The sequence below is a fragment of the Elgaria multicarinata genome, chromosome 6 (assembly GCF_023053635.1).
Source record: "Elgaria multicarinata webbii isolate HBS135686 ecotype San Diego chromosome 6, rElgMul1.1.pri, whole genome shotgun sequence".
NCBI lineage: Eukaryota > Metazoa > Chordata > Lepidosauria > Squamata > Anguidae > Elgaria > Elgaria multicarinata.
Genome location: NC_086176.1, coordinates 84,894,103 through 84,966,191, shown reverse-complemented (window position 1 = coordinate 84,966,191; position 72,089 = coordinate 84,894,103). Strand labels below are relative to the sequence as shown.

The window sequence follows — 72,089 nt, the reverse complement described above, 5'->3', positions numbered from 1 at the left end:
GGAGCCCTGTCCTCCATTTCATATGGTCACCTTATCTTAGGGCATGCACAGAGGGCAGTTTCCTCAGCTCTTAGTACTTTGTAGTTGAACTAAGCATGGGAGGGGGGCAGGAAATGCAATAGCTTTGGGGCGTCAAAGAGTTTTTGCACCATCACCTTGGAAAAACGAGGCAGGGTGGCTGCAAGTACTCCAACAGGAGCTACGTAGAGGGGTTTGATAAGCATTCCAGGAGCCTGGTACATGCAAGTTGGGCCTACTGGGGTTGCATTCAGGGCACAGATCCAGTCCTTACATCAGCCTTCCTCAACCTGGGGCGCTCCAGATGTGTTGGACTGCATCTCCCAGAATGCCCCAGCCAGCTGGGGCATTCTAGGAGTTGTAGTCCAACACATCTGGAGCGCCCCAGGTTGAGGAAGGCTGCCTTACATCGATACCTTGGCACAGTATCGATGGGAACCCAGGGTTAAGTGGAAGCAGTTGTGAGATCAACCATGTCTTATCACAGAGGAGTGACCTCTAATCGCAAATGTGACCAGCCATTATTTTCTCCATCTATTTAGCTATACGCATGACACCAGTTTAGGAGCTGAGAGATGCTTGTGCAGCTTTAAACAATGCAGATGAGGAAGATTTTGGAACAAGGGGGTCTTCAGGGCTTAGGGATATTATCTGTTGAATATGAAAGACGTAGAAATAAAACTAGGACAGATGTTTTTCTGAACAAAAGGAATGCAAAAAATGAACATTTATGAGAAGAAATATTACAATTCTACACTTATGGGCTAGTTCACAGATGGTAACATTTTTGATGATTCAATATAATGAAGTGTTGTGCTGAACAGTTGAAAGCCTGTTTCCATTGTATTAGCTACGTTCCATTTGTTGCAACTGGAGGGAAAGGATCTATATAGAACAACCTGCAACAAAGCCTGTTTTTCTCTTCCTTTCTTTGCCTCCATTCCCAGTTTGGCTCTTCATTATTCTTTCCATTTGGGGTTGATTAGTTTTAACAATTGTTCATGGCTAAAAGCACTAAAGCAAACTGAATTTAATTGATTGACAGTGTAATCCTATTCAGCTTTATGCAGAAGGAAGTCCCAGTGATTTCAATGGGACTTACTCTCCAATAAGTATGTGCTGAATTGCAGCCTGAGTGGATTTCTTTGCCACTTCCTCCAGTACAGTTTGTGCCTTACAGCAAGTAGAAAACAAAGGCTTAAAACATTGGCATAAAACCAACAGATTCAAAGTTTTAAAATTCACGAAGGAAAGAAAAGAAAATACCAGAAAAACATTGCAAAAATGCCTTTACAAAAATGTCAAGTTTAACACCCCAGAAATAAAGTAATAAATAGCATAAAAGTCACACACCTTGCTATAATGTCCCTCATCAAAGACTTCTGAGCAAATTTAGCAGTTATGGAATAAGAGGAGAGGTCCTCTTATGGATCAGTAACTGGTTAAAGAACAGAAAGCAGAAAGTAGGAATAAATGGTAAATTATCCCAAAGGAGGAATGCAAATAGTGGGTCCCACAGGGATCTTTACTGGGACCAATGCTTTTCAACTTGTTCATAAATAATTTGTAATTAGGAGTGAGCAGTGAAGTGGCCAAATTTGTCAATGACACAAAACTTTTTTGGAGCCCTTCGGCAACACCTACACTGATTAAGAAGCACATTCAATTTAAAAAGGACGAATCTCTACCGTTTTCTATCCCACTTGCTATCACACAAGTGGCACATTCCAGGCTAAAAGGCAGGTTAATTGGCATTTGTAAACATTCCCTAAGGAATTACCAGCCTTTTCCTTTCTTTTGATGTCAAAAGCATGATGGCCCTCTGCACGTAACATGCAATCCAGACCATTAACGCTTTAAAATATGGACAGCCCGCAGAACAGAAAACTCACAAAATTCTGCAGTGCAGCTCTTGAGAGACAAAAGATTTCTGCCAGCCATTCTGTTTCTCCTGTTGGGCTGTGGTTGCTCTGAGTAGGCAGTTCACAACATTATTTGGTGCTTCGGAGTACACAAAATCAAGATCCAGTGATGAAAAATGTCATGGATTGTCAATACTTTTCAAAGTTGCTGCTTTCCCAGTTGCTTTAAACAGAAACATGCACGCAGAAACTAAGTAGGCGACCTTTTCCTTGCATTGAGATAGAATGTGATGCACTACAGAATTTAATACATTTTCTGTTACATGTGTAATATTGGATTATTAATTTTTTGCATACCCTTTCCTAAGCAGTAATTAGTTAATGGAAGCCTCTACAATATATAAGCAGTTTCTTTTGTAGGAAAATAAATTGGAATCTTATGGCAGCTCTACCAGGCCAGTCAAAAACTGGCCCTAGCCTGATAGGTGGCTGTAAACTCCAAGCATTCTTTGATCTGTCTTGAAGCATGAGCATTCAAATTCCACATTAACATCCATCAAAACCACCCTAAGACTAGGGAGAAAACTAACCAGCAAACCAGCAAATGTCCTCATTAGTAAAATCTGTGAGCCAAGAATTTTCTCCAGTAAAGGCAGGTATCTTTCCCCTTGAGAAACTCCTGCACTGAAATGGGGAAAACCAGCTATGCAGACTCTGTAACCTCCTGCACACAGTGGTCCATGTCAGCCACGTGGATGGGTAGGAGAAAAGCCAAAGCCATTCCACAGAGCCACGTCAATTCCATTGGGTCTAACAGTGCTTGAAATTGGGTCAACATTTCCCCTGTTTTATTTTGCAAGCCATGTTTTTTACAAAAACAACCTCATCATGCTAGCCATATCCTTAGGCAAAATGGATAAGGTGTCACTTATCATTCGATAAGATATTCTCATTAGCACTTTTGGGGCATCTCATTGTTAATATTACATTAAATAGTCTAATAAAACACATTAAGAGTGACATTGCTGTGGGCAGCTAAATAATCTTGTTTCTCTCTGACAACACACACACGGACACTTTATTAAGATCCATCTACACTAGGAAATCGCACATCAATGACTCACTACTGTATTAGCTAGTGGTGCAGCTTCTCCTGAGGTATGAAAACATTGGTTTTTGTACACTTCATGCTCTAGCTTCCCATATGTGACAGGCCACCCCTTACAGTAGCATTCCCCAACCTGGCATTCTCCGAATGTGTTGGGTCTCTGATTTTATTAAATCTGTTCTATTTGTACAGCAGCAGGTTGCTGCCATGATGATCCAACACCCCCCTTCGCTGCTGCTGTGGGGTGGGGGTGGGTAATCATGACAACCCAGGGAAAGCGCAGGGTTTCCAGCACCGGTCATGTCCCCTGTCCTCTGCCTGGGCAGACAGCGACCAATCAGGGGTAACCATCTGCCCGGCCACACCTTGGCTGTGACTCTAGAGCAAGACTCAGAGGTTGTCTTGACGTTTTCCACGTCCTTGCCTTACTCTGGACAAAAAAGTCATGGTAAGTTCCCAACTTTTTTTCTCCGCAGCTTCAGTAGAAAGACCCAGGGTGGGTGCGTGATTGCTGCTGTGTCGTACAATTGTCATCACCCCCACACCCCAGGGCTTTCTGAGCATTTAGACAGACCCCAGATTTTTTCAACCAGAATTTTATTCTATTTGTGCTAATGTGCATTAGTGCTAATGTGGACTAGTGCAAATGTCCTAATCTACATTTGCTAATCCAGATTACTTAATGCAAATTAGTGCAAATCCTCCACAAAAGTGGAAAAAAAATGGTCCACAAGTCCACAGAATCCACATGAGTCAGAAAACTGCCCAGCAGTATAGAAATGCAATAAATAAATAAATAAATAAAGCCAGTCCACTGTGGAACCCACAGGTCATATTCATAGAAATTCAAACACTTTTGAATCCATTGCAGATTTCTCCAACATTTCTAGCTGGGAAGACCACAACTCCCATAATTCCCAATAGCCATGCTGGCTGGGAATTAGGGGAGTTGTAGTCCCAAGCCGTTTGGAGAGCACCAGGTTTGGGAAAGCTGTCTTTCAGGATTAATTAGTTCCCTTTAGAAGGGAGAAACTACTTGATTTTGTCAGTCAGTCGATTTTATTACATGTTACTACCAGTTCTTTCAATTTTACCAGAAAAGAGACAGTCACACACACCACAAGAAAGACAGAACAAGCCAGTCAAATCAATCAATCATGTGCACAGCTCACAGCAACACTTGCTAGGACCTTTGCTCTAATCATTTAAGGAGCCACAGTAAATAAAGCAACCTGCATTGTTTATGTGATGCTGCCGCCAACTTGCAGCCTCATCGGGCTTTCCCCCCTGAAACTGTGCTTTTTTGCAGTGTTGATTCATTGCGATTTTTTTAGTTGCTCTGAGGTCACCATGTTCTTTTCTCCATCTGTCAGTAGTGTCCATTTCAGGATATATATATATATATATATATATATATATATATATATATATATATATATAATATTTATTTGTTACCCGCCTCTCCCTCTGGATCAAGGTGGGGTACAGCACAAATTAAAACATCATAAAGTACATAAAACTAATTCAAATGTTTAAAACCAGTGAATCATTAAAAGCAGCACACCATTAAAAAGGTATCTTAAAATTTAACTGGGTAGGCCTGCCGGAAGAGATCAGTCTTTATGGCTTTCTTAAATTCTGGAAGACTGTTAAGTTGACGAATCTCCCCTGGCACAGGTTGAGCCACTGGGCTTTCCTGTGGACGGATTGAAGCCCAGGGTAGGTCTGGGTAAGTTAAGGAAGGCAGGTCATTGGGCAGAGGGCAGGGGGCAGGCTTGATGAGCCAAATGGCTGCTGGGGCAGTGGCTTTTCCACCCAGATAGCCCGTGCTCTGTCCTGCCATTGGAATTTATCGTTCCCACCCCACAGCTGCGGTGCTGCAGGGATTTGTGAGAACCAAGCAGCAAAGTGACATCATTAAGACACTCCCCTGGTAAGGGGGGGGAACGGGTGGGGGGCGAAGAAGAGAAAAGTCCAAAAATCAGGCTTTATGTTGTGGCCATGAGGTCTAGACCCAGACTCAAAATGGAGATTGTAGACAATGAATTAGTAACTGATAGGTGAGGCTGGTATCGGATTAAACCTAACCATCTGAGACAAAGAACTAATGGCTCCTCTCATTTCTGAAAAGGCAAAAGCTGGCTGTAATCCAGATCTTCCACTTGTTCTGGCTGAAACACACATGTTCCTGGGTAAACAGATAGCTGAAGTAAAGAGGAACCTCTCTCGTGCAAGCACTGAGTCATTACTGACTCTTGCAGGGATGCCAGCTTTCGCTGACGTTTTCTTGGCAGGCCTTATAGCGGGGTGGTTTGCCGTTGCCTTCCCCAGCCGATATTACCTTTCCCCCAGCTAACTGGGTACTCATTTTACCGACCTCGGGAGGATGGAAGGCTGAGTCGATCCAAGCCTGCTGCCTGAAACCAGCTTCGCTGGGATCAAACTCAGGCCGTGGGGAGAGTTTCAGCTGCAGAAACTGCTGCTTTGAAGCCAGATTGAAGCCAAATTGTGTAATATTACCTAGTGGTTGTAGGGCAGGGAACAGTCAGATGCAAAGGTGATAGGAAAACATCTTCTTCTGGTGGTAGATTTCACCTTGACCAGCTAAATATGAAATTTTTTCAAGGCAAATAAAAAAACAAAGATAGCATGGTTCATGAAATGGGAAAATCCAAAACCCACAGTTGGGCAATCCCTTTATTAGAACCATCCTAGAACCAATGAATGCAGTGAACAATGTAGATAGGCTTCAAGAAATCTCCTGGCCACAGTCACCACGGAAAGTGTACTGCCACTCGTCCTCCCAACTTTGGTTTTGGAGAGGTGGGTGGGGAATCATCTGGCAGTTGCACACAAAACCAAAGTTGTGAGGAACCCTGGGGATTGTCCGGCATCTGTGTGGCCATGATGAAGAACTTTGACCATCCAAGGCCAAAGTGCTTGGCTGCTTTTGCTTAAAGTCCGCCTTCTCAAACACATCTACAAAGAAACACCATACAACACCCATCCAACCTGTCTGCATATAAATAAAGAGATTAACTATGTTTTATAAAACTAAATAAATGAGGCTTCTAAAGTGCCAAAAAGATGGGTTGAAAAACTCAAATATTTGGGAGGTATGCAAATATTCCCATATTTCAATGTCTTTTTATACACAGGGGCTCACAAATAGATGATTTTATTCACTACAGATTGTGTGAATTGTGTGCTGGTCCCAGGAAAAAGTTTTCTTGCACCTCGGTTGGGAGTAATGTCTAATAGAACTGTGGCTGAACAAATGCATAAACTACCACCCCCTGGAGGAACCTAAGAAGTGCCGTGCTGGATCAGATGGAGGGTCCATCTATTCCAGCACTCTGTTCACACAGTGGCCAACCAGCTGTCAGCCAGGGACCAATAAAGCAGGACATGGTGCAACAGCACTCTCTCACCCATGCTCCCCAGCAACTGGTCATATAGGCTTACGGCCTTGGATACTTAGCCATCCGGACTATTAGCCATTGATAGCCTTCTCCTCCAGGAATTTATCCAACCCCCTTTTAAAGCCATCCAATTTGGTGGCCATTACTACATCTTGTGGTAGTGAATTCCATAGTTTAACTATGCACAATGTGAAGAAGTACTTCCTTTTATTTGTTCAGAATCTCCCACCAATCAGCTTCATGAGATTAAGCGCTAGAGATTGTGAACTAAAGGCACACTTGTTTATTTTAAAAAAACTATTTCAGTACTGGTATATTATTGTAACAAGGAATGAGAAAGGAAATATTACAGATGCCTTTTTGTTTTAGCACTGAGAGGTAGCCTTTGTTTATTAACTATAAGTTATCTTCTCTCTGTTATGAAACTGATGCATTTTAAAGATTTGGTGATGTGCAAATTTATTTAAATGTAACCTATTTATGAATCAGTTAATAGGTTAAGAGGCAAGTGGCTAATCACCTAAAATTTTTTAACCTAAAAATAGGTTGACAGCCCTACTAAAAAGGAATACACCAATAGCACACTCTCAGTGCCTCTTTCTCCCAATTACATTTGAGTTATTTGGTCATCTATATGGCCTTAGTAGCATCAAGCTGACCTTTTCACCACTTATGTTCTACAGAGGGGGAGTTACAGATAAATGACCCCTTGTCAAATACAACCTCAGGGGCCATTAAAGCCATGTTGATTTGCTTTGGTGGAGATTAAGCTGAAGGTTTGGGGAAATTTTCTTGGCACTTACTATAAATTCTCAGAAGCTTGCTAGTAGGCGGCATTATAAGCTTTTACCTCAAACAGGAGATGGGGAAACATAAATTTGAATTATACAAATCTTGATACAAAATTCATTTATCACACTTGAACATATACGAAGTAAAACTTCATTAGAGCAACTGCATTCTAAATATATATTGATTGCCAAGAAAGGTGTATTTGTAGCAGGAAAACAACAATAATAGCAACACTTCAGATGTTTCTACTGTAGATGCTACAGTGTACATCCCAGCCCCCCACAGAGATTGATTTTTGTAGGAAATTGTAGTGTATGAATTGGCCCATGGGCCAAAAAAGGAAAGAAAAGGAAAATTAATATCTCTTCCCAAGATGAGTCTTGTTGTGTATTGAATACAGATAGCACTGTCGTATCTTAAGATACTTCCATACATCTGGGGCCTCCAACATGATGTCCATGGGCATCAATGTGCCCACGCAGACACCTCTCTTGGTGCCTGCCAGGCTCCCTGCCCCTCTTGATTTTTATTTTATTTCTTAAGGGTTTTTAAATTAATTTGTGTTGTTTTTTTTAAAAAAAAGTGAGTCTGCCATGCTGCAAAGCAAAGTGCTTTGCTGATGTCTCAGGGAGGTTAGGAAGCTGGGGAGGCCTGGGGATAAGGCATAAGCCGTCCCCTCCCCTCCCACCCCTCCGACAAACACCCTTTCCCTGCCCTTTGAGGTTGTCTTTGCAACCTCAGAGAGGCAGCTGGTGCGCTTCTCTCTGCACCAGCAGTGAGGGAGAGGCGGAGAGCTCGGACTCCTGGGTCCAAGGTCGGAGTGGTGTCTCTGATCTTGGATCCAGGAATCTGAACCATCATATCCCCCTCAACCCGACTCTGTGATGGGATCACTCTCTAAAATAATAATAATTGCCAAACCAGATTTTAAAATTAAAAAAAAAAATACTCCGTGCCATGCACCTTCACATTTTAAACCCATTTAAAGCACAGTCAATCATAATTACAGGAACAACATTCAGCTGGCTTCTGCTGCCTTTATGCCCTCATTACCAGCTGCTCTCAGGGTGGTCATTTGGGTTCCCCCGCTGTGTGGTGGGCGCCTGGATTTCAGCCCCAAGTTCCAATCCTAGTTGCTCCAATGGCTGTGTTTGGCTCAATTTGTTAGTACACAAAGTTTCTATGACCCTTTTTACTTTTTGTACTAAAGCACAAGATCATAAGAGCTGTCATGTTCATTGTCACACCCATGATCAGTCTCACTCCACTCCCAAGCAGCAGCCAAACAGACGCCCCAAGAAAATTCATGAGCATTTTTCTTTGCTGTGCCCTGAGCTACATTTTTCATCAACCTGCATTAGTTGTTATTTCTCACTTCTCAATATACTCTATAGCTTTCACAGTTGAGTCAGAGAACACGTTATTAAAACACAGTTGATCATGGTGATAGCCTCCCAAAGGGTTATGTTTGGGTAATTTGTGCTAAACTGGAAACCTCACTAATTTTTCATACCCAAATTAGGCTGCCACAATATTTTTAATTTCATTGTGATTATGCAGATATTCAGAATGCAATTGCATACACAAGATTTTATACTGTTGTTTTTATGTTTTTGATCATTTTAAATTTTGTATACTTTTTTAATGTTTATTGTTTTTAACTTCTGTAAACCGCCCAGAGAGTTTCAGCTATGGGGCGGTATATAAATGTAATGAATAAATAAATAAACAACTCAGTTGATGGCAAGAATCACACCCCTTACATTACACTATCAAGTATGTTTTTGTTCTGTTTATAAAAATTGATCAAACTAAACCGTGAAGGGAATTCGGAGACAAAATAAAGCTTAGAGCTGTTTTTTGTAAAAAAAACCAGCAACAAACCATCACCTCTGAATTTCCTTTTTAGTTTCAACCAGTATAGGGGTAACATCTTACGAAATACTTTGCATTTGAATTATACTTCTAGAATTCAGAAGTATATGCATATAACATCCTGCATAAATCGTACAATTTTCGTTACATGAATGGTGACTGAGAACTAGTTCAGGCCTCAACTTGCATGGATTTTGAAAGGGTATGCTGCAAATGCTATACACACATACTCTTTGGGAAAGGATTGTAGCTTAGTGGTAGAGCACATGCCTTGCATGTAGAAAGTCTGAGGTTCAGTTTCTGGCATCTCCCGATAGAGCTGCCCAAAATCCTGGAGAGCTGTTGCCTGTCCATGGACAATAGTGAGGTAAATGTTCCAGCAGCCTGACTCAATATATAGAGTTTCCTGTGTTCATAATTTTATACATATGTACTTTGTAATTGGATATTGAGTACAAAATGCTACAAACCCAAAAAGGTGGTTCTTTTAAAGTCCCATTTGGCTTAAGATAGTCATGACTAATAGTCATGGGCAAATTTCAATAGGACCAATGTATGACTAACTTTCTCCAGTTTGAGGCCAATAGATCGTGATGTGTCCTATTCCTCTACCCCTGGGTGTTGAGACTGGGCTGGGATCTGGTGAGTCAGTAGCTGAAGATACAATAGAGAGGCAAGCTGAGCCAGAATCCATGAATAGTCTTAATCAGATCCAAAGTAGCAAATAGCAAAGTTAGGCAGTATAGGCAAAAGAGGTTGTGCAGGGAGAATGAATAAATCCAGCCCAAGGACACTCACAGAGCAGAGTTCAGCAGAGGCCAGGTAACAAGCTTGAGCCAGAGTCAAACAAAGACATTGTTTCCAGCACATTCTGTAAGCTCCTACTGGACTTTTTATCTTGGAGCTGCCAGAGCCCCACCCAAGCACCAGCTGCAGGCATTCACTTACATTGCAGAGAGTCCTCCTTGTGAGGAAGGCCCTCTACCCATGAGGATCCCTTTTCCTTCCAAGTAGGCCTCTGCTGCAGCTTCAATGTTCTCTGAGTTGGGCCTCCGAGTAGGGCGACCATATTAAAAGGAGGACAGGACTCCTGTATCTTTAACAGTTGCATAGAAAAGGCAATTTCAGCAGGTGTCATTTGTATATATGGAAAACCTGGTGAAATTCCCTCTTTATCACCACAGTTAAAGGTGCAGGAGCTCTACTAGAGTGACCAAATTTAAAAGAGGGCAGGGCACCTGCAACTTTAACTGGTGCAATGAAGAGGAAATTTCCCCAGGTTCTCCATACATACAAATGACACCTGCAGAAATTCCCTTTTCAATACAACTGTTAAAGATACAGGAGCCCTGTCCTCCTTTTCATATGGGCACCCTAGGGCCTCCTCCTCTGGCACTGGCACTCCCTGGGATTTGGGGGGACTCAGCCTCCTCCTCTGAGGCACACATTGCCTCTTCCTGAGTGACTGGACCTCAATAGGTCCTCCACAAGCTCAGGCTCCTCTCACAGCTTGGGCCCTGGCATGGTATGGCCAACATCCTCTGTTGGGGCCTCTAATTCTGCCTCAGTGGAGGAGACTTCAGATGGGGCATGACAAGTAGCTCCAGGATCTGCCTTCTGCAAGAGGGAGGGACCTTCCATGAGAGGAAGTGCTCCACCCACCTTCCCCTTGCAGGCAGAGGAAGATCCCTCTGTCCAGTTTTGGGGGATCCACCCTACACCACAACTCACCCCATTCAGCAGGGTCTCTGTGTAGCCTTTCAAAGCGGCTGAAGGGGTTACCATAGGGAGGAGGGTAAAGCAAAGGCCACTCCTGCCAGCAGAGTTAATCCAGCTTGAATTTGGATTCAACCTTATGTCTTGTAAGAAGCAAATTTGAATGTAAACAACAACAAAAAAGGAAAATTCAGAGATCAAATTTTTATTTTACTCATACCCTTCTAATAAGTAGAGTAAATTTAGAAACACAGAATAGATTTATAAAGACTCATTTAAAACATATTGTCATTGTGGATGTAGAATAGCATTGGATCATATCTATTGGGCCTGATCTTAATGGTAAAATGAAAGTTGCTTTCTTCACAAAATCTTTGTTCTTTTATGTTACATACATACTTAAAGCATCATCACACAGGGGGAAATGGCGTTTCCTTACTGTCGCTTCTCTGTTCCCACTTTTGACCCTCATTACTTCCTCTTTCTGCCCAGAGGAGAAAGAGGAAGCAAACAAAGACCACGGCAGGAGCCACACCAAGCAGGATCTAACACTATGGAAGCGGTATGAAAGTGGTATATGGTATGTGATATGTGTCAATGGGTCCCAACAGTTGTCACTGCACTTCAATGCCTCTATAAAGCAGGAGTGTGGCTCCTGCCTCTTATATACTGCTTTCATACTGCTTTCATGGTGCAATATCCTGCTTGGTGTAGATTTGGCCTACGTGGCCCATGATTCAGGGGCCGTTTGTATCGTGCCACTTTTCCTGCACACAGCAGGAGATCGCAGCACATTTCGTTTTTTAAAAAATGTCAGATTAAAAGGAGTCTATTTTGCAACAGAAAAGTGAGTGGAAGGAGCAGGTGGCACACGGGAGGTGGATGACAACATCTAAAGTATGTGCGCACATCTGTAAGTGGGCAGTAGTGAGCGTGCGATAAAACACTTGTCTGATGAACCTCTTACACTCAGAAGTCAGTCAATTGTATAGCTTTTTCCTTTCCTCCCAATGAAAGGGCTCCTCCTACTGTAGGATTTTCACTTACTCAGTATTATTACTTTAGTTCAAAGTGTGATTTTAGGCAGTAGTTTTCCATACCCCAGAGGACAAAACACACACTGTTGTGATATATTGGAACTGCTCCTGTCCATGGACATTTTTTTTTTAAAGCTAGAGCTTCCTTATCAAATGGAGTGTACATAAGCTCTTATATTCTGGGAGTTAGCGATCAACCAGTTTTGGATGAAGTTGCACTCTCCTTGAAGGAACAAGTTCATAGCTTGGAGGTGTTCCTGGCCTAGGTGGCTTTGGAGCATGGAGCACCCTTTACCAGCTTTGGTTCATTAACCAGCGGTGGTGTTTGCCAGACAGGGCTAGACTGGCCACTGTGATCCATGATAGTTCAAATATGGCAGCCAGGCTGGTCACCTGTACACCTAGGAGTGACCACATTACACCAGTTTTAAAATCTCTTCACTGGCTGCCAATTAGTTTCCGGGTGAAGTATAAATTGTTGGTTATCACCTTTAAAGCCCTAAATGGTTTGAGTCCAGGCTACTTGCGGGATTGCCTTCTCCCATACAATCTGCCCCGCACACTCAGGTCCTCTGGGAAGAATTTACTCCAGCCAACAAAAACAAGGCTGACAACTATTACCCAGAGGATCTTTTCTTCTGCCGCTCCCAGTTTGTGGATTGGCTTGCCGGCAGAGATTCGTCAACTTAACAGTCTTCCGGAATTTAAGAACGCCATAAAGACTGATCTCTTCCGGCAGGCCAACCCAGTTGAATTTTAAGATGCCTTTTAATAATATGCTGCTTTTAATAATGTATTAGTTTAAAATGTTTTAATTAGTTATATGTATTTTATGGTGTTTGCATTTGTGTTGTACCCCGCCTCGATCCAGAGGGAGAGGCGGGTAACAAATAAATATATGATGATGATGATGATGATGATGATGATGATGATGTGTCAACCTCCTGGTTGGATTACTGTAATGTGTTATATGTAACTTTAATAAGTGCAGATTCAGGCTGCCAGAACTTTAGCTATACATCCAGGTTTGTTCATATCACTCCAGTCTTACACTGGTTGCCTATTTGCTTCGGGGACCAATTCAAGGTGCTGGTACTTACATTTAAAGTTCTGAATGGCTTGGGACTCAAACATAGGGTGGCCACTTAAACATCACCAAAAAAGAGGAAATGTATTACCAAAAAAAGAAAAGAGGGCAGAATTTAGCATTTTTATGAATTCCATGATTCAAGAGTGTAGCATGTTACATTGTTTCCCCGTACTCAACATTTGTTTACTTGGTTCCCTTAGGATGCAATTCCATCAATGCAAACTAAGGCACTATCACTCTGAGCAGAAGCTCCAGACTTCAATGGGCCTAGAATATAAACTAAAGAACATCAGACAAAACAGACATCTTTTATCTAGTAACATGTGGTTAAAAGAAGATAACATTGACAGTACTGCTTATTTTTATCGGAACAATGAAACCACAATGCAATGGTGTGCAACCGACCTAATTATCTCTGAATAATGGAGAACTCATTAATAGTTACACTGTCAGTCAAAAACCCCTTATCGTATCACCATACAAAAAGAGTCCTCTTATCAATCAACAGCATAAACCACTTTGAGAACATTTTACTGAAATGAGATACATATAAATATTCCAAGTAAATAAATAAAACAATATGCAATGGGTCTTGAATGACCCTTTTCTGACATTCCAATGCTCTTTCCAAGAATAAGTAAATAATGTTTTTCTTCCTGTTGAACCTCAGATATGATAATGACTGATTTTGGCTACAGGAGATGCATGCAGAAAAAATGGCTGAAAACAAACAGAATCTTTGTTCTGTGGGTTGTTTTCTAGTTCCTACCTCTACTACAAGCTTGGAAGACAAATATTTAAGACAAATATTTCTTACTTGAAATGGTAGCTTGAAGGAGCTACATACCTAGTGATAGCTGACAGTCTTCCAATCTGTTCACATGCAGATGGTTGACATGGTGTATTTGACAGACACCATTTATTTCTCTCTTGATATATACTTAGAGGAAGACAACCCTAAGGCTTCCTTGGAATAGCTTCTACACCTATCATAGGACAGGTTAATACTAATATTATCATCAATGTATATGTAGTACCAGTGCGTTTGGAATGGAAGAAGTCACAGAACATGTTCCTGAAGAAACATTCAGGCCTTTCTACACAAGGCGTTTATTGTGTGTTCATCATTCCCTACTTTTGATGAAGTCATGACCCTCCAATTTCGCTTGTAAGCAGCACTTTTGACAAGTTTTTTTAGAGTGAAAATGTGGCAGAGAAAATGCGGCATTTAATTGACAAAGTGAAAGGGAGCACAATTTCCTCTCATGTATCTGAGCCACAATGCCACCTAGAGGTTATGTAGTGGGAAAGCAGGAAAGTTTATTTTATTTATTTTTATTTATTATTGCATTTATATCCCACATTTTTCCTCCTTAAGGAACCTAAGGCAGCATACATAATCCTCCTCCTTTCCATTTTATCCTGATAACAACCACCCTGTGAGGTAGGCTGGGCTGAGAGTCTGTGACTGGCCCGAAGTCACCCAGTGGGTTTCTGTGGCCAAGTAAGGACTAGAACCTGGATCTCCTGACTCCGAGTCCAACACTTTAGCCACTACACCACACTGGCTCTTCATGTCGTGCTCGGATCTCAATTCTGCGATGAAACCGAAAGTAGATACGGTCGATTAACAGCCTCAGTTAGAAAAGCTCAATATCCATTCTTAGTGGCAACTGATGAGGTGGAGTGGAGTTAGTATAAGAGGCTGCTGCTGGATGACAAGTGGCGGCAGAGTGGGGATCACTGCCTTGCCAGATGGCATTGCATGTTGACAATAGAGGCAGTGGAACAGAGTCACAATGGCCAGCAACAGCAGAGCCAGCCCCAAAATGTTTTGCTGCCTGAGGCAGAGCAGCAAACAGCAGCCACCCACCTCAAGGTGCATAGTGCCCAAAGCCAGCCGAGTTTATTTATTATTTTTTTATTGACAGAATTGTTTACCTCCCTCTTCAGCTGAAAAAGCCTCCTGAAGTGGCTTACAGAGACGAGTATTAAGACAGTCCCTCAGGCTTACAATCTAAAAGGCACAACACAAAACAAAAAGGGATTGGGAGGGGGAGGGAAATAAGAAGGAAAATTCAGGCAGTAGTTCAACTTCCGGGGGCCCTTGGTTATCTGGCTGATGGAGGAGGCCAGAATACGCAGTTCCAGTGAACTGACAGTTGGAACTGTATGTTCTTTCTAGCAGAGAGGAGTGAAGCTCCTAGTCCCTACAGTTCCTCTCAGTCGGGCTGATGTATGGGCCAGGTTGGCCTCTCCCTTGCCAGGATGCTCTTCCAGCCTCCCAGAGACCTTGGTTAATTTAGTTCATGAGTCAAAAAACAACACACACAAAACCTACAAGCACTTCCTGGCAGTAAAAGCACAATAAAAATGAAACAAATAAGTTACAGTTAGCTGCCCTTTCATGATACCCCAATTCTGCCACTTGAGGGGCCAGCCTACCTAATGGTAGGGATGGCTCTAGGGAAGAGCAGAAACTGGTACAGGCCTATAATGTAATCAGCCTCTGCAAAGTTCTGCTGGTCATATACCAACCTCTACAAAGATGCTCTAGCCACTAGGCATGTGCTCCACTCCGATTAGAAGCGCAGAAGCAGGAGCGAATTGGCCTGCTCCGCCTTGCCCAGAGGCGGAGTAGAAGCGGACCGCAGACCCCTAGAAGCAAGGCGAAGAGAAGCGCCCATTTTCGGAGCGCTCCGGTTTCCGCGGTCCGATCCGATCGCCATCTTGAAACATTTCGCCCATAGGATTGCATTGTGGAAAAGAAAGGGGGAAAACTGTGTTGTTTTTGAAGCTATCTTTCTGAAAATTCTTGTGCTTGGAGAGTCGTAGATGGGGGTCATTTTGAGACTACTCTCAGCTCTCTGCGTGCTGCAGTTCGTGTGCTAGAATTTTTTAAAAAACCGGCAGGAAAAATTCCTTTTCTGAAGGGCTGAGGGGCAGAGTCAACTCCCGGTCATGATCACATGATCCCAAAGTTGGAGGAGGGGATAGGCAAAACGGGTAACTTGGGATTCTGGGAACTTCTCTTTCTTAGTCTGAACGGACTTTTCCCAGTGTTTTTTAAAACAGTAGCCCCACCAAATGCACAAACACAACCTGAAATCATATACTAAGCCAATAATAAGAGATAGAAACACAGCACTGCTACCCACCCTAACTTTGGGGAACAACTGAAAAGATGTGGTGCAAGGGGATGAGCTCCCCTAGGGCATCCCATGTGGACGTGCCCCCACTCTCTCCTGTACTTGGAGGGCCATTAGAGCCCTCCAAAAAGAGTAACCCGGTGGAGCAATGCCTATCATGAGTTGAAGTGAGAGTTCTACTCCTCGGCTCTCGTGGTGAAGCAATGGCTTTCATGAGTTGAACTGGCAGCTGCTTCCCCCTCCCCTGGGCACGTCCCCCTATTGCTGGTAAAAGACAGATATAGCCTTTTTTAAAAAGTTCTTCTTGTTGTTTATTCAGCAACACTGCTGCTTTTAATTCCACCCCTCCTTCATTTATTTATTTATTTATTTATTCCATTTTATATGCATTACTGGCTTATCCTTGGCTCACTTCCTTATGCCCCCAGAAATGTCTGCTGCCTGCCTGCCTTCCCTCTCTCCTCCCCTGCCCGCCTTGCAGGGATGTTGTGTGTGTCTGGCTTTGACTCAGGGGAGAAGTCCTTCTTGTGCTCACTTGGAGTTTTGGAAGTTCCAAATCCATTTTTCAAGTATGGAAGAAGATTCATACTCCCCAATTCATGGCATGTTGGGATTTCCTTTGAAATGGCCCCATTGAGATGTCTGCAGGTTTAAGCCCCGCCAAAAATCAGGGGATGATGGGACTGCCTTGAGTCTTGGCGTGCGTGTGCATCCCTGGATAAGCTATCATGGTGGCGAGTTTGAGGTTTTTAACGTGCAAATTGACGGAGCTATCGAAAGGGGTGTGAATGGGGTGTTGGATTTTCATAAATTCCCCAAAAATCAGGGGATGATGGGACTGCCTTGAGTCTGGGCATGCGTGTGTGTCCCTGGATAAGCTATCATGGTGGCAAGTTTGAGGTTTTTAACATGCAAATTGACGGAGCTATCGAAAGGGGTGTGAATGGGGTGCCCGATTTTCATAAATTCCCCAAAATTCAGGGGATGATGGGATTGCCTTGAGTCTTGGCGTGCATGTGTATACCTCCATGAGGTGTCATGGTGCCAAACGTGAGGTTTCTAACTTTCACAGAAAAAAAGTTGTATACTTTTTTAGCTTAATGCAAGCCTATGGGGGGGGGGAAACGGAGCTCCGATCCGGATCCGGAGCTCCGCAGCGGAGCGGAGCGGGCATGGGCGGAGCGGGGGCGGAGCAAAGCGGCCCGATCCGCAAATTGCGGATCTGGAAGTGAAGCAGAGCGGGGGGTCCGTGCACACCCCTACTAGCCACATTTTCCCCCTGCAGTTTCAACATGATAGTCTGAAAGTGGGGCAAGAATAGGAAACTGTTTACCCCTGGACTCCTATCAGACAAGGATATTTGTGTGCAATTAAAATATATAGAGTGATGAGAATAGTATTTATATCCTAACTTCCTTCCATTCATAACCTAAAGATGTCAGGTGTCAGTATAGATGCAAAGACTTGTTTTGACATAGATTTAAATTTCAGATTTGGCTAACTTGGTCTGATCCAGCATGGTTCTTCTTATGTTATGTACTCACCATGAATGGGAAGGTGGTATTGCGCTCATGCCCTGCTTGTGGGCTTCCAAGAGGCATCTGATTGGTCACTGTTGTGAAACAGGAAGCTGGACTAAATAGGCCTTTCATCTGATCCAGCAGGGCTCTTATTATGTTCTTATGAGATTCTTTACAAATGACAATTTCTGGGATTTTTGCTGATACACAGCTTTACTCAGTGATCTCTTTCAAAGCATCTTTATTTAGCATTTTCAGACGGAAATGGGGAGGGAATCGTGTTTCCCTTACAGTTGCTTTGCTTCCTGCTTCTCTTCTAGAATAGGGACAGGCAGAATCACACAGAGAAGAGGAAGCAAGTAGCAACCACATGGCCCATTCACTGGGCATTTTTATAGCGCAACCTCTCCTGCACCCAGGAGGAAATAGTGGCAATGATCATTATAGCTGAGAAGAATTGGATTTTCCAAATCTTATTTTGTAGCGGGAAAAATAACAGGAGGCATCTGGGAGGCATCTGGGAGGATTGGTGCGTCGTCAAAATGACCTGCGAAGATCTGTGAGTAGCCAGTAACAAGCATGCTATAAAATGCTCATATAAAGATGCTTCTTTTCAATGAATTTTAATAAGTGTCAATAAGAACCCATCTACATGTTGTTGTTTTTAGAAAAGTAGGTGGTGCCAGCCTTTTTTGGACATTACCATTTCAGAATGAGAAGAGGGGGAAATCACATGATTAAATACTTTCTCCTGTAAAAATCTCCCCATACGTAGAAAACTAGCATGATATGGACATGGATCCTTGACTAGTGTTCATGCTAGTTTTCTGTTGGATTTTTAACATTAGGAATATTCACTCATGTAGTCCTTTATCTGAAGTGGTTCAGAATAGCTGTGCTGCTATAGCACTTTAAGGGGGGGGGGGAGTGTCTGTCATCTTTAAAAGTTATCAGACTATAAATATATGTAAAGTAGAACATTATTCCTGCATGGGCACATCATGAATGCCCAATTATAACATTTACAAGGAGACTAACTAGGAGGCTTTTAAGGATCTGTGAAATAAATGGGCAAAATGAATCATAAACACATTCCGTAATCAACACGAACCCAACTGCAACATTATTTTCATGTGCGTAACAAAACTAATTTCACAGCACAGTGGCTGAGAACATTGCATGTATGGTGCGCTCCTTTAAATGCAAGGCAGATTTATTCCTGAACTACTGTGGCAGCTTCATGACTGCCATGACAAAATATGTCTCATACATTCATTTTTCAATTATTTTAATGAGACTGAATTGCTGTACTAATGTACCATCAGTTATCCAATTGGAGGGTGGGAAAATAAAACCTGCCCATATCCTTTCAAAGGCATTGTCACTTTCCTCCTCAGCTACCATCATATTTTTTGTGTCTGGGGTGTCAAAACACCCATTTGTTACAGTTTTTAATACTGGGATTGAATGATGTGTGTCTCAGCTCACCTTGGACAGTTTGATGTCCCTTGGCCATTTGACACGTCGACAATGCTGCTCATGCAGGAGGACGAGGAGGTGTTGCCTTGAAAAGGATGTACTTGGACAGTCAATGCATGAAAGGAGGATTGTAGGATTCAGAAGTTAGGGACAGACGTCATCAGCCAAATTATCACAACCTTTGATTGGGTCTAGCACTTGATGGTGATAAAGGCCTTTTTAACACTGGCTTGCATTAATCCGGTAATTCCCCAAGTGCTACTTAAAGTTTCATTTAAACAGACATACAAGCAAATGTCAATGCCTGTAGGCTTAGAGGCAATATGATTTGTTTTCCAAGCAACTTATGGACATCTAATGCAACCAAAATCTTGCAGGAGCTTAAGAAGCACTTGGCTGGCATTGCTGTATTTTTACTGGTCTCGCATGTAAAGAGAAGGATATTAGACCATAAATAGCTCTTGCTTTTCTATTGATTTTTCAAGTCAACTCTCTGATATAGACTACTTTCTTAACTTAAGTGTTGAATGGTAGAGCTGAGGATGATTGGATAAGCCCCCGCAGCGAGCACGCTTTTCATTGTTCAAAGAAGGAGGCTAGTCTAAATTCATGATTATGGAGCAATTTAATTAAAGACAGCAGATAAATCTCTAGTCTCGGTCTGACTTTGCCTCCCTCGTTCCTTCTCTTCAATTGATCCCACTAATAGAAAAGATAGTGTTGTCATGACTAGAACAAAGAATTATGGATTACACCTTTTGTTTGGAAGACAGCTTACACAAATATACCTGCCCCTTTCTCTCCACGTATAGCTCTTCTACTATCGATAGTCTAGCTCTATCCCGGATACTAGGGGTGGGATTCAGGGCAGGCCCAACTTACCTGGTTATTTTTGAAGGCCTACCTGGTTATTATTATATTGTGATTTTGTATTATATTGTACTTATGTTAACAGAAAATTATACAAACTATCTAGAACAGTGGTTCTCAACCTTCCTAATTCCGCGACCCTTTAATACAGTTCCTCATGTTGTGGAGACCCCCAACCATAAAATTATTTTCGTTGCTACTTCATAACTGTAATTTTGCTACTGTTATGAATCGTAATGTAAATATCTGATATGCAGGATGTATTTTCATTGTTACAAATTGAACATAATTAAAGCATAGTGATTAATCACAAAAACAATATGTAATTATATATTGTGAAATATTTATTTCTAATTACAAATAAATGACCATCGGAAATATGTGTTTTCCAATGGTCTTAGGCGACCCCTGTGAAAGGGTCTTTCGACTCCCAAAGGGGTCGCGACCCACAGGTTGAGAACTGCTGATCTAGAAGATTAAAATACAGTTTATTTTCTAGTTCTGTTTTTCTTGGGTTGAATCCAGGATCTGCCTTCTTAAGTGAAGGGGCTCTGCTCACAGAATGCTCCTCTGCCCAATTTTTGGAGATCCCTCTTCTTCACACACACCACAGCTCACCCCATTCTCTGGGGCTCCTGACTCTCTGTGTAGCATTTTCAGAAGGCTGGAGCTGCTTCAGTGAAAAGAGGGAGTGAGAAGGCCATTTCCACTAGCACAGTTGATCTAGTTTAAATCTGGAACCCGTAATATTTTATGATGTTATTTTTATTTGTTTTTAGTTTGATTGTAAGCTGCCTTCTGGTTGCTTAGGGATAAGATGGGATAGAAATCTGGTAGCCAAAATAAGGTAAGAGAGAGAGAGAGAAAGTCTTCTGGTTGCATAACGCTACGCCACTAGAATGAGCGGATATAGCCACTGGCAGTCTTAATTTAACATATCCAGCCAAAAGTATGCAGGACCATATTCCACTGTTGATATTGCAATATGTCTACAGCCAAAGTTTTGTTTATGAGGGTAATAAGCTCCATTTCATCTAATAAAGAGACCTTGACTTGTTTTCAGGTTATTTCTGTAATTTTATGATGCTGGTGTTGCAAACACCTTTGCTACTCCCATAATCAGTCCACTGTGATTGCATAGAGAAGAGTGTGTATTATAGACAAAGCTAAAACCCCACTCCTAAGCTGGGTTGGAGGGAGGGTTCCCTCCTCTCCTCATCTTGTCTCATCAGGGCAGTCAGTCATGGTAACTTGAGTAGTGCTGTGCTGAACATTGGGCTTTATCATAAGGTACAATTTATGTGCCATACTTTGACCATTTGCAAACTTTTTTTTACTAACAAGACTATCTTGGATGTCAGCTGAGTAGAAAATCTCAGCTCACTGGCTATTTTTTGAAATACATCAGCCATTTGGGCATACATTTTGAGCCTTTTGTTTTCTGACCAAAACGGAAGCATGTCCTATTTACAAGATTTTCTAATCAACAGAATGCCTTCCACTATGTGTACGCCACATTTCAGTTTTCCAAATCATTAGGAAGTACAGTAACACTCCCATACATGCATTTAACACTCTATACATGTTAGGCAGAAAAGAAGTCCTACAACTGGCCAGCCATACTGGGGAATGGGGAATGTTGGGAACTGTAGGGATTTTTCCTGTCTGAACACGCATAGGATTGCGCTATAAGGGTGCTTCCAGACCAGGGGTTCCTTGTGCTACCAATCAAAAGGGGCTGTGCAACTTGTCTTTTCTTCCTTAACATTTTTTTTTCTGGAAAGAAACAAGAGAGAAGTAGTGACGAGAACACATGGAAGGGTTACAAACCGAAAGCAATGTCATCTGGACTTCCTGCTACATTCCATGAATATGACAGGGTGATAGCACAATAAAAGCCTCCGTTAGAAGGGGACTTATGCACTTAAAGTCTATCAGATGGATCATGCACACATAGGTTCACATATGCTGCACAGTTTAAAAGACATGGTTCTAAGACTGTGAGATGAGGAGGATAAGGGGGCTGTGGAACTAGGGAACTAGACTGGTGGCACCCCATTTGTGGAATGCTCTCCCCAGAGAGGCTCACCTGCTGCCTACTTTTTGGTCTTTTCGGTGCCAGATGAAGACCTTTTTATTCTCCTAGGCATTTTAAGAATCAATTTTTAGTGTTTTCAGTACTTTATTCTGCTGCAGCTTTTAATTTGGCTTTATGTTCTAGAATGTTTTTTTTCCTACTAGGTTTTATCCTACTTTTTGTTGTTTGTTTTAATGTTTGTATTATGTTTTAATGCATTGTTCACCAATATGAACTTTGGTTTTTCGGGCAGTTTAAAAGTACAATCAATCAATCAATCAGCTTTTCCATTTTGTATGCATGTCTTGCCATTAAATATTTGGGGTATCTCTCATATACACAAATCCCAAAATCAGAGTCTCCATCTAGTACTTTATTGCCATTGATTTAAATTACAATAAAAGTAAAGAAAAAATTATAAAATATCAGTGGTGGAAACAGTCATTCAACAGAACCAGGATCACCTTTATAACAAAAGGATACTAAACCCAATAATTCTAAACCTAGACCAGCCTTTGCCAACCTGGTGCTCTCCAGATGTGTGGGACTGCAACTTTCTCATAATTCCCAGCCAGCATGGCGATTGTGGGATGCAGTCCAACACATATGGACGACACCTGGTAAGGGAAGGCTGAGCTGGACCACAAATACCTGGTGGAAACCTTTTGGACAGATGTATTAAGCATCTGGAAGGGTACGCTCAGAAAAATACAAGATAAAGACAAATGGAGAAAGGAGACTTCTGGGCCAGGTGGCAGGTTTGTCTCAAGTAAACACCAGTTGCTGGGGAACATGGGTGAGAGGGTGCTGTTGCACCATGTCCTGCTTTGTTGGTCCCCAGTTGACAGCTGTTTGGCTGCTGTGTGAACAGAGTGCTGGACTAGTTGGACCCTCAGTCTGATCCAGCATGGCACTTTTTATGTTCTTACTTCTTTAGGTGAGCAACAAAGAAGAAGAAGGAAAAGCTGGGTAACGCTTAGCCATTGGTAGGGTACTATGAAGCATGATTGTGCTATGAGGCGCTCTGGCCCATTAAGGATGCCACTACCTCAGGTTCCTAAGCTCAATCTGATCCCTGGCGAGGTGAAGCGTTTAAGAGGTGTTCATGGCCTTGACGTTGCTCTCTTCATCCCAGTGTTTGGCTAAGTATTCTCACCAGGAAAGAACTGATCAGGAGTTGCATTCTCCCTGTGCCCTTACAACTGTGTTTGCAGCTTCTGGAGAAACTGAAAAGTTCTGCTGCTATTTGCTGGTACACTTGAATCTCTGGATGGATTCAAAGGGCCATTTAAAAGTTTAGCCAATTAAAAGTTTAGCCCTTTAAAACCTTGCTGTGAGCTGCCTGTACCATGTGGAGAGGCTGCAATCTTACCACTCCACATCTGCTCAGAATGCTAGGGTGGCCATGTGTCTTCTTTTACAGAGGGCAGTCCTCTATTTGAGGGGCTTTCCTGTTTAATTCCAGCTTAAAGATAATGAACTATAAGAACTGTTACCCATCAACAATTAGCACCTGAACAACAGACAGAACAGGCAGGTACACAGGTCACCTGGTCATAGTCCTCCTTATTATTATGAGATGTACTATATTTCTCTTTAAATATTTATTGTTTCTAAATTTGCACCGATGCATATAAATTAGCATATGCAAATCAGTGTCCTCTTTTGTCCTCCTTTTCGGCAATTCATACATGGCCACTTAGTGCTTAACCTCCAGGTGAAATCACTGCCACCACACAGAGTAAAGGCACTACACAGTCATTTTTTTAAGCAACTACGTTTTTGCTCTGAGTCATCTATTCCACCTTTCCTCGGGATGCATTGGAATGGAATTGGTTGCCCATGTTTAGGAGTGACCTACAATACAACACCCAAGATGCATTGTGGTGTCAAATTTAAAAGTACAGCACCTACAGGAGCCATGTTTAAATCCATTTGCCTCCACAATTTCTGTAAGTAACTGTCTGGCTTCTAAAACTCTTTTAGCCTTATGAAATAGTTCGTTCATAGGAGAAATGGGTTTTTAAAAGCCAGTCAGTTACTTACAGCAGTATTAAAACAACAACAACAACAACAACAACAACCGAGGGGATCTTCTTAGGAAAGTTGGGATTGCTGAGGAGAAAGGAAAGGGAAACACCAGTACTGGTGAACTCAAAAGGTGAAATTATGGTTCGGTCGAAATTGCTGTCTCCCATCCTGTCCAAAAGGTGATTGCAACCTGCCAACATAAACAGAGATGCAATAGGTATTAAGCAATGAAAGCATCCTCAGAAAAAGGAAATTATCCACTTGGAAGAACATGTAAAGATGCCATTATGTTACAGAAAATCAGTGAATGCCTTATTCATGGTTGTGAACACTGTTTCATCACATTCTCTATGCCAAATGTATTAAATTCCATTGTTTTCCAGCTTTTTTCCATCATTTTTTAACCTGCTGAAAATGCAGTTATATATAAACCGTCATCAAAGAAGTGTGTATTTCCCAAATTGCACAATGTTGCAGAATATTGCAGTGCCATCTACTGGGTGCATAAATGAAACATATGTAGCTTGCCCACATAGGGGGAAGTGCATATGCTGTGTCAATTGCTATCCCGTGAAGGCTCCGTAAGACAAAATCTAAGGATGTGGGATTTCTGCTTCAAGTAAAGAAGGATTAAGTGATGGGTCTCTCTTGCTCAACATAATTGGCAGGGCAGAAGGGAATTGACAGGGGGCAGAAACGCCCTGTTGGATTCTGCCCAAATTGTCCAGTTTTAAAAATGGCATATTCACATAGAAATTCATAGGATAGAGTATCACTGAGCATCCTACAGATATAATATTAAAGTAATTGACAATAGGAAGCAATAATGAACTTCTACAGTCCTACAGCATTGATTGGGACCCACTAATTGCAGCCCAAACCACAGGTGGTTGCAAAGGAAGGTGTGTGTCCATGTGTACAGTTTAGGGTTAGGACCAGGGAGATATGGGTTCAAATCTCCAGTTAACCCTAAAACTCACTGGAGAACTTTTGGCTCGGAGGATCAAACTATACATTCCATTTAATATATGGGGTGCAGCTTCATACGGTGCCCCCCTACTTTCTTAAAAGTAAGCATGGGGGCTCTTATCTGGATTGGGCTCAGTGCACAGGGTGGAGCATTTTAATCCGTCCTGCCCCAACTGCAACCTCCCCCTTGTAAATCCTCCTCTGGTGTGTGGTAGTAAGCAAGAGTAAACCAAACTAAACAAAAAAACACCACCTTCCCATAGGCACCAATGACAGTTGTTTGTTTATTTTGCTCTTGCTAACTGCTGTGCGGGGGTGGGGGGATTTCCAGGGAGTACGTGGTTGGGGAGGGAAGCATTAATCCTCCTTGCACACTCCGGTTCCTATATGGATGACCAGCCAAACTTTTTAAAAAAAGAAAAAGTAAAAGAAAAAACCGTATGGAGCTGGGTTGCAGTGCATGTCGGCTACCCTAATGAATATTCAAGCCATGGTAGGCAGGTGCCATGGCTTATTGCGGCGTGCGAACTTGGTGAGGGCGGCTTCTGCAAGGGTTGAATAAACCACAGTGGGATGCGGTGACTCTCTAAACTTGCCCCCTAGGATAACTTTTCCAGTAATTCTGTAATATCCAAAATCTCGATTGGTCCCATGAGATTAGCCATTAGACATAACAGAAGTCTTGCAGAGTGATAATTAAACATAGGTCACCTACCATTTCTATTCTCCCCTTTTCCTCATTTGCTCCTCAAAGAAATCATTGCATGCGACAGTCAATGCAGCAACCAGAACCACAAATTCATTAAAATCCACTTCGTTATCTTTATTGCTATCAAGATCGTTCATAATCTTATCAACCAATTGGGGATCCTTTTGACACTACAAAGGCAAAAAAGGGGAGGGAAGAAATTATTATTATTATTATTATTATTATTATTATTATTATTATTATTATTGTCCTGCCTTTTGCCCAAGCAGGATATAACACTTTAAAAATGTTATGAAAACAGTATATGTAATGTGTCCTGGGCCTGAACAGTTCTCATAACCGTTATAAACCATTATAAGCAGTAGTGTAGATCCTGCCTGGGACTCATATTGGTTACAGAACCTTCTGAGAGGTGGGAATTGCATTAGAGATTTCTTTTTATTTCCTCAAGGGCATGTGCAGGTGTTAACTACAATCCTTAAGGGAGTTTTAACATAAATGGTGACATTTACCATTGCCACAACAGTGTCTGCAGCCTGTATTTGTCTCACCAAAATGATGACGTGGCTTTGCACCTCGTTGATTTGTAATAAGCATATTTCCAGTCCAACAGTTTAATTCATTAAGAAGATAAATGTTAATGCATTTTCCCCTAGGGCTGTTCACTATTTAAAGAAATCTTCCTTGATCACCCACAGAAGTTTTAGTCAATAATTAATTTATTTCATTTATTTATTATTATATTTATATCCCACTTTTTTTCTCTTGCAAGGAACCCAAGGCAGCTCACACAGTCTTCTTCCTCAATTCCATTTTATTTTCACAACAGTCCTGTGAGGTAGATAAGAGACAGCAACTGGCCCAAAGTCTCTCAGTGGGCTTTAAGTCTGATTGTGAACTAAAACTTGGATCTCCAGAGTGCCAGTCCAACACTCTAGCCATTACACCACACTGGGGGCATGTCTACACCTATCAGATATCCCGGGGTCTTCTCCAGGTCATCCCTGTGTGTCCATATGATGCACAGGGAATCCCAGGGGCAACCCAGGACTACCAGGGACTTTCCCTGGTTTATCTGGGACCGCGGATTTCCCGATATTTCCACAGCCCCGGGACCATCCAGAGGAGTGCAGGTGGTGTGGCTGTCACTCCCGGATCGTTCCTCCTTCCCCGGGAGTAGTGGGGCTGGGCATGGAGCTGTGCGGGGAGGGTCCGTGCCCATTGGGGAGGGGAGCAATTTCACCATCCCTGGGATGGCGGGGGATTGGTCATGTTTCTTTTTTAACCTTTTCATGGCAGCCGCAATGTCCCTCTTTCCTTCCGGGACACCACGCAGCCGTCAAGATGCTAGAGTAGGAACATGGAAGCAGGGCCAGATCTACACCAAGCAGGATATAACACTTCGAAAACATTTTAAAAACTGCAAAAGGAGTGTGTCCTGGGCCTCAACAGTTGTCACTACTGTTATAAACCATTTTAAAGTAGTAGTGTAGACCCTACCCAGGTAAGCATGTGAACCTCCCCCCTCCCTTCCTCTATACCCTGAGGTGTAGACATGTCCTGGATCTCTTGGTGTTTGCATATGTATAAAACAATACCTCTAAAGGAAGAAGCATATCTTGTTTTTAGACAATGCAGATGATGCAACAGGCATCATCCATGAAGATGTAGGAATGGGTGTGAATTTTATTCGGTTTGTTTTATACACACACAAAAATCCAGACATTTCTTCATAAAGGTGCTGGAAAGAATTTGAGGTCGAAGAAATTTGAATACAGGAGAAAGCAAAACTACTAGATTTGTCCATGCAGGCAGAGGCTTTCAGTGCTTCGCTCTTAAAAGATTTGTGTGGCTGAATTAGGATTACCACCTCTTTTTTCTGACAGGCTCCTCAGGTTTAAGAGTCCTCATGTTTAAGAGTCGTATAGTAGGCAGGGACAATGTGACCCTCTCTAAGCTGGGAATAACTATTGAATTTGGTTAGTGCAGATGGGTGCAATGGGGCTGGTGGCTCTGAATCTGGTGGGGTATGAATCCATTCTAGGCTTCAGTCACAGCAAGCCAGAACTCTAACGGAGGCAACTGAGCCAATTTTGGGGGTATGGTTTAGCATCTTGGACAAATCCTTTAGAGTTCTGGCTGGCTCTGACTGGATCCCAGAAGGGATTCATGGCCCCACCACAATCAGTTGCCACCAGCCTCCACTGGATGGGCGAGAAGGTCCCTCATTTCATTTTTTTATAAGGCCCTCGGAGGGAAAGGATGTAGTAGTCAGACACTTCTCCATCATGCCTGGATCCTGCTCCAGCTGAGATCCCCCTCCCTCCTGCTACCAACTGTCACTGATGAGGCCGTCAGAGGGAAAGGAAGCAGCAATCAGGCATCCCACCATTGTGCCTGGATCTGTATGAGGCTATGAGAGGCAGCAGCCCTGCTGAACTTTGCAACTAAGACTAGATCTACACTACTGCTTTATAGCAGTACTGATAACTGTTGGGGCAGAACAAAAACCTGGCGTCTGAAAGAATATTGTGTAGGTGCCAGGCGAACCTCCTTAGGGAGCTCATTCCACAGCCAGGGTGCCACAGCAGAGAAGGCCCTCCTCCTGGTAGCCACCTGGCTCATTTTCTTTGGCAGGGGCTCATGGACCCCTGAGGATAACATTAGGTTCCAGGCAGGTACATATGGGAGGAGGCGTTCCTTCAGATAGCCTGGCCCCAAGCTGTTTAGGGCTTTAAATGTTAATACCAACACTTTGAATCAGGCCCGGACCTGGACTAGCAGCCAATGAAGTCGGAAAAGGACTGGCATGAGGTGGTCCCGTTGGCCAGTCCCTGTTAGTAAACATGCTGCCCTGTTTTGTACCAGTTGAAGTTTCCGGACCGTTTTCAAAGGCAGCCCCACGTATAATGCATTGCAGTAATCAAAACGAGAGGTTATGAGAGCATGGATAACTGTAGCTAGGCTATCTCTGTCCAGATAAGGGTGCAGTTGGCATATCAGCCTAAGCTGATAAAAGGTGCTCTTTGCCACTGAGTTCACCTGTGCCTCCAAGAGCACCCCCAAACTACAAATCCAATCCTTTAGGGGGAGTGCAACCCTGTCCAGAACAGGGTGAACATCACCTAGCCAGACAGATGAATCACCCACTAACAGTACCTCCATCTTGTCTGGACTGAGTCTCAGTTTATTGAACCTCATCCAGTCCATTACCATGCTCAGGCACTGATTCAGAACAGCCATTGCCTCACCTGGGTTTGATGAAAAGGAGAGGCAGAGCTGGGAAAAACTGCTTATTGTTGTTGTTGTAAAATGGAAAGAACTTGAGATTGGGGGTGGGGAATCAAATGTAGGAGAATTCCAATTTGTCCATCCCTATGAAAAGATACTCCCCCTATAAAGGGGAAAAAAGGAATACCTCGTCTAAGAATGCCCATGCCATTTAGGATTTTTCAGCCTAGAAGAATTTTTTAAAAATCTGTTTAATTAATTGGAGGCAATTTAGTTGATCAAAAAGTTTTGAGTTAATTAACCTAACTAATGAAATTGATTTACAGTGTCTGCCCAGAAGGAGGAGAGCTCCTGGATTTTATTCAGTCTGGATTTTTATGTGAACCAAATTGATTTGCTCAGACTAATATGTGGCTATCTTTCAGTTTTCACATTTCACTAAATTTTGTGGCACAGTTCTCAGCTCAAACATTATGAAAATGTGTATTTTACGCTAAAAAGGATACGAAATACACATTTTAAGATCAGATGTGTATAATCATGTAGCAAATCTTTGCACCTTTTTAAAAAAGCAGATTGATGTGGAAATTAGATGGAATGGATGTATGAATGAACAACTGGAAAAATAACATAAGACTAGCGGTGGAATGATCCATCCATTCCTACTCAAAGGTAAGTCCCATTGTGTTCAATGGGGCTTATTCCCCAGTGAGTAGATATAGGATTTCAGCCTAAATGCTTTAACCCAGGTTTTTCAGCTAATTCCCCAAAGTAAAAACATTGTAGTAACTTTCATTATCTGTATTCTGATTAATCTAAACTTCTAATTTATCACAGTTCACTGCATCACTTGTGTAGATGACATCATTGTAACCCTACTCATTCCATCAATGGAACCATACAGTTGGAAAGAACCCTTTGTATACCCTTTAGATCATTTTGATAAATAAGATTCTGCTGTACTTGTGAAAGTATTCCAAGAACATTTTCACACGTGGATCTTAAATCTGAGCCTCTCTCAATTTTATTTTTTTTAATAGTTATAAAGTGCCCTTCATCCACTATCCATCAAAGAGCAATGGAAACATTAAAACAAACAAATCTAAAATAAAAACCATATGCTAAGAAATTAAAAGGCTAAAGAAAGCAACAATTCTTCAACCAGCAAACTAAACAAAAAGACACAATTCATTACATTTACATTTTTTAAATGTTAAAATTCTAAAAAAAGCCTGGGCAAAAGGAACATTTTTAATTTGGCACTGAAAAGAAAACAGTTGGTGCCAATCCTATCTCTTCTGGGATATTTGCAAAGGTGGGGTGCCACCACAGAGAAGGGTCCCTCTTTTGTAAAATACATAGTACATTTCTCCCACTGGCGGTACGTGGAGATGGGCCTCCTCTGAACATCTTCATGCATGGGCAGGAAAGTATGGGAAGAGACAGTCCTTCAGATACTTGGGCCCCAAGCCATTCAGAGCTTGAAGTCATAATACTATGCACATTCAGACAGGAAAAGGTCCTACAACACCCAGCATCTCTCCAGCCAGCCATCTGGGGGCATGGTGAAAATTGTAGAACTTTATTCTGTTTAAATGTGCATAGGATTTTGCCCTTAAGGTGATAACCAGAACCTTGAACTGGGCTTGGTAGCACATAGGGAGTCAAAATAATTCTATAAGAATTGGTGTAATACGGCTCCATCAAGATGGATCACTCAGAATCCTGGCTACTGAATTTTGCACAAGTTGCAGTTTCCGAAAGAGGCAGCCCCACATATAATGCATTACAATAGTCCAACCTGGATGTTAAGTGTGCACAAATCACTGTGCCAAGGCTACCCCTATCCAGGAACGGCTGCAGCTGGCAAACCAGTAAAAGCTAGTAAAAAGTGGTCCAAGCCTCCAAGGCCACTTGGGACAACGTTGGATCAAGAAGCACCCTTACGCTGCGCTCGTGCTCCTTTGGAGGAAGTGCAACCCCATCCAACTTCCAGACTTGGGAACCACTACCCCACAGTGCCTCCATCTTGTCAGGATTCAGTTTCAGATTTTTGGCCCTCATCCATCCCGTTCTTGAGTCCAGTCAGGGTTTCAGGACTACCACAGCCTCAGCTGATCCAGATGGCACAGAGAAATAGAGCTGGGTGTCATCAGCATATTGATGAAACCTCACTCCAAATCTCCAGATGACCTCACCGAATGGCTTCTATAGTGGCTAAAGAGCGTGAGGGACAAGATGAAATCTTACAAAACAAACAAACAAACAACAAATACCAAGCTCTGATGCCATGGAGTCCAATAGATTACGACCATTGTTCATGTATAAGGGGAAGCAGATAAGAGGCATTGGTAATGTGAATTAACTTTCTGGCTCCTGTAATTTATTCATCCACATTACAAACCAGATGGAAGCAGAAGCTGCTTTAATCCTAGTGTATGAAAAATGTCCTACATACCACTACAAAGGTAGATGCATTGGAAGCTCACATGTGGAAGGAAAGGAAAGGAACCTCTCGTGCAAGCACTGAGTCATTACTGACTCTTGGAGGGACGCCAGCTTCCGCTGATGTTTTCTTGGCAGGCCTTATAGCGGGGTGGTTTGCCGTTGCCTTCCCCGGCTGTGATTACCTTTCCCCCAGCTAACTGGGTACTCATTTTACCGACCTCGGGAGGATGGAAGGCTGAGTCGACCCGAGCCGGCTGCCTGAAACCAGCTTCCGCTGGGATCGAACTCAGGCCATGGGGAGAGTTTCAGCTGCAGAAACTGCTGCTTTACCGCTAAACCAGGGGCATAGAGACTCAGGCCCGGGGGCTAAATTCAGTCTGCCTGGGGTCCCAATCTGGCACTCTGGGATTCCCCAGAATGCTATGCTCCCTTTCCCCTGACCATAGATGGTTGGGTGGATTCTGAGTCCCCACTCCACCCCATTCTAAAAAGTTGAAATGCATCACCTGAGGCTTAGTTATTGGTGGGAGGAGCTTTAAGCTTAAATACTTCGTTATTTTTGGCCCTGCCCTTTTGCCATTGGCCCCACCCCCTTTGCCATAGGCTCCTCCTCCACCCCGAGAGCTTCTCCAGAATGGAATTTGGCTCGTGGGCAGAGAGAGAGGTTCAACAACCCTGCCTTAAACCATAGGAGCTGTTATTTTTGTCTAATCGCAAAGATCTGAAGCAAATCGAGCTTGCCCTGGCCAATTACTCTAAGGGTCTGGCCACTCTGGATTAATAAAATGATACACAGGACAAAAAGAATCCAATCCAAGAAAATTGATGACAGGTTTTCTTTCTTTCTTTCCTCTTTTACGGAGTTCAAGGTTCCTTTGGATTAATAGACTACAGGATGGCAGTTATATATCACAGCTTTCTGTTCTTTCTTTCTTTTTCATACAAGAATTTCAGTGGAGTATAATTTAGGAACAAAATGGAGGGGCACAAATCACATCGACGCCAATAATGTGTCCTGAAGCGAGAGCTCTCCTCAGCAATCCCTCTGTTTAGCACAGATAGGAAACTATATTTAGAGACCACAGGATTTCCAATCAACCTGTGAATAAACTGCCAGGCAGCTCCAGGCCCTGAAGAAGCACTTAAGGAACAAAAATATTTCAAGTATTGGCCAACGTTCATCTGCATATTCTTGGGCCATTTTCTATAACAGCCTTCCCCAACCTGGGGACAGTCTTGATGGTGATGCAATAGTGCTGTGAACCCCAAAACCCCACACTTGCACTCCTGTGGGGTTGTCCCCATGCTGAGGAGTGAGCACGGGGTTTGCATTAGAGGAGGAGCTGCTGCCGCCCCATGCACCGCCATGTGGCTACGTGTTGCTGCAGGAGCGCTGCTGCAAATCCCTCCCTTTCTCTCTCTCTTTTTTTAACCTTTTTTTTAAACTTTGCTTTCCCCACCAAGCGTTTCCTCTCCCCATGCTGGAGGAAGTGCGAAGATGTTCCAGCAGCCATTTGGCTCCCTGCCCTGCCCCCTCCGCCCATCCAGGCAGATGGTGACCAATCAAGAGTCGCCCTCTGTCCGGGCATACCTCTGCTGTGACTCTGGAGTGGCGACAGATGGCAGGTGCGCCGTCGTCGCCTCACTCCAGAGAAAAATTCGGGGTAAGTCCCCGACTTTTTTATTTGGGAGCTTTGGGGAAAAGCCCTGGGATGGCTCTGCAGTGGCTTCTGTGTCGTATAAACAACACAGCACTACTGCAGAGCCACCCTGGGGCTTTCCCCACCTATAGACACCCCCTGGCATTCTCCAGATGTGTTGGACTACAACTCCAATCATTCCCAGCCAGCAGGGGCATCTGGATGGGAAAGAGGGGAGTTGCATTCCAAAACATCTGGGGTGTACCAGGTTGGGGAAGGCTGTTCTTTTCTAATGTGCCCCACCTCCGGCTGTCCATCTGCTCTTCCTGAATCATTTTGCTTGTGTGGGCAGGAGAGATACCGTCAGAAAGCTGCAATGGAGGAGAGGTTTGTGATTATGGTACCCGTATACTTACACCTAGGCCTCAGCTAGACCTACGGGTCTAGTGCGATGGAGGGGTGAGGATTTTGCGATATTGTTATCGCGAGATCTCCCCCTCTGTTTACATGCAATGCACAACGGCCTCGGAAGAACAGGACGTCGTGCTCACCATTTGGGGTTTTTGTCTTAAAGGAGATGAGTGCATAAGCACGCATGCGCAAAAGGTTGTTGTGTGTTTTTTAAACAATTTTTCCTGCTCCCCACCCCACCCCTGATGGGCACAGAGCTCCTGAGGAGCTCTGTGACCTGTGTGCAGTTCCCGGCTCCTTGTGAGTAACTGTGAGGAGCGGGGACAAACCACGACACCCACCCACATGTTCCAGGGTCTCAGGATCATCCCGAGACCCCAGAAAAAGCAGGCTGAAAGGGTAGGGCAATATCCCAGGGAAAGGGAGGGATCATCCCTCCCTGCTCCCAGGATCCCCTGTGTGGCATGTAGACGCACAGGGACGATCCCGGGGATCGCCCCAGGATATCGCCCTGTCTAGCTATGGCCCTAGAAAAATACCCTAAATCTCTCTTCCCCCTAGGCAAAGTATCAGGAGAAGCATCGGTCCCATTGAGACATTGGCAGCCATTGCTCCAATCCACACCCTCATCTCAGAGCTATTTGCACACACTAAGGAACGGGGGAAAGAATACTATGCTTAACATGGCAACAGCTAATCAGGTCTGAAGGGAAGTGGAAGTTTAAGGATGGCACACTATGGCTATGATGCAACTTTATGATGCAGTGGGCACAGAGAAAGCCCATAGGAGTGGGAGTAGTAGTAAGAAAGAATCAAGAGAAAAAAAAGGTAAGGAAATGTCAGCTAGGAAGGAAAATGTAGGCTGGCACTCACTTGCCAATTTAGCTACAGCTCATTTCAAGGATACATCTCTTATATATACATTATTTTGTACACATACTGTACTTAAGCTAATGATTCTCACCTTTGCATTGTGCATGTTATAGATATAAATTTGACATTGATGGATAGACCCATAACAGGTTAATCAGTAGCAAGATATTGAACCATTCATTTTTATTACTGCTAACTGGCCGTTCTATTCATTTCTATTTTGCAATGGTTTTATCTGCATATCATTAATGAAAATGGACTCTCTCTTCCAAGGGAACATCTATGACAGTTCTTGCCCCCAGAGCTGATGACAGACTTTTGAACTCCCTGACAGGGCTCCAACACTGTGAAATCTAGTTGATCTTGAGTCAGATCTAGTTGATTTGAGCCTCTTGGGCAGCCTTCTATCCCTGTTTTAGCAATGTGAAGGTACAATCATCTCCTGTGGTTTCTTCCCAGCATCTAGAGTTAATTGGCTTGCTGCCTCCGAACAGTAGAGTTCCATTGTGACAGAGGCCGTGATGGAACTGCCTAGGAACATAGGAAGCTGCTTTCCGCTAGGCCAGACCCTTCATCTATCCTACGCTGTATTGCCTACTCCATCCTGCCACAAGCTGGTGCCCTCCAGATGTTTTGGATGGTAACTCCCAAGATTCCTGACCATTGACCATACTGGCTGGAGCTACATCGGCTCCAGTCAGTATGGCCGATGTTCATGAATCCCAGGAGTTGCCATCTAAAACATCTGGAGGGCACCAAGTTGGGGAAGGCTGGTCTCCTTTGAGTGACGATGTCTCTGCAAAGGCTCAGGCCTTTCACATCATTTGCTACCTGATCCTTTCAACTGGACATAGGGCTACACCACACACTAAGGGATGGGGAAAAGAATGCTACACTTAACATGGCAACAGCTAAACAGGTCTGAAGGGAAGAGGGGAAGGACTGGAGGAAGCTTAGGGATGGCACCCTGTGGCTATGATGCAACTTCAGCTATGATGCAGTGGGTACAGGGAAGGCCCATGGGACTTGGAGGAGGAGTAAGAAGGAACCAAGTGAAAGAAAGGTAAGGGGAAAGTCAGATTTTGCCTTTGATCCCCTCCCAGCACTGGAATGCCACCCCTGAGATCATCTCAAAAATTTATTTTGGTAAAATGAATTGGTCCTCTTCTGATCTAGGAAAGGCTTTGCAATACATGTTTTAAGGAGGAATCTGAAGGAGGGAAGGATGTAAGTTAGCTTCATAATTACAAAAGTAGAGACCGTTCTAGGCATTGGGAATTGCACAGTGGGAACCACAAAGATGAACATGGGGAGGTGACAACAGGGGATAAGGGATGTGCTTTTTTTTCTTTTTACTCCTCTCTACCTACAGGTTTGAATCCCTATTGACGTGAGACGGATAATGTGAAATAAATACTCAATCACAACCTCAGGCAGCTGGTGACCAGGATTCTCTGTTGTGGCACCCCGCCTTTAGAATTACCTTCTCTTCTCAAAATAGTTCGCCTGGCACTGTCTTCATTTTATTCTCTGCCCCAGTTGAAAACTTTCTATTGGTCCAGGTCTTTTAGTCTCTTATTATGTCTATTGGGCTGAATGTTTAACTGCCTGCTGTGGTTTATATGCTGTGTTGGATTTTTTTATTATTATTGTTCCTTTGTTGTTTTATCGTAAGCCACTCTAAGAGTCATGGCTGAAGAGAGGCCAATAAATAGATAAATAAATAATAAAAACAATTGCATACAATAAACTCCACATGAATCACTTCTCTGTGTATAAAGTATTTTACAATTCTTTCCATATTTATCCTAATAACAGCCCCGTGGCATGGATTAGAGCTCGTCTAGATAAGGGGATCCCCTACCATCTTTTTGGTTGCTGGAGTTCTTGGAAACAATATTAGATTAGATAGATCTTGATCAGAAAGAACAGGGCACTTCGTAAGCAAGAATGTTACACTCAGGTACACTTAAGGCAGGTGAGTTATGCCTTAACTGTTAAGAGAGCTTCAGTGTGCACACTTGCTTTGTGAATTCATTTTAGAAGCTCACATATCAGCGGTTTAACGAAGGACATAAAAAAAGTAGACCTTACATGACTGAAATAACCTCACCTCTAGTTGAGATGTTTGATTAGCACAGGGATCACCATGCCCATAGAGAATTTCCTGCACTGTACCATATAAACTGCAGCTGTCATGTACTGAGTTTTTCCACTGTTCATCCATGTGAGTGGCTTTTGCAAATGGGGACAAGGAACCTCACTGTGTAATAGCCCCAACTCAGGGCCTAAACAGACATTACATTTAAATCTGTGTCTAATGGCTATGTCCTTCATTCATTTTTCTCTAGAGTAGGAACACAGACCTGATCCCCCTACCATACCATGCTAGTTTCCCAATCTGAATTGGGGTCCCTGTGTCTACTCTAGAGTAAAAATGGGGATGGAAGAGATGTAGTAGCTAGACACACATTTAAAGCAATGTCTGTTATGACTTTCACACATTGGCCCCGTTCAGGAGACACCTTAAACCACAGCTTTAACCACAGTGGTTAAGCTCGAATGCCAGGTTGTGTTTAGAAGACACTTTAAACCAAGGCTTTAACCATGGTGACTAAGGCAAAAAGTCTTATTCACTGTGGTTAAAGCCATGGTTTAAGGTGTCTTCTGAACACAACCTAGCTTTCTGGCTTAACTACTGTGGTTAAAGCCATGGTTTAAGTTATCTTCTGAATGGGGCCAATGAGTTCTATTATACCAGGCATTAGGCAAATGTAATGGCTAGACAATATACTTAGCTGAACTATGGCATTAGGTTAATCCAAAGCTAACCAGCACGTTTCGTAACTTAAGTGGGATTTGAACCCAAGTGTCCCCCATCCCCACCAAAAATAACATGATATCTAGGCTAGCTGCTAAGTTTTCTAATAATGATGTAATCAGCATCCCTATCAATTTGGTTTCCCTGGATGTGGCATCATATAGCAAAAATGTGTGTGCACAATACAGCTGCTGTTGCAAAAAAGAAGAAGAAAAAAGAAAAAAAGGCTTGATTGCATGTCTGGATGAATGAAGGGTACATGAAATATTCTTCAAGGATCTTCCAATAGCTATTTCCGCCTCCCCACTTCTCCTTCCCAATAAATAATCAGCGAAAAAGATGACACTGTCTTACCGCAAGGAAGTCAGTAAGTTCGCTGGTCAGGAGCTGTTTGAGTTCTCCTTTATTGAGTTTATATTTATCCCCTTCTTTGGCTGAGTAATGGTGAAAGACCCTGATTAGGGTATCCATCGCACCCTCCAGCTGCGTCGGCATGCTGCAAAAGGATAAGGAGCAAAGACATATGACAACTTCGCACAAAGTGCAACCATGTCCTGATATGTAAAGACATAAACAACGCAGCTGCCCAGGAAAACCAACAGGACCCAAACTTGTTTGGTGCTGAATATTGTCATCTGACCAGGTGCACAAAAATATGTTGTTTACAATGCTAATTTAGGAAATCCATTTTTATTGATAAACCCAGGAAGAAGCTTTCATCCATTGGGTGCTGTATTCCAGAGGAAGGCATAAGATAGACCAGGGTCTACTGGCCATAGATTGGCAAGCAGTTCTGGCTCACTCCAGTTAAACAGCAGCAATTTTTTTTTTTATAAAAATAGTCTCTCTCTGTGGCTGCTGAAACAAAGAAAAGTTGCAAGGGATGTGTGTGAACATAGGGTTGGATCCAGGATCTGCTTTCTGCAAGAGAAAGAGACCTCCATGAGAGGAAGGGATCTGCTCACAGAAGCTTCCTCCACCCACAGCTCACCCCCTTCAGCAGGGTCTGCTGACTCTCTGTGTAGCATTTCCTGGGGGCTGGAGGAGCAGCCGTGGGAAGGAGGGGGCAGGGAAGTCCGCTTCCACCACCACAGTTGATCCCACTAAAATCTGGATCCAAACCCAGGAGTTTATTTATGTGTGAAATGGCTGAGAGCTCAGTTCTGTAATGGAAAACAAATTCCTGGGCTCAGCATATGCTCAGACGTACTCTTCGCCCTTTTAAGGTTCTAAGTGTATGTCTGCCCCACTGAACCACTACATAAACACTTGGCGCCATTTGGTGGATCTCAGGGATCTAGTTAAAAACAACAACACAACAACCCGGAATAGATCTCACACAAGATTAAAGTCTGCTCACCCCACCCCCTGCTAAAGTCAGTACTGAGCTGATACATGTTTTCTTGATAGGGCGAAGGAAAGAAAGGCATATGGCAAGAGCACTCAAATGCATCATTCAGGCATCCTCGCTTACCTGTTCCAGTGAAAGCGGTTCCGGGATACAGTATTGTCTCCAGCAGGAACAACAGACTGAATTCAACTTTATCCTGAGTGTTCCACCCTAGCCTACCAATTTCCCCTGAGGTTCTAGAGGGAAATCACCAATGACCAAAGCCCTGACGCCTGCCTTCTTTCACTTTATTTGTGACTGCTTGTTAGCAGTCAACAGGTGTAGGTGTCTTTCCCCAGGTGGCCTTCCTGAGGCCGGCTGCCTTCCTTGAGCATTCAGTAAGGAGCTGAGAGCAGAAAAGCTGCTGCTTCATTAAAACAAGGAGGACGGAAATGCAATTAGTTGCTAGGAGGAAGCCAACCTCTGGGAATAGAAGGACCACAAATACAGAACAAGACGGCTGCAGTATTTGGCCTTTTATTTATTACATTTATATGTCACACTTCCTCCCAAACAGCAAAGGCCAGCAAATGCAGCTTCCTTCCCCATTTTATCCTCACAACAACCCTGTAAGGCAGGTTAGGCTAAGAAATGCTGACTGGCCCAAGGTCACCCAGTGAGTTGCATGGCTGAATGGGGATTTTAATCTGGATCTACACTGTCCTAGTCTAACCGCTAGTCTAGGAATGGGGAATGTGAGGCCCTCCAGATGTTGCTGGACTATAACTCCCATCATCCCCACCAGTGGCTAGGCTGGCTGGGGCTGATAGGAGTTGCAGCCCAACAACATCTAAGGGGCCACATATTAAGAAGCTGCCTTATACCGAGTCAGACCCTTGGTCCATCTAGCCCAGTATTGTTGACACTGACTAGCAACGGGGTTTCAAGCACTTTTCTTTCCCAGCCCCCTACCTGGAGATGCTAGGGATTGAACCTGGGACCTTCAAAACACAAAGCATTCTGCTTTACCGCTAGGCTATGTTGCCACACCTGCACTACACCATGCCTTTGGCTTATTAAGGTATGGATCTAACTATAATAGTGAACTGCCCAGAGAGCTGCGGCTCTCTGTAATTGTAATTGTAAATCTTCCAGAGAGCTTCAACTATGGGGCTCTTGTCAGTGGGGCCCTGCTGGGGTGTGTGTCTTCATTAGGTAGGGTGACCATATGAAAAGGAGGACAGGGCACATGTATCTTTAACAGTTGCATAGAAAAGGGAATTTCAGCAGGTGTCATTTGTATATATGGAGAACTTGGTGAAATTCCCTCTTCATCACAACAGTTAAAGGTGCAGGAGCTATACTAGAGTGACCAGATTTAAAAGAGTGCAGGGCACCTGCAGCTTTAACTGTTGTGATGAAAAGGGAATTTCACCAGGTTCCCCATATATACAAATGACACCTGCTGAAATTTCCTTTTCAATACAACTGTTGAAGATACAGGAGCCCTGTCCTCCTTTTCATATGGTCACCCTACATTAGGTGCTGCCATGCCTTACTTGAGGAACATTCATCTGATGAAGAAGAGGAGGGGGAGAGCCAGCACAGTGAGCCCTAGTTGGAACCAGGCGGGGAGCTGGAGGCATCAGCTGACAGCAATCCCTTGGGGGGATGGCCCCAATCAAATGGCCCCAATCCCTTGGGGCTATTTGAAGAGCAGCCTGACACCTCCGATGCCATTCCTGGACTCCCCCAAACGCAGGAGGCAGAGCCAGAGATAATTCATCCATCCGAATGACGTGGGCTCAAACACAAGCAGCAGAGAAGCAAGAAGAGGCCACACCATGTAGCCTTCTGTAAAAGCAACATGCTGAGCTAATTACTCAGCTGTGTTGATTAACAGCCGGCTATAAATCAGCTCAGCCAGGGCCTTCTCGCTGCTCCAGATGACCAACCTCAACAGTTTGCCTTGCTTTTCTGGACCCTACAAATTCCTGGACCCTTGATGATACTCTGGACACCCCCGACTGGCTTTAATGCTTGGCATGGCTGAAATCTGTGGACTGGACTGCTTTTGACCCTGCTTCCTCCTACTAATGCTACTGGGAATCTTGTGTATGACCTTGGACTGGACTGGCTTCTCTCTTTGTTTACACCTCATTTATCTGAGCCTTGACCAGGGCACTTGCTGGCCTTGAAACAGGACAGGTGTCCAACAATGCCTACCCTTGACACCAGCTGTTTGTCAAACCCACCCACCCCCCACAATTAATATCAACTGAAGTTGAAGTAGGGATGAGCGAGAAGACATTGTATTTTCCCAGCAACTTGCAGTTCAAGTGCTAAAAAAATGCAATTTTCTCATCCCCACTAGTTGGTCAAACAAGTTTGGATCTTCCTGCAGCAATTAGATCAAACAGGAGAACACTTTGTTTGCATTCTATACAACTCCTTTGTTAGGACAGCATACTTCTGGTGGAGTGGCGGGGGGCAGGAGGATCCTCATTGGGAAAGGCAGAGCAGAGCACTGAAACTCTGATACGTAACAATATGGAATAAGAGGCGTATAATGTTGACGGATGTACATTTGTAGCTGGGAATTTTGTTTGGAGTCTGGCTCCCCCTTGTGCGTGGAATTGTTTACTGACTATTTCAGATTTAACTGGTGCTACTGAGAAAGCATGTAAAGTTTTCTTGCTGGAGGAAAACATGCGGAAGTGAAATGTAGATAGTTAAAACTCTGAAACCAGGTTCTTTAGGGTACAGCTGTATTCATGTTTAGACAGAAATAATGTTCTCCAACTCCCAGCAGGCCCCAGGCAGCATGGCTGGCTGGGTGATACTGGGAGTTGTCAGACGTTTTTCTGTCTAAACATGTATAGGATTGAAACCCGAAGCTGTCATGACAGCAAAATCAACAAGGGAATCGTGGGAAGTCTGCACCTTCTCAGCTTTGTGCACCTCCATCCCAGCAACTAGCTGGGGACAAAGCTGGGAGAACAACTGGGCTCATGAGCTGCTTCCCAAGCAAAAGGGCTCCTTAATAGGGATGCACATATTGTGCAAAATCCAATCCAGTTCACGGATTGTCAGGCATCTTTTGTTCCATCATCTGCCCACTGATGGAATCAGATTTTTTTTTCAGTTTCCAATTTTGTGCAAAAGCAAATTTGCCCAATTTGCATATTTTCATGCTTTAGCCTGCAGATGAAATGCACAATTTTGGCAGTTTTTTTGTTTTTAATTTTTGCATATTTTTCTACAACAAAATTTGTGCAAAAATCCCAAAGGCTAGGAAAATGGTCCATCAATTCATGGACTCCACCAGATGGAGGAAAAGCCTAGTGACCTGGCCTTCCTGCCCTAGCCCCAGGAAAGAAAATACCCATGGCCTAGTTAGGATGTGAGCATTAATCAGCAAACACGTAATATAATTAGACAAAACAATCCCTGCATTTTCGGGGCAGCAGCTTAAAAACCAAACCATTTAATGAAGCCTAAACAACCAAGGACTTGTCCAGATGGCTATAGTTTTGAGGAGGGGACTCTGGAGCATTGTTGCAGCACTTTTCTTCCCCACCAGCTAGATGTATGGCATGCAACTGGTACAGAAACATCACAACCCACAGTAGAAGCGTTGCAAGACTTCACAGTATGCTCCAGCACCAAACAAGGACTAAAGTAAACCAGGCAAGTTGAACTGCATGTGGTCCTGAAGGATGCACCCAAGAGCTAGGTCCATTTCTTGCTCCAAATCATACACATTACAGGTCAAGTGAGACTACAATGTAAATATTGCATGCCAAAGTTGCAACCCCAGACAAACAGCAGTGGGAAGCAAATTATGTACCAGCAACAAAAACATGAGTTCACATCTACTCTGCTATTATTGTTTTCAATGCCTTATTGTCTGTCCAGTTACGCTGTAGCAGTTGTAACCCTGCCTGGCCTGAATCTGCTCTACTGACCCTGCCTTTCCAATAAGTGCCAAGGCTTCAATTCTCTAGGAGCCTTGAGCTGAACTAGGATGGCACAGGCTCCTCCTCTGCCTGAATGATTTCCATTCTGAGTGTCATTGTAAGTACTATTTAACATTTATATCCAGTGCAGGAGATCATTTCTTCTCCTCTTCCCTCCTCATTCCTTCTTCCTTTTATATCATGATTGGTCCAGATGCAAGAAGCCAATTAGTGAGCAGAAACTATGAGTCAGACCCCGAAGTAGCAGAATTCCTTAAGAATCATAAAAGGAAGGGAGTAAATGAGATTTTTAGCTAGGTGCTGAATAAGTGACAGGTCCAAGAATTGAAAAAGGAACCCCAAGCACACAAGGTTGGGTGCTCTTGGATCCAGAACTGTCACTTGAGGCACAGGTGAACTCAGTGGCAAAGAGCACCTTTTACCAGTTTAGGCTGATATACCAGCTGCGCCCTTATCTGGACAGAGATAGCCTAGCTACAGTTATCCATGCTCTGATAACCTCTCGTTTGGATTATTGCAATGCGTTATACGTGGGGCTGCCTTTGAAAACAGTCCGGAAACTTCAACTGGTACAAAACAGGGCAGCACGCTTACTAACAGGGACTGGCCGACGAGACCACATTACGCCAGTCCTTTTCCAGCTTCATTGGCTGCCAGTCCAGGTCCCGGCCCGATTCAAAGTGCTGGTATTAACATTTAAAGCCCTAAACGGCTTGGGGCCAGGTTATCTGAAGGAACGCCTCCTCCCATATGTACCTGCCCGGACCCTAAGGTCATCTTCAGGAGTCCTTCTCCGTGAGCCCCTGCCAAAGGAAGTGAGGCAGGTGGCTACCAGGAGGAGGGCCTTCTCTGCTCATTCCAGCTGTGGAATGAGCTCCCTAAGGAGGTTCGCTTGGCACCTACATTATATGCTTTTAGACGCCAGGTGAAGACCTTTTTATTCTCCATTTTAACAATCTATAAATATATTTTAACATGGTGTTTTAAATTTGTAATTTTGCATTGCTGCTGTTTTTATCTGGTTGAGCTTTTTTATTGTATTTTATATTATGGTTTTATACTGTTGTTTTATATTAAGAATGGTTTTAATTTTTGTGAACCGCCCAGAGAGCTCCGGCTATTGGGCGGTATAGAAATGTAATAAATAAAATAAAATAAATAAAGTTCATCACTCTGGATGGAGCAATGAATGGTTGTATGTTGAAGACTTTGCCCATGATGTGAGATATCAATTTAAGGAAGAAATCTTGCCTAGGTCATTAAAATACTTACAGTAAGTCTTGGAACTTTCCCCAAGCCTGTTTGCAATGAACCTGTAATATAAGATATAACCAGGAGAGGGAGCCCTTATAACATATAAACTTAATGTGTATTAGAGATAAATCTGACAATTTCAATTTCTCTTGTTTTCCCACTATCAAAGTGTTAAATTCAGTTCCTACCAAACTTTGAGCATTTTTGCAATCTTGAATTCAGTTCATCCAAAACCCTTGAGATGTTTTGTTTAAGTTTGCATGGAAATTTATATGCATATTTGTGCACGTTTCTCCTAATGCATGCATTTTTACAGTTAATTTCAATAAACTACATATTTAGGTGTACATTTTTTGACTGGAGAATTTCATTGCAAAATTCATTCTTGTTTTAACTTAGGAGATAGTAGAATATGCAATGTCACCATAGATTCTCCTAGCACAGGTGAATCAACATATGTTCTACATCAAGAGGGCCCCTCGCCTGATGGGAATGAAACAGCAAAAAGTGATTCCCATCAGGGGAGAGGGCTCTCTTGATGCAGAACATATGTTGATTCACCTGTGCTAGAGGACTCTTTGTTGTTATGTTACCGTGATGCTTGTATAAGTGAAAAAAATTTAAAAATAGAAAAGTCAAGACAGGACAATACAGCAAACTGGTTGGCACAAACTGACTGTAATGCTTTTTTGGTAGAAAAGCAGGGTATGAATCAAATAAATAAAGAGATAGGTCTTTAACCGGCACCAAAGACTCACCATAGTTGATGCCTCCCAAATACCAGGAGAGAAAAATGGGCATTATGAATAACTTAAGTCCATTGATTTCAGTGTGTCTACTCTCAGTATGACGGGGCATCATGACTCACTTAAGTCCCTTGGTTTCACTAAGTCTGGATCCAACTTTGGGTGTACTGATAAAGACATGAAGCCTTTAGCAAGAAACAATATCAATCTTGCTCTGCAACATTCTTGCTTTGACCAAGTAAGCATAGAGTACCTGCCTACTATTCTGTGTAATTCAGAATTCTCCCTTTGTTTTCTGCAAGCAGGCAAATATCCAAGTGCTATGTTATGCATTACATAATCCTGTTAAGACACCCAAAAGAATTTGCTCAACTTGGAAAACCTAAGACTGTAGAATTAGAATCAGGTAGCAAAGTGCATGAGCAGTCAGAAATACGTTCCTTAGAAGAGCTCAAGTGTCAAATTCTTCAGGCTTTTTTCCCCTTCTTTACACATTTCTTTTCTTCATCACACATTGAGGCTGGCAGGGCAACCATATGGACCCATACAAAAACTATAAACACAGGCAGATTTTGGCACAAATTAAGTGTGCCGATCCACTCATATTTCCTGACCATAAGGATCGCATTTTAAGACACCTACAGGGTAACATTAATTTAATGTTAGTTCAATTGCACGATGTAGTAACTAACAGCCCAGTCCTAAGCATGTTTACTCAGAAACAGGGCTGGCTCCAGAGAGTAGCACAGTTGGGCATTTGCCAGGGCACCCAAATTAGTAGACATCCCGCTGCCCTAAGAGTGCTACCATTTCTACTTTGCACAGAGCATCCAAGATCAGATGCAGCCTAAGAGAATTCTTAGTTTATATGTCCCACCTCTTGTAGATTAAGAGTTTTCAGCATCTAATTTAGATTAGCCATTTACAGCCAATCTAGGGGCTAGCTCAAGACATTTCTCTGCCTGAGGTGAAGAACAAGATCCTTTCTCATTCCATGTACAAAAGCTGACTGGACGGGTAGTTGATTCTTTCTTCAACACTGGTAATGGGACAGCATCTTCCACAACACTTAAATGCTATTTAGGGGTGCAGAGCAAGGGCCCGTCTACACTTGTCTAGATGAAACGTAACAAGTTGGCAGAGATGACGTCAGCAGTCACGTGATGCTGTTGTTGTTACGTTTCTTCTCACTTTTAAAACCATTCCACTTTCTGTTAAAATCGTTTTAAAACTAACAATGTGCCCCAACCTTACGTTGTTTTCAATGCCATCTTTCAAAGTCATGTCTCGTGACCATGGTCTTTGCTTCCTGATTAGGACAAGTGAGGGCTTTTCTAGGGGAGGGAGAGCTGGCACAACGCGACGAGGGGGAGGGGGAGGGGGAGGGAGGGCGGTAAAAGAAGGGACAGAGGCTTAATTTTTAAAAAAAACTTTAGGGGCGCACATGGCCCCTTTAAGATGCTGCAGGGCTTCCCTCGTCCCTATGCGTCGCCCCGCCTCCCTGCCGGCTTATCCGGTCTAGCTCAGAGTCACCGGAAGAAGGAGGTTTACTTCAGAGCCGGTATGAGCATAATGAAGAACGTTCTAAAGAAGAGTGTGCCGGGGTAAAACGATAGAAGAAAAGGTATTTCGATTGACTGGGCTCAAGTTGCATTTTGTAACGTAGCAAGGGAGGACGCAACAATGCACTTAAACAACGGTGTAATGAATAGTGTAGATCCTGCCCAAGCCATGTGGCTCACAACTCTATCCTCTAATACTTTGCTGCCTCCTCACTCTGCCTAATGGTAGGGCCAGCCCTGATCACCAAAATGAGGACACCAGAGAACACCCCCCCTTCTGTTCTAGTATTATCCACTTGCTCCACGCCATACGTAACTTCGTACACTTCTATCACATCTCCCCTTACACGTCCTTTTTTCTAAGCTAAATGGTCCCAGACTTTGTAACCTTTCCTCATTGGGCAGTTGTTCTAGCACCTTGATGATTTTGAGTGTCATTTTCTGCAACTCTAACAATGTCCTCTTTGAGGCACAGTGACCAGAACTGTACACAGTATTCCAGGTGTGATTGCACCAAAGATTTATATAAAGACAGTATGATCATGGCAATTTTATTTTCAATTTCTTTTTTAATTATGCCCAACATAGACATTATTATTATTATTATTATTATTATTATTATTATTATTATTAGTAGTAGTAGTAGTAGTAGTAGTAGTAGTAGTAGTAGTATCCCACCAATACTGGGCCTCAAGGTGGCCTTACAAAATTTAAAACAAATACATTTTAAAGCCTAGGAAAAGAAATGTACAAAAATTAAAATACGATACAATATTAAAACATTAAGGGTTTAAATTACACGACTTTGCCTTTTTCACAGGCCTTAGGTAGACCTAACATTTATCCTGGGATCATCCCGGGGTCAACCCTGCCTGCTCCCGGGATATCCTGTGTGTCAATTACATGAACAGGGATGACCCCAGGATGATCCTTAGGTCTAGCTAAGGCCACAGTCACCACACACACTGGGTTCACATTTCATGGATCTGTCCACCACAACTTGAAGATCCCTTCATTGGTCAGTCACTGCTAGCTCAGATCTCATTAGCATATACATGAAGTTGGGATTTTTTGCCTCAACATGCATCACTCTACACTTGCTTACATTGAATCACATTTGCCATTTCAATGTCCTTCCTCCCAGTTTGGGAGGAAGATCCTTTTGGAGTTCTTCACAATGCCCCTTTTTTTGTTATTTTATTTTTAACCATCCTAAATAATGCTTTATCACCAGCAAAGCTGGCCACCACACTGCTCACTCCTAATTCTAGATCATTTATGAACACATTAAAAAATGCTAAATTTGCTCAGGAGTCTTTGGTGAAGAATTTTGTCAAAGTTTTTTTGGAAGTCCAAATAAACAATGTCTGTCACATAGTCTCTGTCCAGATGTTTACTGACACTCTCAAAGAACTGCAAAGGTTAGTGAAACTCCTCTTTACTCCTTTGTTTTCAGCAAAGCCTTTGCTAACCTTACTTTGATTATACCTGCCTCTGTGACCATCACGGGAAGATGTGACAGGCACATAAAAGAGCACAAAAAAGGTAGGAGAAACAGCTGGAAGAGAAACAGGAATGCCAAGAGATGACCATATATGGAGCAGGAAAAGTTGAGGAAAAATAAGAGAACGGCAAAGAAAAAGCAATTACACATTCTTGAGAAAGGACATTATCAGAGGACGTCTGAGAAGATTAAACTTTATGGCATACTTTGATATGTTATCCACCTTGTGCTTTCTGGCTAGGGAAAGATTCAGATTTAAAGAACTAGTCAAAGCAGAAATGTGCCATTATTCATTGCTCCTTTATGAATAAATGATTAACTCAAAGCTTTGACCGATAATCTCAGGTTTGAAGTGAATGTTTTGATGGGAAAAATACCACTGCAATAATCTCATGAATACTAAATTGGGTAACAGCCCATGGGCAACTCTGAAAGAGCACTTTAAATCTATTCACCCACAAAATTGGGAGAGTCTATAATCTAGTAGGAGAGTCTATGCTTATATGAAGAACGTCCTAGGTTCAATGTTTTTTTTAGTCATGGAGGAGAACTACCAGCGGCTACTGGCCATGATGGCTATATACCTCCAAGCCCAAAATGCTGAGCTTGAGCAGCAACAGGAATAGGGAGGAACTCTTGCCTCCAAGGCCAGCTTGTGGGCTTCCTGAAGGCATCTAGTTGCCCAATTTGGCAATCAAGATGTTGGACTAGGTGGCCGTTTCTTTGGTCTGATCCAGCAGGGCTATTCTTATGTTCTTAAAAGTTCCCTTTTTCAGGTCTGAGTTAGTGCCAGACACACAGCAGCAAGTGTTTCAAAAACAAAAGTGCTTCCTGGACTCCCAAGGCACATTTTCTCTGTGAATAAAAATGCGAGGCAAAACACTTTCTTACAGAGCAAATGGTTTTGCTTTTAGACCGAAAACGAATCAGAATCACCCAAGGAATCCCCTCCTTCCTGCCTTTCTCCATGAGTCATGGTTCTAAGCATGGCTTTCATCTAGCAAGAGACATCCTGGAGTCGTGAGTCATGCAGAAATGCACCTGGCAGTCTCCTCCAAGGGTGGGCGGGTAGTTCTGTGGTGTCCTTACAATCTTGAGTTTAATGATTCAGTCACTGCCGAGGCCAAGATACAGCATAGCCTCCGGGATAATGCGTAGCTAATGAAAACGACACATTTCAGAGCAACAACACATACAACTGGACAACTTCCTGGGGTGTTTTGGCCTTATAGAAGCTTTTAGATTTTTGCTGTCATTTTGGGAATTACAGCTTTAAGAGATCAAGGAAAGTGAAGTTAGGGATTGCAATAGTCACATCAGTCTAAACTGGGTTGAATGCAATTGGGTAGATGTAGATTTAGGCCTGCTTAGGTCAGATACAATAAAACCGATGGGGCTTTTAAGTCATGACTAACTTCTCCCATTTTACTCTGTGGTTCTACTCTATGCATAACTAAGTCCAGATCAAATGCATCATTAGCAGGATATTTGCACAGTGGATCATACAGACAGCAAGGGAAAGGGTGTTGTTGTTGTTGTTTTAAACAAAATCTAAAAGGATTGAAAATGAATTCATTTTCAAAGTGCAGCTCTGCTTGTGGTTCCTGTCACTATGAGAATTTACGTTAGAAAGAATAAGAGAGGGAGGACTTTTGGGAGGGACCGTAGATCAGTGGCAGAGGACATGCTTTGCATGAAGAAGTTCCCAGGTTCAATCCCCAGTGTGGGGGGCTGGGAAAGAAATGCGGCCTGAAATCCCAGAGAGCTCCTGTCAGTCAACGTAGATGATACTGGGCTAGATGGACTAAAGGTCTGAATCAGTATAAAGCTGCTTCTTACGTTCATGTGTTTCAATTGTGGCACCCAGCTACAGGGAAGCTCATCCATTGGGGTATAGAATCATAGAATAGCACAGTTGGAAGGGGCCTACAAGGCCATCGAGTCCAACCACCTGCTCAATGCAGGAATCCACCCTAAAGCATCCCTGACAGATGCTTGTCCAGCTGCCTCTTGAATGCCTCTAGTGTGGGAGAGCCCACAACCTCCCTAGGTAACTGATTCCATTGTTGTACTGGTCTAACAGTCAGGATTTTTTTTCCTGACGTCCAGCCGGAATCTGGCTTCCTTTAACTTGAGCCCGTTATTCTGTGTCCTGCACTATGGGAGGATCGAGAAGAGATCCTGGCCCTCCTCTGTGTGACAACCTTTCAAGTATTTGAAGAGTGCTATCATGTCTCCCCTCAATCTTCTCTTCTCCAGGCTAAACATGCCCAGTTCTTTCAGTCTCTCTTCATAGGGCTTTGTTTCCAGACCCCTGATCATCCTGGTTGCCCTCCTCTGAACACGCTCCAGCTTGTCTGCATCCTTCTTGAATTGTGGAGCCCAGAACTGGACACAATACTCTAGATGAGGCCTAACTAGGGCCGAATAGAGAGGAACCAGTACCTCATGTGATTTGGAAGCTATACTTCTATTAATGCAGCCGAAAATAGCATTTGCCTTTCTTGCAGCCATACCACACTGTTGGCTCATATTCAGCTTGCGATCTACAACAATTCCAAGATCCTTCTCATTTGTAGTATTGCTGTTTGGTCCTCTTGGCTACCTCATTGCCTGCCTTTAGGTGGGCCCTTAAGACAGTGGGCTGTGTTCTTATTTTTCTTTTTTTAAGTGAAACTATTTTAGGATTTGTAGTCTTATTTAGGGTGACCATATTTTGGAAACCAAAAGGAGGACAACATGGTCACCCCCAAGGGGGCGTGTCCAGTACCAAGGGGGCGTGCCCACCCGAACATAGCCTTGGTCACATGTCTGATTTTACAGCACACATTTAAGACAAATCTGTTCTACATAACATCTTAATGCTAAAATCACTGAAATAAAGAACAAGTGATTCAATGTATCTGAAATTAACTTCACTCACTCCTACTTTTGTAGGTTTTGCTGTACTTTGAAGGTTTTGCTATACTCTGTGTGTTACATTCTCCCCTTCCCTCAAATATCTTTTCTGACTGTATCTTCACCCATTGCAAGCTGCTGTTGTTGTTAACAGGGTTTGCTACTGGGTTTGCAGATCTGTTTCAAATTTGGTATGGCTAAAGCTCTACCTAAAAGCTATCATGGTGCCAACTTTCAGCTCTTTATCTTTAAAAATGAGTTTAAAAATTAATAATTTTAAAACCTCATTTTTAAAAAAAATCCTAAAAAATCAATGGATGAACGGATCCGTTTCAAATTTGGTGTGGCTAAAGCACTACCTAAATCCTATCATGGTACAAAGTTTCATCTCTTTATCTTTAAAAATGATGATTTAAAAAATAATTTTAAACCTCAATTTTTAAAAAATTCCTAAAAAATCAATGGATGAACGGATCAGTTTCAAATTTGGTGTGGCTAAAGCTCTACCTAAATCCTTTCATGGTGCAAAGTTTCATGTCTTTATCTTTAAAAATGACAATTTTAAAAATAATAATTTTAAAATCTCAATTTTTAAAAAATTCCTTAAAAATCAATGGATGAACGGATCTATTTCACATTTGTATGACTAAAGCCCTTACTAAGAGCTATCTGGATTTCCCCTCCCCCTCCCGGATTTGCCATCAAAAACCCGGACAAATCCAGTCATATGGTCACCCTATCTTATCAATACTACAAAATACTTTAGCCTCTACAGCAGTGTGGTGTAGTGGCTAAAATGTTGGACTAGTCCCAACTAGGCCATGGAAACCCAGTGGGTGACTTTGGGCCAGTCACAGACTCTCAGCCCAGCCTACATGGTTTGATTTCTTCTAGCTCACCTACACAATCTGAACTTGAAAGCTTCTGTGAACCCAATGCCCTACCAGTCTGCTTTTATGCATTTTATTATTGTAAAATACATCCCTGTCCCCATACTGTTGTTTTTATACTGTTTTTTATGTTTTTGATAGTTTTTACATTTTGTATACTTTTAATGTTTACTATTTTTAATTGTTGTAAACCGCCCAGAGAGCTTCGGCTGTGGGGTGGTATATAAATGTAATAAATAAATAAATAAATAAATAAATAAATAATATATTTAAAGCATTTCTTGGCCACTTTTCAGGGCAGGAGGCAGCTCAGAAGAAAAGATTTGTGTTTCTCTGTGCTGCTTTCATTACCTTTCCCTCTAGATTGGCCTCTGAGTCTGTCTAAAGGAGACACAGGGCTGGGGCAGCCATGGGATTCTTCATAATCACCTCACCTATTGGAACGTCCCTCCAAGGCCCCATTTATGACCTCAGAAAGCAGCCTGCACATTCCTTTCTGTGGTGGCTGCAAGAGAGCAGGGACTGGATACTGGAGTCCCCCCTTTTGAGGTCATAGCAGTCTCTGAACAATCCTCTAGTCCCTGGGATGTTTTCCATAGGATCGCTCTCTTATTGAATGAAAAGCCCTTTGCTCAGTTTTTTTTTTCATTTGCAGAGACTACAAAATGCCTTTGCATCCATCCGCCTTGCCCACTTTGTGAGCAGACCAGGTGGCCAAGTGAAAAGGAAGTCCTTGCTTGTTGATTTAGCAATTGTGGTGGTGGTTTTAATATAATCCCAGTATGCAAACTACTGCTGTTGCAAGACTAATGTAACTCAGATAGAGCTTTCCCTCTTTTTTTGTGTGTGTGAATTCAATGTAGATGAGGTATCTTATTTTTAGGTTTCTTAACATGAACGGTTGAATGTTATCCTATTTAATTTTTTTGATGTTTACAATGAATTGTCATTTTTGCTACATCATAATGATCTCACCATTCCTGATATTGAGCCGTTGACTGCTTGGAGTGAATGTTTCTTACATCTGCACATTCAGGGTTAGGTTGGGAAGAGAAATGTCACATTAGACTCAAGAAAGAAGTTTGGCAGAAATGATGCTGAGTTCACACTGATCCTACTATCTCCAATAGCACTGCAAGACAATACCTTAAAATGACACAATACAATTGGAGAAAGTATTAAAAGTCCTTCTTTATAAAAAAAAGTTTACAATATTGCTGCAAAGTACAGTTCTTTCTTTAAAAAAGGCATAAAATTACATGCTACATTAAGACTACATATTTGTCACACTGCATATTCACAGCACATTTAAAATAAAAGTGTACATATTTATATATATATATATATATATATATATATATATATATATATATATCTCAGTGCAAACAACAGTCACATGGACATCAATAACACAGTATTCCAGGGCCTTCATGCATTCTGGATTGGCAATAGACAGGTTGGCAAACATGAATGATTGGTTTACATCCTCCTACGCATGTGTTGTAAGACAAGACTTGTCTCTCATGAACGAGGAGCGTGGCTCTCAAAACTCAAACCATTTCACTGTTACATAAAGATCAACTGTTACATAAGACTGCTACTGTCTTTTGATACAACATGCCAGGGTATTGGTAACAGCCCATTGGACAATCAACATTTACATGGAAAGTTCTCTTTACAACTGACTATCCGGTCTGCAAAAATAGAATCTTTCTGATGTTGTTGGGTAGTGTTTTGTTTTGTGTGTTTTGTTTTTTAAAATAGTACCTACATCAGGTCTTGTTACTTGGGTTTTCCATGAAGCATGGTAGTATATTCCATTTGAGATCCCAGAGAAAAGAAAAGGGGGGGGGAGCAGTTTGTCAGTTCTGATGGAGTTCTGCTATCAAACATGATCACGACTTCCCCTTTTTAAGATGCGCAGAACTTTGCAAATGCCAGTCCAAGCTTCCTTGCCTTCTGCGTACAAATTTAGTAAGTTGATTTAGTTGTGTTTGAACTGGAGGAATACGAAGGGGATTTCCTTGGGTATCTATTTGAAGAGAGGGAGACTTGCATCCTCTTTGTAGTACGCACACTTCGACAGAGGAGAGCATTTTTAAGGTTATCTCTAAAGTCTTTTGAAACAAAGTAATAGATGAATGGATCGATGCAGCTGTTTAGAGTAGACAGGCACAGTGCGGTGATGTAGAATGCATATATGTTACTGATGCCATTGGATTTGATCTGGGAGTAGTGCACCACAAGCAGAACATTGCTAGGCACAAAGCAGATCAAGTACATGGAAAGCACCGTAATAATGAGCTTGATGGCTCTTTTGCGTTTCTTCCCAATGTTCACATCCGTAATTGAAGCATTCAGAGTCCTTATCATGAGAACGTAGGCAACAGCTGTGAGAATGGCTGGGAATAAGAAGACTCCGATGGCTAGAGAGAGGAAGTAGTTATACATGTCGTGAGCCAACAGTGCTTGAGGCAAGACGTCATGACAGGTGGTGATGTTGAGGTTCGAAATAGAAACAGTTTGGTCCACAAGATATAATGGAATGGTGCCGAGTAGAATTAGGACCCATATTGCAGCTGAAACTCCAAAAGCAATTTCTGACTTCTTCCTTGAGTGCAGTATGGGGTTCACAATGACCCAATACCTTTGTACGCTGAGGCATGTCATAAAAAGAATGGAGCAGTACATGTTGCCATAAAAGAACCCAACAAGTACTTTGCACAGGCCTTCACCATAGATCCAGTTGTTGCCATTCATATGGTATGCAATCTTCAGCGGGAACCAGATCACAAAGAGGAGATCTGCCAGGGCCAAGTTAGCCATATAGATAACTGCTGGATGCTTCTTTTTTGTTCTCAAGAAGAAGACCCAGAGAGCCATTGCATTGCTTGGTAAGCCAATGATGAACACGACAATGTAGACGATGGGCAGGAAAACGGTAGTCAACTTTCCAGTAAGGATCTTCGTGGCAAATTCATCTATACTGTATTCTCGAGAGGTATTGCTTGTATTGGTTTTATGACCGATAAAACTTCTTCCTTTTACCGGGTTCATTTCATATTTCACCGGGTTCGTTTCATATTTCACTAAAAAAAAGATAAAGCAAATGTCTTAGGCTAGCTACTTATTGGTTACGCATGTATGCAAATGCACACACACACACACACACACACACACACACACACACACACATCCACACCATGCAGCCTACGTAATTAAATAACACTTAAGAATGCTTAGCATTTAATAGTAACAATATTTAATTTGGTATTATAATTCCATTTACTATTGGGCAATACAACTATTGAACTGAGAAGGCAATTTGGCAAACTTGAGTCCAGTCAGAATACCAGTAGACCAAGTTGTGTGTTGCCAAGTAGAAAAATATTCTGGAGTGACCACATTTTAGGTTCTACATGAAAGGAAGAAGACTGCCTGGAGCAGCCATCTCCATACATTAGGCATGAAAAGTGTTGAACCACTCTTTCCCATGCTCTCCTTCTACCGTTCAAGATCCTTTCATGTGCAGGATACATAAATGATCCCCCCCCACACACACACACATCTAGCATGGCCCAGTATAGCAGGCCTGAAAAAGCAAACACCCCTTTAAAAAAACCATTCACTATTTAGATTATTATTATTATTATTATTATTATTATTATTATTTATTTATTTATTTATATAGCACCATCAATGTACATGGTGCTGTACAGAGTAAAACAGTAAATAGCAAGACCCTGCCGCATAGGCTTACAATCTAATAAAATCATAGTAAAACAATAAGGAGGGGAAGAGAATGCAAACAGGTACAGGGTAGGGTAAGCAGGCACAGGGTAGGGTAAAAGTAACAGTAGAAAGTAACATGGTTACACTTGGTAGTACACACACACATCAGCAGCAAGCCTACTGCAGTAGGATTCTTTTTAAAGAAAATTACTTTTCTGTTTGTTGCATGGTGATGTTTTAGAACACTACTGTCTTGCACCTTCCAGATGTTGGACTACAACCCCCTTAACTTTCCAGCCAGACTGTGGGAGTTGCAGTCCAACACATTTGGAGGGCACCAGGTTGGGGAAGGCTGTTCTAGAAGTCCTCCCAATTGTTACAAAAAACAACTAAGCCAATGAATGGTATGGTACAAGGTTTGCAACTGTGAAATAACTTATGCCCAGTTCTCAGTGGAAGTGGTAAATGTGTGTCTGGGCTATACCACTTCAACTGAGGGACAGTCACATAGTGAAATGCGCCTCCATTAAAAAGGCCCTGTTAAAGTTGTATGTCGAGGAGATAAGTTCCCTTCGCCCCCTGCTATGCTTGTTTTCTTGAAGGAGCAAGGAGGGATAAAACTACATATCACCTGGACAAATACATATTCTTGAGCCTGTATTTTGCCAAGGTGAGGAAAAACTGGCGGGAAGAAAGGCAGGCTTCATCCTTGCAGTGCCTGCCAGTCATCCCCACAAAAGTCCTTGGTGGCTGTTTTGGCTTTATCTTGTGCTTTTTTCTAATCACATCTTCCCTCCAAGATGCTCAGGGTGGTGTCTCTCACTCCTCTTCTCACGAATGAGTGTGATTGGCCTAAGATTGCAACAGTGAGTTTCATGGGTAGGGTGGCCACTTACAAATTGCTAAAAGAGAGGGGTGGAATGCACCACCTGCAAAAAAGACACTGATTTGCACACACATTGCATACAGATGCAAATTTAGAAATAATTATAATTTAGAGAGAAATACAGTACATCTCACCAGAGTATGGAAGACAGTGACCAAATGGCCTGTGTGTGCCTGCCTAATTAGTTGCCTATTTAGTTTGCTGTTCAAGTGCTAAGTCTTGATGGGCCACAGTTCTTATTATGGTTCTTTATCTTTAAACTGGAATTGGAGAAGAGGACAGTGCTCTGTAAAAAGAGGATACATGGCCATCCTATTCATGCCCAAGTGGGGATTTGAACCCAGGTCTCCTCAGGACTAGCTCAACACATTTGAAAGGCACAAAGTTGGGAAAGGCTAAGGCAGACATGCTGGCTTGAAAGGATAGGAGCTGTAGTGCAACAGATGTGGAGTGTAGCAGGCTAGGCACAGCTGCTCTAACCACTACACATCACTGGACCTCAACTAGTTATGCCCCAGTTAGGCTTATTTATCTTTATCCAGTGGTGGCTGCTGGCTTCAGTATCGGGGGGGCGGTGAATCCACTCTGGGTTTCAATTAGAACTCTAAAAGAGTTACCTAAGGTGCAAAACTTGGATAGCTCCTTTAAGAGTTCTGACTGAAACAACTTGGGACCAGGATACCAGAGAGAGCACCTTCTTTTTCCCAGGGATAAATAATCCCTGGGAAAATCCAATTCTTCCCATAGTCTCGGGATCGTCCTGAGACCACAGTTGGTGTGGCCGCCTGTCCCGGCTTCTTACCTCCACCCTGCAAATAGCGGGGAGCAGTAGAGGGAAGGAACCGAGCCAGAAGGAATCAGGGCTGGGGGGAGAACAGGGTCGGACTTTTTTAAAAAAACAAACAAACTCACTTTTCATTGGAGCGCACAGGTGCTCAGTTCCGTTTTTTTAAAAAATAAAAATGGCAGGCGCGACACCCTCCTTCCTCCCGGGATGTCGTGCCCGCATGTGGACTAAGAGGAGGATCTTGTGATCAGGATCTCGCGAGATCCTCCACCCTTCCTGGTGTAGAAATGGCCTGTTTTTATTGGCATTCTGTTTTTAAATGAACGATTTTAAAATGCAGTTTAAATCTTTTAATTGTTTTATTCCAAATTCATTGCTCCATAATATACTTGAGATATGGAGCAGTATATAAATATTGTAAATAAATAAATCCAGAGCGCATTCACCAGCCTCCACTGTTTTGAGAGTCTGAGAACACAACCATGGGCAGGAAAAGCCTGTTCGCCTTCCCTGCCAGAGTTCCACCCCCTGCCTCAGTGTTATAAAACAAACACATCATTGGGAATGGTGTGTTTGTTTCATAACAAGAAGCTCCACATAATCAGATGGAAACTAGGTTGAGCTCTTCACCACCTGCTCCCAAGCACTGAACATCATTAGTCAGAACCAAGCCCTCTTACAGTGAAGTTGTTACACATTTTAGTGTTGTTGGGCATCATTACTGGATGCTAACTGGACTCATTGGGTCAAAGGCTCAGCCATTAATGAGCTATTTAGGCAAACCCATTTCCTTCCATTCATATGAATAGGTCACGCTCTGCACTGCTCATGCCTGAAACTACCTGAAAAACCAGAATGGAAAGTTTTCTTTCACTTCCATAGTCACTGTGTGCACTAAGAAGAGTAGGAGGTGCTGGAGGGAAGAATGCTCCATAAAAATGCTTCTCCTACCCCACTCCATATTCTCATCGCATCTGGAAATATTGCCCATGCAATATTTCATGGAGAAAGTCCCAACCTGAAGTTACTCCAATTCCATTTATATCATTTCTCCCCTTCCTTTTCTCCCTCCAACATGAGCAATTTTACAATGCTTTTTAAAAAAAAAAAAACTATTGAGAAACCCTCAAGAACCAAGGCGGGTCTTAGCTTTTCCTAGATTAGCACAATGCAGAGCTCTCATTACATCTTGGTCCAGCAAGACACCTGCACCCACTGGTTGAGTGGGTTCCCATTGAATCAAACATAGATCTTTAGTTCTAGGAGTGAATGTTACTTTACCGTTCCACCTGCAACCAGAAAATATGGTGCACAGTTGTCAATGAATCTCATCCACTTGTTTGCAACTCCAGGCCAAAGTATATCTTATCCCCCAACTACAATGAAGTCTGAGTAATTCACACATCTTTTATCTTCTCTTCCCACTGTCAAACAGGCCCATAGAGCAGGTCCCAAAGCCAGTCACTAGCATTCTCAGGTAGGTCTGGGGAATGAAACCCCAGAGAGCTACTACTGAGCTAGAACAACCAATGTTCCTAAGATTGTAGGTTCCTTGGAGGAAAGGGCCTGGCTTTTTGGTGTTAAGTCCAAAAGCTTCATGTGGGCATCAATGGCATGGGATGAGCATCTGCCACCATGTCAGATGTCCTAAAAGAGATGATTGCAAGGAGCAGGTCCTCTGGAAACACATGACAAAACCAATTCTTAAATCTGTAGATATTGGCCTGAGTCGTACATAATGGCCGGCGAGATCACATTACGCCAGTCCTTTTACAACTTCACTGGCTGCCAGTCCAGGTCCGGGCCCAATTCAAAGTGCTGGTATTAACATTTAAAGCCCTAAACGGTTTGGGGCCAGGTTATCTGAAGGAACGCCTCCTCCCATATGTACCTACCCGGACCTTAAGATCATCTACAGGGGGCCTTCTCCATGAGCCCCTGCCAAAGGAAGTGAGGCAGGTGGCTACTAGGAGGAGGGCTTTCTCCGCTGTGGCACCCCGGTTGTGGAACGAGCTCCCCAGAGAGGTCCGCTTGGCGCCTACACTGTACTGCTTTCGTCGCCAGCTGAAGACCTTTTTATTCACTCAGTATTTTAACACTTAATTTTAACTTAAATTTAAATTTTACTGTTTTAACTCTGTATTTTAATCCTATATCAACTTTGCTGTGTGGTTTTATCCTGGTTGTGCTTTTTATACTGTATTTCGTAATTGTGTTTTAAACTGTTGGGTGTTTTACTGTGGTTTTAATTTTTGTGAACCGCCCAGAGAGCTTCGGCTATTGGGCGGTATAGAAATGTAATAAATAAATAAATAAATAAATAAATAATGTTAACCATGTTATGGATTGTTGAATTCTGGGTGATTGTGATGTGTGAGCATGGGCACACTATAACAAACTCTGGTATGTTAACCTCGAACAAGCCGGAAAGACTTGGGTTGGGTTATGAATACTGGGTTTTTAAACCATGGGTTGTTGTTATGTGTGAACCCAAGACCATGGGTTGTTTCATCAGGCTACAGAGGTGGCAGACAGAAATGGTAAAAAAGAAAAAAAAAAGCAGCCACTCTACATGCGAGTATTACAGCTCTGTAAAGGTATCTGGTTTCTGGGAGGGAGTGAGCAAAGGAGGAGGGAAACAAACAATTTTAGGACTGAGAAAACAAACCATGGTTTGTGTCATAATCTACCAGGCAAACCCTGGGTAGGGCAATAAACCATGAGTTAAATAAACCATGGGTTAGCATTATGTGCTAATCAGTTATGCTTCAAAATAAGAGTTTTTTTCTTGTCAGATTGATTAACAAAAGTGTAACTGAACCGCAATGTAAACAAGGGGGCAAAAAGTGCAGCCCACCCAGCCATGTCTGGCTGCTAGACACTCCCTCCGCAAAAAATTGTGGCCACACTGCCTAGGGTTTCCCACAGTAGCAAGGGAATCTCTTCCTTACCTCTGATAAGAAATTGTACATAAGGAAGGGATTCCCTTGTTAGTGCTAACAAGAGAAACCCCAGGCTTTCCATAGCTAACACTAGCAAAGGAATCCCTTTCCTTATCTCCAAATTCTCACTAGAGATAAAGAAGGGATTTCACGGCTAGCACTAGCTATGGAAATTCTGCTCCCTTCTGAGAGACTGAAGATAAGGGAAGGGTTTCTCTTGGGTGCATGGATGCTTGTGTGTGTGGATGCATCATGTGTATATGCATGAACAGCCCTGTTCTAAATGCATAGAAAGTATACAAAATGACCATCTAGTAGACCTGAATTAACTACCCTCCTTATGCTTCTTGCATCTAACTAAGCACAAGAGGCATTTAGATTCAAATAAAGCTTTTACAATGAAATGAGCAGCAGCAGGAGTGATTAAGAACACCATCATGCAATTAAAAGCTACAGAGAGGCCTTCTGTTTTATATAAATTGTTCAAATATATAAGAGAGAAAAACATAACAATAATTTTAAACACCCCAAAGAGATTAACTCTAGGCCTAAAGCAAAGGCAAAATATGACAAGGGACCCGAGAGAGACAAAAAACTGCCCAAATAATGATGGTAAAGCTATACATATATTCTGCAAGAGATGTCTTAAAATTACTTCCATTTCAACACTGAAATGCTCCAAGATACAATCTCATTCTTTTGAAGAATTAGTACAGAAGAAAAAGGAAGGCTACATTGCTAGGACAGATGGTTATTTTCCCTGTCATTGAGCAGCTGGAATTGAACACTAGGATTATGACCTCCCATACTTTGTTTATCCAGCAATCTCAACTGCCTTCATCTTGCTGCTCAGGCAATACCTGCAGCAAACATTGGCAAAACAGGAAGTCCTTACAAAAAACCCAGAGCATTTTCTTCAACAAGTTACAGTAAAACCATTTTAGGAGCTTTTCCTATTGTGCAATTCAAGATTGCAATGTCTCTGTAAGATTTAGTCCCAGAATGATTGCTCCACAGGACATACCCAGCAGGCACGAAAAATTCCCATTTACCCAAACTAATGATGTTACATACTGTATCAAAGCCTAACACATCTGTAATGCGTCACATAGCTTAAGTGTTCTCCCATATGAATTTCCACTGATTCTCTAACTGCTCGCCAAAATCTTCTCTCTGTGTATTTGTTTGCTAATATCCAGAACAGCCTTCCTCAACCTGGGGCGCTCCAGATGTGTTGGACTACAACTCCCAGAATGCCCCAGCCTGGGGCATTCTGGGAGATGCAGTCCAACACATCTGGAGCGCCCCAGGTTGAGGAAGGCTGATCCAGAAGATGATAGTTTGATAAATTCAAGAAATGAGATAATAGGTATTAGATTTTGCATCAGTTTTCCTCAGAATAAGTCAGCCCAATAGAAAGACAATAGTTTCTAACTTTATATATCTCTTTGGACAAAGCCTTCAGAAAGAGATAAGACTATAAAATTACATAGAATTGCACAATAATGTCAATTAAATATAAGACACATCCCAATCAGCAAGGGCTTCTTGCTTTCTGTGCACAAAAGAGCAACTAAAATTATTAAGGAGCTGGAGCTTCTCCCCTATGAGGGAAGGTTACAACAGCTGGGATTGTTCAGCATGGAAAAAGGGAGGCTGAGGGGAGACATGATAGAGGTGTACAAAATTACCCAGTTGAATTTTTAGATGCCTTTTAATAATTTGCTGCTTTTAATAATGTATTAGTTTTAAATGTTTTAATTAGTTATATGTATTTTATTGTGTTTGTGTTGTACCCCGCCTCGATGCAGAGGGAGAGGCGGGTAACAAATAAAATATATGATGATGATGATGATGATGCATGGTGTGGAGAATGTGGATAGGGAGACATTTTTCTCCCTCTCTTAAAATACTAGAACCCGGGGTCATCCCATGAAGCTGATTGGTGGGAGATCCAGGACAAATAAAAGGAAGTACTTCTTCACACAGCGCATAGTTAAATTATGGAACTCACTACCACAAGATGTAGTGATGGCCACCGATTTGGATGGCTTTAAAAGGGGGTTGGATAAATTCCTGGAGGTGAAAGCTATCAAAGCTAGCCCTGATGGTTGTGTGCTACCTCCAGTATCTGAGGCAGTAAGCCTTCATACATCAATTGCTGGGGAACATGGGCAGTAGGGTGCTGTTGTATCTGTGTCTTGCTTGTGGGTCAACAGCTGGTTGGCCACTGTGTGAACGGAGTGCTGGACTAGATGGACCCTCGGTCTGATCCAGCCGGGCACTTCTTAGGTTCTTAATTCATGTAAGAAATTTGAACAAATGTATGTACTTTATTCCAGCCTCCCTCCCCCAAACCTGGAGGCTTCCAGACACGTTGGACTACAACTCACATCATCCCCAACCAGCATGGCCAGGTTGGGGAATGTTGCTCTATACGAACTCTTTTTCAACTAATAGCTCCTTGTTCCATATTCAAAGGCAATTCTACATTTGGACAACTCATTTTGTTGGGTCAGAGAGAGAGCAAACAGGGTTGTTAAAAGATTTTCAACAACACTGTTTGTCAATTTGTCTGTAATGAGCAATTTAATGGATGCTTTTGAAGTGAGCACCAGAGCTCTCAAGGGGCAGCATTGTGAAGATACTGGGTTTACATGAGGTTGCTAACTTCCGCAGTTGCAGTGAAGAGTCTCGCCTTTCGGAGATGGCTTTTTGTGAACAACTTAATGGTTCCCCCACCCCACCCCTGTCTAAACATGCATAGAGGATTGTGCCATCATTACCAAAGAGAACGAAGTCGTGCACAACAGCCAGTTCCCATTCACAAGAATGTCGATAATCGTGGCTTGCAGAGTAACAGGAAGTGAGAAGTGAACAAAGCTCACCGTTTTTAATGGTTTCAAGGGTTAAAGTCAGGCATTTAGAACAGCTAGGCTGGATCCGGCCAAGGGTTCGTCTAGTCCAGCATTCTGTTCACACAGGGGCCAACCGGTTGCCCACGGGAAACTGACAAGCAGGCCATGAGTGCAACGGCTCCCTCCCACCCATGTCCTCTAGCAACTGCCGTATCCTTGGACTAACGTCCAAAAGGTGCCCGAAGAGGTGCCAGTTTGCTACGAGTCCGTGGCTTCTCAAGCTGCATTCCAGGAAGCCTTTCGGGTTGTCTTCCGGGCAAAAAAGGAGCAAGGTGAAGAAAACCCCGTGGAGGTCGGCAAGCAGAAAGCTGCTCCTGCTGGAGCTCTTTATTCAACGCCACTTGGGGCAACCCGGGAGTTCAGAGAACATCCCGTGTTTGCTCAGGAGGGCTTCTTGCTTTTTTCCAGCTCCTGCGCCAGGAAGCAGGTTCAGGGCCTGCAGGACGAGTGAAGCCCCCCAGTACCCGGCCGAGAAATAATGGCAGCTTCCACCGAAGGGGAAGGTCTGGGCCACGGCCGGAATGAGGGACTGCCTCCCCCCGAAAGTTCTTTGCCCCCTTTTAACAAGCAAACACTTAAAAAACAGTTCAGAACTTTGTCCTTAAGAGGCCTGCAAACCAGAGAAACTGTCCCCTCCCCTAGTTTTTGGGCAGCCCCCATCCCCGAACTTTTAGGCTGGCTAGGGAGGCTGAGAAGGGCTCCGATCGCGCAGCCAGGAGGGCTAGAGAGGGAGACAGGCAAGGTTTACCTGCCCCAGAGAAGAGCAACAGGAAGCGGGTCTGGACCCCTCGACTGCCCGCCCGCCCGCCTGCCCGGCCACCCCACCCCCACCCTCGCCCAGCGCGGACTCTCCCTACTCACCTGTAGCAGAGCCGAGCACCAGGATACCGGCCAAGACCAGGACCCCCAGCCAAGCCGGGCTGAAGCGCCCCATCGCCGCGGCACGAGTCTCGCAACGCGCGGGCTGCGGCAGACCCCAGCACCACCACCACCACCACTGCGCTCGACCGCCCCCTCGCGCGGCGCCGCCTCCCGGAGTTTCGTCGCTACCTAAAAGGGACCAGGGGAGGCGGAGAGCACTTCGGTGACGTCAGCCTCGCGGCCCGGCCCCCTCCGCCCAGCCAGGTGCGCTTCGCCTTCCCCCCGGGCCGGGGGGAGGGAGTTGGCCGGGCTGGGGGGCGGGCGCCTGAGCTCAGCGCTCCGGAACGCGGCGCGGCGTCGGACCTTCGGCCGCCGTCGCCGCCTCCTCGACAGCGCTGTAAAGTTCCAGGCGGAGCCAGACAACAGCAGAGCAGGTCTACCTGGGAGTAAGCCGCATTGAATTTAGCGGGGCCCGCTCCTGGCAATCTAGGATTGCGCCCTTAGCTATTTACTTATCTACTTAAACTACAATCCCATGCATGTTTAGGAAGGCGGGGTGGGGGGAGACCTATAACTCCCAGCTATGCTGGCTGGGACTTTTTCTCTCTAAACATGCATGTTTTGAAATTTATTTTTATTACAAAATTTCAACAAAACAAAGCAAAACAATAAAGAAGAAAATAAAAAGAATTGTAGCTACATACATTTAAATATATACGTTTCAATATGAAATGCATATGTGTGTATAATACAGCTTTCTAAGAATTATACATAAACTTTGACAGAGGCGGACCAAATATCCAGATATGTATCCCTTTTAAATGCCGGAGGTGTCATTGTGTCCTCAATCCCTGCATAATAGGAAGTAAATGTTTATCCTTCCAACGTGTAAGTCTTTTAGCTGTCAAAAGGGTGTGGAGAACGCACTTCCAGGAAACAGGTAGATAATTTAAGAGTGCATGTACATCAGTAAATATTACAGACTGTTCCAATAGAAAGTTAATGTGTATAATAACTTCCTTCCCAAAAGGAGGCAACTATTGGGCATTGCCAAAACATATCGTTAAAAGAAGCATGAGCTGTGTTACACCTCCAGCAATTAGACAAACCCTTGTTAAAGAGACGTTATGGCGTCCAATAGACACAGAACAAGATTTTTTGATTACTAAGATGCTTCAGATACAGACACTAAAGAAGAGGCCCATTAATAAGGCAAAAGGGGACAATCCAGTTCCTTATTCTGTTCCTACTTAAGATGATGGGTATCATATTTATTCATCGATAATAATTATTTATAAACATTGATATAACTAATCAGCCTTAATAACTGTTGGGAGTTTTCGGACTTTTTTCTGTCTAAACATGCATAGGGTTGCACCTTTAGACTGCAATTCCATACACATTTTAAAGTGATGGCAGTAGTACTGGAACTCCGGGCAAATGCCCAGGGCCACACAGCTCAGGGCCTCCCCAAGATGCCACAGCATCCTTACTTTCTTGTTTTTTGGAAACATTTTATAGTTGGGTGGTAGTGGCTGTGTATGTGGTTATCAAGGTTCGTTTTACTATTTCGCTTTAAAAATATGTTACCACTACAACAAAATGGTCCTTATTACTCCCAAGTGATTTATCATCATCATCATCATCATCAGGGCAACGCAAGCAAACACAATTTTATTCCTGTAGCTATGATGATGCCATGATGTATTAAGTAAGTTTAAAACCTGACATTCTGCACATGCTCAGAAATGCTTTTTTTAGCAGAGTTGCCAAACTTGTTGGCATCTAAAGGGGAGCCCATATAAGACTATTAAGTACAGTGTCTAAATGACCTAGCTGAACCACAGGGAGAAAGTCCCATTTTTTTATTGATTTATCTAAAGTATTTTTTATATTGGCAACGGCCAACAGAAAGCTCTGGCGTGGGCTGGTCCATGAAGTCACGAAGAGTCGGAAACGACTGAACGATTAAACAACAACAAAAATGCATAGGATTGTGCTGATAAGGTTAATGAAGAGAGGAGGGAGGGATCTAGAGGGAGGAGCACAGAGAGTTGAGGTTGCTCAACTCCTTTCTCTTTTTGAAATTCCCCACCAAGGGCAAACAGAAGGGTAAAGAACCAATTGACACCACACCGGGAGAAATTAGCTAAGGGGGCAGGGCAGGAAGGAGCCAAACAGGTAGGAAGGTTGTTCTAAAGGGAATTGGGGTGCTCACATTTTACTCTCATGCAGACCCAGTGCATAATCGTTGAACTGAACCTGTCTCTACTTTTTTCATTTAACCAATTCCAGCCGTTGAACTCTGCTTTTCAGTTTTTAGTGTTTGCTTTTACTTTATTCTTTCAGTTTATATTGGCTCCCTTAAACACTTTTGAGCACAATGTGTAGTTTGTCCCTCAGGCAACATTCAGATGATTGATTTAATTTTTTTGGCAGTGCTGGGATCCCATAACATGCTCACATTCCTATACTTTGAGCCTTCTGCTGCTGAGATTTATTTATTTAATTTATTTAAATTATGCTGTTTTTATTGCCCTTCCATGTTGTGGTTGCTGATTTTGTTAGAAATGTTTTTAATTGTGTTGTTTTTATTTGCAAACCACCTTGAGCTTGATTTTAGGGCCAAAAATGTTGCTTGCCCCAACTGAGAAAGATGACGATTGTTTCACCAGTGTCTTCTTAGTTTTGTTTCTTTTTAACAAATTATTAAGATGCACTCCAACCTACTGCACTTTTGAACTAAAAACAACAGTCACGTGTCCACCTTTCCTTGGAGAAGCAGCAGGGATAATTGGAGGGGCAAAGTTTTCCCAGCATCAGTACAAGGCACCAACCTTGTCAGTTTCAAGTGGAAAGGGGCAGAAGAGGAAATCAGTATAGATGAATCTATATTGAGGATGAAATCTGTATTGATGAGAGTGAAACACACTTTTATAAAGGGAGAAAAAGTATAAAGGTCATGGTGGAACAAATCACTAAACACATTTCAGATGAACTCACACAAAAAGAGCCAATGTATCGTTAGAGTTGTGGGCCGGGACTCACAAGATCTGGGTCCTAGTCCCCACTTTTAACCTACCTTGCAGGGTTGTCATGAAGATGAAATGCATAAACTGTCTTGAGTTCCTTGCAAGAGGAAAAAAGGTGGTACATAAATGTAATAATAAATAAGTGAAATAAATAAAATTACAGGAAAGCTAAAATTCATCTGTATTCTTTTTCACTGGCTGTATAGTTTTATTATCTACTTCCTCTCATGACGATGTCTGATTGTTTGTTTTAAACATTGTATATCTTCAACAATGAATTTTGGGGGGCTGGACCCAAAATCAACTGCATTGTGTAAGCCACAAGGAAATCGAGGTTAAGACATTATTTCATTTTAGATTCCACTTAATCTAATACAGCTAGACAACACAACTATGTTAATTATTTACACAGCTATGCTTGCTTTCCTTTTAGATTTTAAGGAGGAGAATTCTCTTGTGCCAATTATATATACTGAGTGCATCATTCTCCGAGGGAGATCCTTACGTAGCTAAAAGGCACATCTCATGCACAAGAGGGAGTTATCAGCAGGTTTGTGGGGGAACCAAAAAGCTTTCATAGAACAGGGCATACTGGATGGTAGGAATCCTGAATAGGAGCAGCCCTCACTTATTATTATTATTATTTATTTATATAGCACCATCAATGTACATGGTGCTGTACAGAGTAAAACAGTAAATAGCAAGACCCTGCCGCATAGGCTTACAAACATGTTATATTATTCATGCACAGAGAGACACGTGCAGTGTTCTACGTAAGCATCATCAGTGGAGGCTGGTGGCTCTGATGCCAGTGGGGCAGTGAGTCCGCTCCACGTTTCAGTCAGAACTATAAAGAAGCTCTCCAAGTTCCTATCCAAGTTGTGAACCGCTCAGAGAGCTTTGGCTATTGGGTGGTATAAAAATGTAATAAATAAATAAATAAATAAATTCTGACTGGTTCTGACTGAAACCCAGTGTGAATTCACCACCCCACTGACATTGGAACCACCAGCCTCCACTGGGCATGATCCATATTATAGGTTGTATGTATGCACATTTTTTCACAGCATGATATGCCAAAAGAATTATATCCTACAACACAAATTGAATGGGACGAAATACCATGCTGTGTTTTTTCATTACTATTTTTTTAAAAAGTGGATAGATGGCCACTCCAGCACAAGCTAGAGGGAAGCACCTCTAAACTCCACAAACTTACCAAGTATAGTAATAAAAACCTCCTCCTCATCACACAATGGATGCTGTCAGGGGGCGGTGCCCTTGGTCTTTATGGCCTTTTTTTTAACGGAGTGGATGAAATCTACAGAGCCTCACTAAGCATGTTTACTCAGAGCTAAGTCCACTTAGTATATTAATCCTTGCAATAAAATTATCAAACACACCCTCCCCTTAAGGAACAAAACAAAGCATATAGTTGATAGTTCAAAGAGTTTGAGCTGCCTCAACGTAGTTAAAAATTTGTGGTGTTCTGAACTGAACAGCTTCACGGGGTGTCCAAATTGAAGTGAGGGTCTTCCAAAGCAGACCGAATTTGAATCTGAACACTTGTGAAGATTTGGGATTTGGAGAGACCCAGAGACACAGTGTGTCTCCAAAATTTGATATATTTCTACCAAGCAAGGTTGCCATATAAGGAAAACACCAGTGTGGGGAGAGCAGGCAGGGGGAGAGCAGGGGCAAAGTTTTGTGACTGCCATCTCTAGCTTCTAATCACAGGGGATAGGTTTACGAGGGCTCCCCAATCCCAATGCTTTGTAGAAGGAATGTTGAAGTAATATGTCACAGCTCTGAACAGAATGCTGGATTAGATGGATGTTTGGTCTGATCCAGCAGGGCTTTTCTTATGTTTTCTTTGCTACTTTCTCTTGCAGGAGCAGGAATGTTCAAAGTCTGCTCCAAAAATGCTGAATGTTCAAGTCCTTCTACCACTGTATATTCCACAGCTATTATATACCTCTGCTCTCCTGCACTTTCGGTGTCTTTGGACCCAAATGAGCAGAAAACGTACAGCTACCCCTCTTTTTTCATTCATTATAACTTCCCTAGGATTGTAAATGATATAGTTGTATAAAATCCTGTTAATGAATCAGACACCATAAGATTTTCTTAAAACCCAGACATTCTGGAATATGTAGGTAACATTAATATTTATTTTCAAGTGCTTATAACTATTTTAACCACAGTGAAGCCAAGATTTCTTCTTGTTACATTGAACTATCCCTAAGAATAATAATACAGCAAGGAAAAAACACACCCTGAATTTGAATACCCTAGATTTCTCAATTAACATGGCAGTCAAAAAATCAGTAATTTAAAACACAGAAAGCTTAACATTTTATAATTAAAAAAGAAAGAAAGAAAATCTACTGATGCCTAGTAGTTTAACAGAATATAGACTTTTTCTACATCACATCCCTGACTGTTAAAGGAAGGTGGCACCAACGTAGCTTTCTATTGCCTAAAAGGACATGAAAATAAGGCTGGGTTTTGGTAACATAAGCTCAACACTTTTCTACCTAGAATTAAAGCAACCAACTTCCCTGCTACTATGACATATTGAAGAAAGTAAAGCAAGAGTTTGGTCTGTGCCACAGACTTCTTGTTAGGTCCATCCTTTGTACAACTCCTCCCCACCCCCTCAACCACAATGAGAGCTTTGGCTATTGGGCAGTACAGAAACAACAATAACACCAACAACAACAATAGAAGGTTCGAACATATAAGACCAACTCTGGCTGACTTGCATTGGCTGCCTGTATGTTTCCGAGCCCGATTCAAGGTGCTGGTTTTAACCTATAAAGCCTTACACAGCTTGGGACCACAATACCTGATGGAACGCCTCTCCTGACATGAACCTACCCGTACACCATGCTCAATGTCTAAGGTCCACTTCTGGGTGCCTACTCCAAGGGAAGCTCGGGGGATGGCAATAAGGGAGAGGGCCTTTTCAGTGGTGGCCCCTCAATTATGGAACCATTTCCCCAACGAGGCTTGGTGCCAACATTGTTATCTTTTTGATGCCAGCCAGGTCAAGACTTTTCTCTTCTCCCCGGCATTTAACAGCATATGTTGCACATTTAACAGACCCAGAATAGATGGATATTGTATGTAATTGGTTTTTATGCTTTTTATGGTTTTAAATTTTGTATATTTGTTTTTTAATGTTCTGTGTTTTAATCTTTGTAAAGAGAGCTTCGGCTATGGGGCTGTATATAAATGTAATTAACAACAACAACAATGTGGATGACCCTGATCCTGGATCTCCTACTTCATATCTAATGTGGGGAGATTAAAGTGGATGATGCCCAATTGAATAAAATAACAACAACAACAAGGTGAAGACAAGGTGAGGTTCTAAATTGCTATCTAGAAACTTAATAGAAAGGCAGGCCATAAATTCCATGTTTTAGAAATTCTTTATCTGCTTAATCACTGTTCAAGATGACTAATACCAACATCCTTCTCTTTAAATAATTGGTGGGCAGTTGCTGCCTGATTGACTCACCGGCTCCATTTATAATTAAACAACATTCTTTTCCCCCCAATAGAATCCAGCAGTTACCTCCCCCCAACTCCACCCCCCCCATGCTTTCTCATGTTCTATATTGTGTACAGCACGGCGGTGATTAAATCATTGAAAAGTACTCTTAAGTCACTCAAGTTTGGCTTCCTTTCCTCTCTAATCCTATAGATATATTTACAGTTAAAATTGGTTAAAGGATAACTGATTACCCTTAACAATAAATTGCATTCTTTGTTTATTAACTCACCTGAGCCTATTCACTAAGCTGGGCTGACCAAAGGGCAAAACTATGCTTCAGTCTGCTGTTAACAAAGTCCAGATGCTTCCATTTTCATTTGTATCAAAAGGAAAGGGAAACCAGTGTTTTCTAGTTTCTGCCAGCGTTCCAGGCTAACTCATAGCCATGGTGTTGAAATGCCACAGGGGTAAGAATGAGTGAGTGGTGTAAGTTTAAGGCTATCCTAAAATAATTTGCTGCCTGAAGCCAGTGTGGTATAGTGGTTAGAGTGTTGGACTGGTAATTATAAAAATTGCAGAGGCATGATGGCTTCTTTTATCTCCGTGATCGTCTGAACCCAGTCAGTAACTCACCAGGTAGTCTTGCTCAGGTGAGCAGCATAACTCTGGAAGGAACTGGAACCGGGTTCATTGATATGATAACATTATGGTAAGTGAGAGCTGGAAATGCCAAATACTCATTGAATCTATAGTAGATTTACAGACATTGAGAAATGAGATGCTATATGTTGGGGAGAGACAGGTGCAGCAACTACAATGTAAATGTTGCAAAAAGGGTCATTATAAAACTACTCATGGATGAGGCTGACCCCAATTGGTATCAGCTAAACTAACTAATCTATCTGGGATCTACCCTCAATCAACACTCTTGAAAACTCATTGAATTTCATACTATCTCAAAGTTGTGAAAGAAAATGTCATCTAGTGGCATGTCTAAGCTTAGAGATTTAAAAAAAGCATCACCAGAAGGGTGCTTTCCCCATAATGATTTGTTTATTTTTAGGGCAGTGGCCTAGATGGATACAAAAAGAACCCAGAACGGCTGACATATATCAACAAGAACCAGATCTATAGAAATGATGTCATGTCGTTGGCTAATATGCCCTCCAGAAATGCGTTCTGGAAATTCCCTTTCCAGATAAGATCAGATCTGTTTAGTCTCGATTTCCTGGCACGGCATATCGCAGGGGGAGATGCGCTTAAAGCATTCAAAGATTGCAACTTTTATTTTGTGAACAATTGTCTGTAAAGAATATGACCTCTTAGTGCCATTGTTGTGTGGATTTAGTGGGAGACGCAGTTCTTATATGTTTCACAATTAAGGGCCAGGCTGCCAGAGGCAGTGAAGGGGAGTGTGTTTGGGGTGGGGGGAAAGCCTGTTCTTGCAGCTTGACTCTGCTGCCACCCCAACCCCCACTTCACCTGACGGACATCAGCTGATCAGCCGCTCCTTCCTTTACAGATACTAAGGACCAGGCTGCCAGAGGCAGCGCCTCTGCGTCGCACAAACTGCGACGCTACTTAGCGTTGCAATGAGGAGCAGAGGAAAAAAGATACCGGTTGGTCCTGCTGCCTTTGCTTAACAACCAGATTAATAGCAGCAAGTTGTGGCATTTTATCTTATTTTATTTCATTTTATTTGTATTTTTAAATCTGTGCCTGGGGAGCTCAGGGGGGCAAGGGGGTGTTCACATAGCTGTGGTCACGTGTAAGGGGAGGTATGGCGTTGGGGGAATAACAGGCCAGATGAGAAGAGGGGCTAGATTGCTTACAGCTATCCCCTCTTCTGGTTTTCCCCCCAACCAGATGGTTCCTGGTGGCCTTACCAGCTTGCCCTTGGGTTTGGTGGTGCTTCTGCTGAACGCCAGGTCGGTCCAAAATAAAATCTCCCTCACCCATGATTTGATTGTGGATGAGGGGGCTGACCTGGCATGTATCACGGAGACCTGGGTGGGGGAACTGGGAGGGGTTACTCTCACGCAGCTTTGCCCTCCTGGGTATTTGGTGCAGCACCAGCACCGACTTGAGGGCCGGGGAGGGGGGTGTTGCCGTGGTCT

General features: G+C 42.8%; 2 protein-coding genes across 2 annotated transcripts; both read right to left on the bottom strand.

Annotated features, from left to right (window-relative positions):
- Positions 1–23,763: 23,763 nt before the first annotated feature.
- Positions 23,764–63,480, bottom strand: S100Z (S100 calcium binding protein Z). Its single transcript, XM_063128647.1, has 4 exons — positions 63,439–63,480; positions 37,503–37,644; positions 25,731–25,894; positions 23,764–24,236 (listed from the first exon to the last, which is right to left on the bottom strand). The coding sequence occupies exons 2-3, from the start codon at positions 37,641–37,643 to the stop codon at positions 25,736–25,738; spliced, it is 300 nt and encodes a 99-aa protein (XP_062984717.1). The 5' UTR covers position 37,644; positions 63,439–63,480; the 3' UTR covers positions 23,764–24,236; positions 25,731–25,735.
- F2RL1 (F2R like trypsin receptor 1) lies at positions 52,687–63,548 on the bottom strand. The gene is made up of 2 exons (XM_063128646.1): positions 63,439–63,548; positions 52,687–54,401 (listed from the first exon to the last, which is right to left on the bottom strand). The coding sequence occupies exons 1-2, from the start codon at positions 63,509–63,511 to the stop codon at positions 53,284–53,286; spliced, it is 1,191 nt and encodes a 396-aa protein (XP_062984716.1). The 5' UTR covers positions 63,512–63,548; the 3' UTR covers positions 52,687–53,283.
- Between the last annotated feature and the right edge of the window lie 8,541 nt (positions 63,549–72,089).

Bases quoted from the DNA above. Each gene is read 5' to 3' on its own strand.
- S100Z (XM_063128647.1), bottom strand. From the start codon at position 37,643: ATGCCGACGCAGCTGGAGGGTGCGATGGATACCCTAATCAGGGTCTTT. The intron at 25,895-37,502 runs GTAAGACAGTGT...TTGCCTTTGTAG, and splicing joins AACTTACTGACTTCCTTGCG to TGTCAAAAGGATCCCCAATT.
- F2RL1 (XM_063128646.1), bottom strand. From the start codon at position 63,511: ATGGGGCGCTTCAGCCCGGCTTGGCTGGGGGTCCTGGTCTTGGCCGGT. The intron at 54,402-63,438 runs GTGAGTAGGGAG...TCTTTTTTTTAG, and splicing joins GGTGCTCGGCTCTGCTACAG to TGAAATATGAAACGAACCCG.